The sequence below is a fragment of the Eumetopias jubatus genome, unplaced genomic scaffold (assembly GCF_037043125.1).
Source record: "Eumetopias jubatus isolate StellerSeaLion01/CBP00866 unplaced genomic scaffold, mEumJub1_p1.0 scaffold_3, whole genome shotgun sequence".
Classification (NCBI taxonomy): domain Eukaryota; kingdom Metazoa; phylum Chordata; class Mammalia; order Carnivora; family Otariidae; genus Eumetopias; species Eumetopias jubatus.
Genome location: NW_028274809.1, coordinates 83,054,821 through 83,126,909, shown reverse-complemented (window position 1 = coordinate 83,126,909; position 72,089 = coordinate 83,054,821). Strand labels below are relative to the sequence as shown.

Sequence of the window (72,089 nt, the reverse complement as noted above, 5' to 3'; positions counted from 1 at the left end):
ACTTTCACATGGATTTCCACATTTAAACCTAATTACAAGTTGTGAAGTAGATTTTATTACTCTTTTCATTTCACAAAGGTAGAAATTGAGGGGTTTTAATGCATGAGTACAGAGCCTATGTGATTGGCAAAGAATTTACAACTTAGACAATGCAATGATGTAGGCAAACAGGAACTCAAATATACTTCTACTGAGTATAAATGCACAGCTAATATAGAGAACTATTTAGTAATATTCAGGAAAGTTGAAGATGTACCTACTTTATTATGTGACAGGTTCACTACTATTGATACATTCAGAGAAACTCTCTGACATCTACCTGTGTATGGGATTGTCTACTGCTGTAGTCACAGTAAAACAGAAATAACTTCAAATCTCAAACAAGGTACATACATAAGTTATGCACACATACAGAATAATATAGGTACTTTTATGACACCTTATTTAGAGTATGACACTTGCAAAACTTTAACATATATTACTTGTTCCTAACTATATATGTAGTAAAATATTAAAATATTGAATATGGGATGATGTTTACCTCTGAGAGGAGAGGAGGCAGAGTGACTACTTGAGATATATAAATGGATTTCAACTATTAATAGAGGTGAGTGGTCGGTACTCATGTTCTGTTAAGTCAGTTTATATTCTCTTCTCTAATTTTAATACAAACAAAAGATAGAGAAGTAGTACAAAGTGCCAAAGTACAACATGTATATATAATATATATATTATATGCGTGTATATATAATATACATATATATACATATACATACATAATATACATATATATACACGTATATAATATATATATTATATATACACATATATAATATATATATACACACACACATATATAATATATATAATGAGATACCATTAAAAAAATACAATGACACAGACACAAATTGGGGATATCTGAACACCAGTGTATTATACCAGTATCAAATTCTTGATTGCAATATGTTGTTATGATTTTGTAAGAAGTTAACATTAAGGGAAACTGAATAAAATGTATTCAGGATCTTGCTGTGTAATTTCTTAAAAATGCATGTGAATTTACAATTTTATCAATAATTTCAATTAAAAAATAAAAATAGTAAAAACAAATTTAAAATTGTGATGTTCCCACAAATATACCCAAGATATCATTACCTTTTATTATACATTCAAAGAATGCATAAATACATTCATAGGGATCAAGATTTGCAACAACTGTCATCCACAAAATGTTGTTTTTGCTTTTCATGTTAATGTTTTCTAATATTAAGCACCACTTTTGTTCCATGGAGATAGTATGTGTGTGAGGCTTGTCTACAGAAAACAAAATGGGAAAATGCATAGGAAAGTCACCAAAAAAAAAAAAAAAAAATTATCTGCCTTCTGAGATCTTCAGAGGTAAACTTGACCCTAATTTAATTCATTAAACAAAAAGAACATACACTAGCCCTCAATCTGTATATGTGAATAAACAAAACATCGTTGTCGATATTAATAAACTTTATACTGAGTCTGCACCCAACGATTTAAATACAAAAGTTGATAGCCAAACAGAATATTTCAAACCTGGTCATATGCCAACTCATAATAATCTTTGGAGCCTGTGAAAAATGCAGAATCTCAGTCAAGACTCAAAATTTCTGAATTGGAATCTCTCAGGATGGGGCTGAGTAATCCCCATTTATATAAAATTTCTATGTAGTGTTGCTATACAACAGAAACTTCAGAACCACTTAATGTGAACATTTGAATTATCTCTGTTGGCTATGACAATTTACAAAATTAATTCAACTATAGTGAGCACTTCATATATATTTCACACTTTAAAATTGAAAAATCCATTCCCCTTATAGGGTGCCTGTGTGGCTCAGTCGTTAAGCGTCTGCCTTCAGCTCAGGTCATGGTCCCAGGGTCCTGGGATCGAGTCCCGCATCAGGCTCCCTGCTCAGCAGGAAGCCTGCTTCTCCCTCTCCCACTCCCCCTGCTTGTGTTTCCTCTCTCGCTGTGTGTGTGTCTCTCTCTCTCTCTGTCAAATAAATAAAAATCTTTAAAAAAAAAAGAAAAATCCATTCCCCTTTAATCCGATAGGTTATTTTGTGTCTAACTGGATACAGATGAAGACCTATGTGTGGCCATGGAAGACCATTAAAGCTACTATGATGTTTAGCCCCTAGGCGAACTTAAGAAAAATTCAAGGGACAACAGGATTTGAAAAAATCAAAAAACAATAAAAGTTCATTGATCGCTTTTCATCTTTATGAAAAAAACACACACACAGAAACAAAAACTTTTGTTTCATTTGTATTAGTACAAAATATTATGCATGTAAAAAAATCATTATGTATGAGATACATCATCTTGTTCCTAGTAATGTCTGGTTCATGATCAAGTTCAATATATATATAACTAAATAAATGAGATCTCTGAAGCATAATATGCTAGGTAGACAGAGCTTAAAAGATATTTTCTAAAGTACCTTTGAACCAAGGCCTTGGAATAATTAGGTTTTCCTACTGGCAATCACACTAATAATCTGAGGGAGATGTCTAATTTCAGTGTCTTTTCACATCCCCAAACTATTTTGAGATCACCTGATTTTAACCCGTATCCAGAGCTGTCTTGCTGGGCTAATGGAGAGTCATGTGGTACACATCAGGGGGTAGTTAAATACGGTTGCTCCTGCTGCTTCTCTCATTGCCCAATTTCCTGACTGACTCTTCGAAGTTATAGCTCATGGAATCCTGGAACTGGGCACACCAGGGCACTTGATCAGACAAACACGATTTCCCGGACCCAGAAGTCACATCGCAGCTCTAGCTCAAACCAAAGACCTGCCAAACTCCTGGGATGAGTTAGCCTAGAGGATTTTAAATAGCTTCAGGAAATGCAAAACTTCCTGTCGATTTGAATAGTTCCTGTCACTTTTTAGAACACCTGGCACTCAAATATTTAAATGACAATTCCAGTTTTAATTTGAAGGAACCTAACAATAAGTTCTTTCTACTCCCATAGTACTTTAAGTCTGACTTTTCTTTAATTTTCTAAAAATGCAGATTTGGGAAATGAAATTAGCAATGCAAGGTGAACCTAGTGTGAATTTTACTGAAGATTATGCAAATGCAGGAAATTATAATTCTATCAGGATGTCATTACGTGTCTACTTAGACACACATTTTCTGCTATGTTTAAGTTAAACAAAACACTAAATGACTATGTAGTATGACATCTCATTAATATGTTTCCATTCACATCTGTGCCTTTAGTATAAAAAACAACTGCTTCAGTGATAAGAGATTAGGTCCTTTAATTAGAAACAAATGACAAATCACTGTTAACCCCATGTGATGCTTTCTAAAACTTCCATCAAATATTCCTCTTAAAACATTATTAAACACAAGTTCCCCAGATCTACTTCCTAGAAAGTGCCATTTAACAAAACCCAGGCAGGATGTTAATACTGGGGCCGAATTACAGGTTGCCAAAGCATTTCCTGTGAGGGGATTGACAGGGGATCATTTTGTTATGGGGCCACCTCCAGTGTGTTGTGACAACCACTCATTACACCTCTGAGCACAGCACTCAGCTGTAGGTTCTACAAGATGCAAATAGCTCCAAATGGGTTCAATTTAGACCGAGTGGATAATGTATCATTCACTTCTCTAAGGTAGAAGCTTTTAATTTTCCAAGAACAAGGAAGAGAAGAACATTGCAGTTTCTGGAAATAAAGATTTAGTTAACCAACTACTCCTGAGAAATGGAGTCACAATAGCAATATCTGTTACATTATAAATAAAAACACTTCACCTGCCTTGTTTCCCCCTGGCCCAAACCAAAACACCAAGTGGTCAAGTGAGCATCACCTCTCAATAAATATAATTATCCACTTACGAGCTCAATGTCAAAAACTAGTAACCTCTAAGTGATGGTAGGTTTTTCTCTTACAAAAGGAACTGCTTACAAAGCTACTATAGTTAATTATTATAATACTCAAAAAGTGTTTAAAACACATTTTGATATAGAAAAAAATCATGGAAAGCTTTTCACAGTTGGACTTTAATATTTTAGTGTGCTAGCTTTTATACCCCTCTGTGCTTTTGCTCCCACTGTTCTATTACTGACTTCAGTAAGTGTTGCTAACAACGGAATGCAGCAAGTCCCTACTACCAGCTATTTAGAAGAGAGGTATGCTAATATGGATTGGAAAAAGTCAATAAGCCCATTTAAGAGTCCTGTGTTTAACAAAGCCACAGGAGAAGCCAGGGAGCTACAAAACAGGACTGCGTGAAAAGATGGCTGTTTTCTGCTATGAGTACATTAGTGAGCAGAACGCTCTCTGCTCTAAATTGTCAGCATCACTCTAGCCGTGATTACTAAAATCTGGATGTTAACGTCCTTTGTTTTGAGCACTCTACAAAGAATTTAATTAAAGAAAATTTGTTATTCTTTATTCCTAAAATTAAGCTTTAAAGATTATTTTCCAGTAAAGACAGTTTGTGTGTATACTATATATATTTCTATTGTAAATATACTTAAATATACTTACATTCATAGAGAGAGGAGAGAATAGTTTGACATGTGATCTCAGGAAACACTGGTAGGAGAGAGCAAAACTGGCACAAGGAACAGAAGGCAGTCACTCAAGTATGCATTATGAAGCAAGATGTTTTCTGCTGAGAAACTCTGGGGCTTGGTGAACATGTACCTCGGGCCCATGGGGCAAGGTAGCCTGGCATTGACAGACTTATTTCCATCAGTCATAGGCTGGCTGCTCTTCCTAGAGTAGAATAATTCTCCAGCAATTAGATAGTTAAGTTAAAAAAAAAAAAATCAAAAGAGAGGGACTGTTGGATTTATACCACTATCCCTCGCTTCTTTAGAACTCTCTTAGTCTACTTGGGCTGCTGTAACAAAATACTATAGATGGGGTGGCTTCCAAACAACAGATACTCCTTTCTCACAGTTCTGAAGGCTGTCAAATCCAGGATCAAGGTGCCAGCAGATTCAACGTCTATAAACTCGTCTCCTGGTTTATAGACAGTCGTCTTCTTGCTGTGACCACACACAAAGGAAGGGGCAAAGGCGCTCTCTGCAGCGTTTTATAAAGGTACTAGTCTCCTTCATGGGGGCTCCACCCTCGTGATTTAATCATCTCTCAAGGGTCCAATTTCCTAATTCCATCACACTGGGGGTTAGGATTTCGATATAAAAGTGTTAAGGCATCACAAACATTTAGTCTACAGCAGTAATGGAATGCATAATTTTTATTTAGTCATGGAGCTTTCTGGACAAATATATTCCCCAGTCACTTCTGACCATGTTTTATCTAACGAGATGTCATTGTCAAAAACTGACCTCCATGCTTCAGAGCCAAAATATAACATGAAGACAGAGTTTGGGATAAAGAGGAACAATGGCTTTATTGCTTTGTAGGGCAAAGGCGGCTACAGGAGGCTGCGGCCTTCAAAAAACTGCAAGCTTGCCTGAGGGGCTTGGGGTTTTACAGGGAAATACAGGATCTAGCTGTTTTTGATAAGAATTATGTACTTGTTGCCAGTCTCCTTTGTCAAATCTTTAGGGTGCTACAGGATTCCTGAAACAAAAGGCTGAGAAGGGAGGAGGGGAGATTTGCAGAAGAGAGGATAAAGGTTATATTAAAATTGAGCTTCCATGCATTAGTGCAGCCATTTCTGATTTTTGTTCAACTTTATGCTTTTAAGTGGTTTCATAATCAGAAGTGTTTGTGCAACTTCTGAGCACTGGTCTTAAAGGGAAGAATTTCTCTTTCTTCGATTTGGCTTCCTTTGTACTAGCTGGAATGGGGACCTAAAGGTTGGAGCTCTAGCAGTCATCTTGGACCATGAGGATAAAATTTTCTGATAAGAAGAACTACATTCCAGAAAATTTATCTCTATACTTCCTTCAAATGTGAAAGAAATACACTTATATCAGAGTATTTTCTTTAAGCTTTATAGATTCCTTTTTTTCTAAGTTTAATATACAAGAGAAAAACCCAGGAGTAATCAAAATACTTGAGAAGGGAAATGTGACCTGCCAGGTTTTAACAGTTCTATAAAACTGTTAATTAAGAGAGTTCAATATTAATACAGGTTTAAAAAATTGAACAAACTTGTTAATACATAAACTCATACAATATATATGCATTTGTATGTGTGTGTGTATATATATACACAGACACATATGTACATATGTGTGTACATATGTACACACATAATGTAATAAGGCTGCAATTGCAGATCACTGGTAGAAATAATGCAAAATGGAAAAATACAAATAAACCCCTACCTCTAAAAATCTACTCTAGTTGAATCAAAAACTGACATGTAGAAGGATGATTTTATTTTATATATATATTCATTTTATATATCTATTATATGTTATTAATATATATTTATATTAATAAAATATATTTTAAAATATATCTTTGTATATAATAATATTTATAAATATATGTATACGCAATATATTATAATATATTATTGTTAGCATATTTTTATTATTTATTATGTATTTATAATTTATTATGTATTATAGATTTTATTATAAATATAAAATATATATGTGTACTAATGACCTTGAGCTAATTTCTAAACAAGATACAAAACCCAATAATTATAGATAAGCATTTCTATTTATCAAAATTTACATAAATAGATATTTTTTAAATAAGCAGATATTTGCCATACCAAACAATAAAGATTAGTACCCAGGTCACTCTTCTATATTAATAAAAAATAATTCCACCCATTAGGAAAATTGGTAAAAATATAAAAAAGACATTTCATGGAAAAGGAAAAAGTAATCAATAAATATATGGAAAGGTGCTTAATGTCATTAATCAAAGATATGCAAATTAAAACTACAATAACAAACCCCATTATCAAAAGTTTAAAAGTTGGACCAATCAAACAAGTGGAAGTGTAAATTGAAACTACCATTTTGGAAAACAATGTGCAATACCTAGTAAAGTGGAAGAATGATATTCTTGGTTCTTTTTAATTTATTGCTACATATGTATCATAAAGAAATTCTTGCTCAGTGTACTAGAAGATATGTTTAAGAATGTTCATAGCAGGGGCGCTTGGGTGGCTCAGTCGTTAAGTGTCTGCCTGCGGCTCAGGTCATGATCTCAGGGTCCTGGGATCCAGCCCTGCATCGGGCTCCCTGCTAGGCAGGAAGCCTGCTTCTCCCTCTCCCACTCCCCCTGCTTGTGCTCTCTCTTTCACTGTCTCTCTCTCTCTCTCTCTCTGTCAAATAAATAAATACGATCTTTTAAAAAAGGCTGTTCATAGTGGTATTTTTAAATAACAAGGAAGAGGAGATCATCAACAGGATAATAGATAACTATTGATGCAGTCATACCATAAAATATTATAGAGAAACAGATAAACTATAGTCACATACAGCAACATATATCTTTAAATATAATACTGGGCAAGAAGAAATAGCAAAAGAATACATATAGTATGATTCTATTTATTTAATGTTCAAAAAAAGACAAAAAAAAACCACAACAACCCAGATTTCCACTTCTGCCCATAAATTATTAACTGTAATCATTCCATCATAAAAACTAAAAACAGTATAAAATATATGGAACTCTTTCTACAGATATTTGACAAGAGGCTGCAAAGAACTATGATTCCTTAGGAAAAGGCAACAAACCAGGTGAACCATACAAATATCCCAGGTTCCTAACAAGATTCAGCTTTCAGACCATATTACAGAAAGAGAAAACCAAACAGAACCTGGTAGTCTCAACTGAGGTGAAGAAACAGATCTAGGTTTCAGAGAGGCTGAGAAGAAAAAGTTACAGAGAAAAATACTGAAAATAATGAAACTAAAGAGCAGGAGAGCTCCTGAAATGTTCAGAAGAACCTCGTTGAGTGTCTTTGGCTCTTAACTAGTCTTGACATGTGTGGTATAAAACCCCACAAAACTAAGACAGACCTAGTGATTCTTGGCACCAAAGAAAGGCTAGGAACACTTCTATCACTAGACAGAATGGTGAAACCTCATCAAAATATTAAACATTGGCTAGAACCCTTAGAAGCATTTTCCACTAACAGTTAAATTAGCTCCAGAATAAATGCTGCACTATCCTTTCCCTAGTAAAGCTTAAAAAAGAAGCCTCAAAAGGATCACACTGATCCATTAATAAGTTAACTGCATGCAAGAACAAAACTTAACACTTTTTAAAGGACTATTACAAACTTCAGCATTCAACAATATAATTTTTGAATGCCTGGCATCTAAAAAAATATTACTAGGCATATGAAGAAGCAGGGGAAAAAAAAAACAGTTAATAAAAAAAGACCCAGAAATTAGAGAGAGGATAGAAAAAGGAGACAAGAATCTTAACCACTACCATAAAGGTTATAAGAAGATGTAAAGGACAATATGGATATAAAGAGGAAAGAGAATAAAGATACAAAACACTCAACTAAAGATGAAAATAAATATATTAAATAGAAAACCCACTGGATGGGATTAACAGAAGTTTAGATGCTGCAGAAGGAAAGAGTAATCTGAATTTGACATAATCATAGAAATTATTCAAAATGAAACAGAGGAAGACAAACACTGGCAAAACAATAAATGAGGCATTAGAGATCTGTAAGGGCTGTGCTGGTTTTCTGTTGCTGCAATACAAATTATCACAAATGTAGTGGCTTAAACAACATGAATTCATTATCTTAAAATTCTATGGATTAGAAGTAAAACACTGGTTTCACTGGGCTACAATTAAGATGTAGGTGGGGCTACATTCCTCTAAAGGCTTCAGAGTAGAATCTCTTTCCTTGTCTTTTCTATTTTCTAGAAGTCACCCACATTCCTTGGCTTGTGGCCTCTTTCTTCTATTTTTAAGCTATCAACAGTGGGTTGAGCACTCATGTCATATCTTCCTGACCCTCTTTAATGGTCACATCTTTTTCTTTGACCACAGCCAAGAAAGGTTCTCTGTTCTTAAGGATCGGTGTGAAATCTGGCCCACTCAGGTAATACAGGACAATCTTTCCATCTTGATGTCCTGAACACAATCATATCTGCAGTCCCTTTTACCATGTAAGGTAACATATTCAAAGGTTCCAAAGATAAGGATGAGATAATGGCAGGGCAACATTATTCTGAGAACCACAGGATCCAAAAAGAAGTAACTTAATACATGTATAACTGGGGTTCCAGGAGGACAGATGGAAGATAAAGGATATTTGAAGAAATAATCATCATAATTTTTTGAAATTTGAGGAAAACCAGAAATCTGTGTATCCAAAAATCTCATTAAAATTCAGGTAGAATAAATAAAAAGAAAACCATCTAAAGACATATCAAAAATCAAATTCCTATGTACAGTGACAAAGAGAAAATCTTAAAAACATCCAGAGAAAAAAGAAACATTGTATACACATGACAAAGATAAAAAATAACAGCAAACTTTTTTCCTGAAACTGCCTGGCTAAATGTAATGGAGTAACATATTTAAATACTGTGGAATGAACAATTGTCAAACTAGAATTCTATACTTAACAAACTATCAAAAATGAAGACAAAATGATTTCTTTTTCAGAAAATAAAAGCTGAGAGAATTCATGACCAGCTTATTGAACTATAAGAAATGTTTAAAGGGAATCCTTCCAGCAAAAGGAAAATGATACCAGATGGAAATGTGAATCTACGTAAGAACTAAGAGGACCACACGTGGCAAATAAATGGTAACACATGCAAAACACTTTCTTTCATTTTAACCACTGTGAAAGATAATTAACTAAATTAAAAAAATAAAAGCAATGTATTTTAAGTTTTATAACATCTATAGGTAAATACGTTATATGACAAAAACACAAAGGAGAGGAGAAATAAAAGGGAGGTACACTGTTGAAAGTTCTTACACTCTTTGTGAAGTGGTATGATAGTTTAAAAGAAAAAATTGAGAATTGCTCTTGTCAAATTTAGGGTACCACTGAAACCAAACAGGGAGGCATAGACAATAATCCAATAGTGGAGATAATATGTAATCATAAAACACTCAAATAATCCAAAAGAAGGAAAAGTAAGAAAGAGTATAGCATATAAATAGAAAACAAATAACAAAATGGTAGATTTAAATATTACCATATCAGCAAATGCATTAAATGAAAATTATTTAAATATTTCAAATAATGGACAGAAATTTTCAGATTAAATAAAAAAAGAGACTAAGCTATATAGCTATATACAATATTTATGCAAAATATATGCAAAGATGAACTTAATACTAACATTTGTTAAAAATAACAGGTTGGAAGAAACATACTGCATAACTACTAGTCAAAAGAAAGCTGAAAAGTCTATCATAATATTAGAAAAGTAAGTTTCAAGAAAAAATATTAATAATAGTAAAGAACTTGTCATAATGAAAAAGGGATCAATTCATAAAAAAGACATAACAGTGCTACTTGTGTATGCACTTCAATATCAGTCAAAAAAACGTGAATAAAAACTGATAAAACACAAGAACTATAACTGACAATTATAGTTTGAAATTTCAGCACTCTTTTCCCAGGAAGTGGTAGGACATGCAGTCAAAAACCAAGTAATAATAGAGAAACTCTGTACAATGCATCAATTTGACATCATTGACATTTTTAGAACACTAAACCCACAGCAGCAGAATATACATCATTAACAAGTAAACATGGAATATTGAGAAAGATAAACCATATTCTGGGACATAAAGCAAGGCATATAATGTATGCTCCCTGACCACACTGAGTACAAAAAGAAAAAGAGAAAGAGAAAAAGAAGAAAAAGAAAAAGGAAGGGAAGGGAAGGAAAGGAAACTTTTAAAATCAATTTTTTTAAAGATTTTATTTATTTATTTGTCAGAGAGAGAGCACAAGCAGGGGGAGCAGCAGCCTCCCTGCCAAGCCAGGAGCCTGATGCGGGACTCGATCCCAGGACCCCCGGGGTTCATGACCCAAGCTGAAGGCAGATGCTTAACTGACTGAGCCACCCAGGCATCCCTAAAATCAATTTCAAAAAGATGTCATGACAATCCACAAATATATGGCAATTGTATAATGTACTTCTAAACAAACCAAGTGTCAAATAAGGAAGTTAAATATTTTAAATTAAAATAAAAACATAATATATCAAAATGAGCAGATTGAAATAAACAATTAGTTTGCTCGGGCTGCCTTAAGTACCACAGACTAAGTGGCTTCAAGTATTTTCGCACAGTTTTAGAGGCTAGAAGCCTGAGATCAAGGTGCTGACAGAGTTAGTTTTCTTTCAAGGCCTCTCTCTTTGGTTTGTGGATTGTGGGAAACAGAACACCACAATGACCACTGGTGCATGTTCGCTCAGACTCCGAGATCTCTGAGAAAACTCGAGATTGCAGGGTTAAAAATAACCCGAAAGGATCAGAGTTGAAATGCCCTTGGAACGTGTGTGGTCAGTTCTAAAGTACGCAGCAGATGTTTTGTAGATAGGAAGCCAGCTCTAAACAGCACACTGGGCACTCCCGTCTCTGTTCCCTTGTCCTGTAAATTCTGTCTTAAAGATTCCTACGTGCTTGACTAATCCTGTATACAGGGAGGAATGTGCCTTACTACGCCCCTGCTATAAATCATTATAGATCTATATCGCTGTAGAAGGTATATAAGAGTATGGAAAATAAACCTCGGCACCTCGGGCTGTCAGCTCAGGGTCCCCTGTGCCTCGCTCTACTGTCGTCTCTTTTTCTCAGTTCCTTCGCCACCCCAGGTCCCCAACTCTCAGAGGTCGACAGTGGATGGCCATCTTCATGTTCATGTGGACTTCCCTCTGTGCATGTCTACCACTCGGACACCAATTAACAGTATATGATTTTTTTCCCCTACCACCAAGCAGTTCTTAGAGACCAACTAACTTATCCTACAATTCAACAAAATTCTGACACTACCTAGAGATAGTGTCAGATCACACAGGGTAAGTGCTCAATCCTAGAAGACTGCCCCCTCCCTTCCTCCCTCTCTTCAGAAACCAATTGCAAGTCCAGGCTGTCACATGTGCTTCTGGACAGACTGCCTATAGACTGGAAGTTTCAGTGACCCCCCCCCTTAGGTTTCATTAATCTGCTAGATCAGCTCACATTACTCAGAGAAACATTTTACTAACTAGATTACCAGTTTATTATAAAAGGATACAACTCAGGAACAGCCAGATATAAGAGATATGTAGGGAATGTATGAGGAAGGAATGAGGAGCTTCCCATACTCTCTCTGGATGTGCTACTCTCCCCAAATTTCCACATGTTCACAAACTCAAAAGCTCTCCAAACCCTGATTTTGGGGGTTTTATAGAAGTTTCATTACATAGATATGATTGATTAATCATTGGCCATTGGTGATTGAACTCAATCTCTAGCCTCTCTCCCCTCTTTGGATGTCAGGAAGGTGAGACTTGAAGTTCCAACCCTTTCATGCCAGTGGTTGGCACCCCTACTAACCAGCCCCAATCCTTGGGTTTTTTCCAAAAATCACCTCACAAAGTAATCTTTTATCACTCTCATCACAGGAAATTTTAAGAATTTTAGGAGCTCTGTGCCAGGAACAGGAATGAAGACCAAATATATATTCTTATTATAAATCACAATATCACAATGTCTGTGTTCTAATTTCCTCTTCTTATTAGGGCATATTTTATTGGATTTGGGTCTACCCATATGATTTCATTTTATGTTAATAACCACTTTAAAGGCCCCATCTCCAAATACAGTCACATTCTAAAGTACTGGGGTTCAGAATTTCACCATATGAATTGTGCAGGGATGGTAGCGGGGACATATTAAACCCTTAACATAATGCTTACATTAAAAAAGGAGAACTTCTAAAAGCAACAATCTGAGCTTCCATTTTAAGAAATTAGGAAAGAAAGAGCATATTAAAAATAAAGTAAGCAGGTTGCCTTTTAGTCTTGTTGTTTGTTTCTTTTGCTGTGCAGAAGCATTTTATCTTGAAGTCCCAATAGTTCATTTTTGCTTTTGTTTCTCTTGCCTGCAGAGACTTATCTAGTAAGAAGTTGCTATGGCCAATGTCAAAGAGGTTGTTGCCTATGTTCTCCTCTAGGATTTTGATCATTTCCTAAAAGGCAACCTTTGGAATGGCAGAAGATATTTGCAATGACATATCTGATAAAGGATTAGTATCTAAGTAATTTGAATAGCTGTATAGACAGATCAATTGACAGATATTTTATTGAAGTACAGCTGACATACAATATTATGTTAGTTTCAGGTGTGCAACAGAGTAATTTGACATTTATATACATTACAAAACAACCACCATGTTATCATCTGTCACCATACAGTTATTACAATATTATTGACGATATTTCCCAAGTTGTACTTTACATGTCCATGACTATTTTATAACTAGAAAATTATACTTTTTTTTTTAAGATTTTATTTATTTGAGAGAGAGAATGAGAGAGAGCACGAGAGGGAAGAGGGTCAGAGGGAGAAGCAGACACCCTGCTGAGCAGGGAGCCTGATGTGGGACTTGATCCAGGGACTCCAGGATCATGACCTGAATCGAAGGCAGTCGCTTAACCAACTGAGCCACCCAGGCGCCCTAGAAATTTATACTTCTTAATCTCCTTTAACTATTGCACATATCCACTTACTCCCCAGATCCCCTCTGACAACCACCAGCTTGATATCTGTATTTATGAAACTGTTTCTGTTTTGTTTTGTTTTTTAAATTCCATATATAAGCAAAATCATATGGTATTTGTCTTTTTCAGTCTGATTATTTCACTTAGCATAAAATACTCTATGCCCATCCATATTGTGGCAAATGGCAAGATTTTACCCTTTTTAATGCTGAGTAATATTCCCTTGTATATATATATATATTTTACAGATTTTATTTATTTCAGAGAGAGATAGCACAAAAGAGAGAGACAGCACGAGCAGGGGGGAGGGACAGAGGGAGAGGGAGAAGCAGACTCCCCAGTGAGTAGGGAGCCCAGTGCAGGACTCAATCCCCGGACCCTGAGATCATGACCTGAGCCAAAGACAGACTCTTAACTGACTGAGCCACCCAGGCGCCCCTCCCTTGTATATTTATACACCACATCTTCTTTATGCATTCATCTACTGATGGACATCTAGGTTGCTTCCATATCTTGACTATTACAAATAATGCAATGAACATAGAGGTGCATGGATCTTGTTAACTTAATGTTTTCATATTCTTCAGATGAATACCCAGAGGTGGATTTGCTAGATCATGTAGTATTTCTATTTTTAATTTTTTGAGGAACTTCCATACTGTTTTCCATAGTGGCTGCACCAATTTACATTCCTACCAACAGTGCACAAGGGTTCCCTTTTCTCCACAACCTTGTCGATATTTGTTATTTCTTGTCTTTTTGAGAATAGCCATTCTGAGTGGTGTGAGATGATACCTCATTGAGGTTTTGATTGGCATTTCCCTGATGATTAGTGATGCTGAACATCTTTTCATTTGTCTGCTGTCCATCCGTATGTCTTCCTTAGAAAAATATCTATTCAGATCCCCTACCCACTTTTTAATTCACTCCCTCCCCTCCCTTCTCTTCCTTTCAATATTGAGTTGTAGGAGTTCTTTATATATTCTGGATATATCATATGCAAATATGTTCTGCCATTCAGTAGGTGGCCTTTTCATTTTGTTAATGGTTTCCTTCTCTGTGCAAAAGATTTTCAGTTTGCTATAGTGGCAATTGTTTATTTTTGCTTTTGTTGCTTTTGCGTGAGAAAGACATATCCCTGTCTAAGACTGATAGTCAAAAGTTCACTGCCTATGATTTCTTCTAGGAGTTTTATGATTTCAAGTCTCACATTCAAGTCTATGATCCATTTTGAGTCTATTTTTGTATATGGTATGAGAACATGGTCCAATTTCATTCTTTTGCATATAGCTACTTTTCCAACACCATTTATCAGAGAAACTTTTTCCCATTGTATAGTCTTGCCATCTTTGTCAGAGATTAATTGAATACATAAGCATGGTTTATTTCTAGGTTCTCTATTCTGTTCCATTGATCTACATGTCTGTTTTTTGGTTTTTTGTTTGTCTGTTTTTTGCCAGTACCATACTGTTTTGATTACTACAGTTTTGTAGTATATCTTGAAATCTGGGAGATTTGTTCTTCTTTCTCAAGACTGCTTTGGCTTTTTGGGGTCTTCTGTGTTTCCACACAAATTTTAGGATTCCTTATTTTGAGAAAAATGTTATTGGTATTTTGATAGGAGTTGCACTGAATCTGTAGATTGCTTTGTGTAGTATGGATATTTTAATAATATTAATTCTTCCAATCCACGAGCATGGTCTATTTTTCCATTTGTGTCATCTTCAATTTCTTTCATCAATGTCTTAAAGTTTTTAGAGTTCAGGTCTTTTACCTCTTTGGTTAAATTTATTCTTTGGTATTTTATTCTTTCTGATGTTATTGTAAATGGAACTGATTTTTTTTTAATATCTCTTTCTGATAGTTCATTATTAGTATATAGAAACCTAAATAATTTCTGTATATTAATCTTTTTTATCCTTCAACTTTAGCCGATCTATTTATTAATTATTTTCATGGAGTCTTCAAGGTTTTTTATATGTATTATCATGTCTTCTGCAAATAGTGACAGTTTTACTCCTTCCTTACAAATTTGTATGCTTTTTTTGTTTTGTTTTTTCTTGTTTGACTGCTGTGGTAAGGACTTCCAGTACTATGTTTAATAAAAGTGGTGAGAGTAGACATCCTTGTCTTGCTCCTGATCTCATAAGAAAAGCTTTCAGCTTTTCACCATTGAAAATATGATGTCAGCTGAGGGTTTGTCATATATGTCCTTCATCATGTTGAGGTACATTCCCTCTATACCCACTTTGTTGAGAGTTTTTGTCATAAATGGACGTTAAATTTTGTCACATTTTTTTTATCTCTTGAGTTGATCATCTGATTTTTTCCTTCACTTTGTTAATGTGGTATGTCACATTGATTCATTTGCAGATATTGAACCATTCTTGCATCCCTAGAATAAATCTCACTTGATTGTGGTATATGATCCTTTAATATATCATTGAATTCATTTGGCTAATATTTTATTCAGGATTTTTGCATCTATGTTCATCAGGGATACTGGGCTCTAATATTTTTTTTGTGTCTGTAGTGTTTGCATCTAGTTTTGATATCAAGAAAATCTGGCCCTGTAGAATAAATTTGGAAACATTCTTTCCTCTTCTATTATTTGGAATACCTGAGAAGGATAAGTATTAACTTTTCTTTAAACATTTGGTAGGGTTTGTCTATGAAGCCATCTGTTCCTAGACTTGTTTTGGGAATTCAACATCACAAATCATTATGGAAATGTGTATCTAAACCACAGTGATATCACTTCACACTGCATAGAATGACTTTTATTAGGAGAAGTAGGAAATAAGTTTGGGTAGGATGTGGGGAAATTGGAAGTGGAAGTGTAAAATACTATAGCCACTGTGAATAACAAAAAGGGGATCTCTTTAAAAATTTAAACATAAAATTACCATATGGTCCAGTAATTCAATTTCTGGATACCTAGCCAAGATAATTTAAAGCAAGGACTCAAACAAATATTTGTACACCCATGTTAACAGCAGCATATTCCCAATAGCCAAAGGGTAGAAATAACCCAAAAGTTCACTGATGGATGAATGGATAAGAAAATGTGGTATAGATATTAATGGAATATTAGTCTTAAAAAAGTGTGTTGCAACATGGATTAACCTTGAAGACATCATTCTATGTGAAATCAGTCAGACATAAAAGTATAAATATTGCATGGTTTCATTTAAATGAGGTATGTAGAATATTTAAGTTAACAGAAACAGAAAGTAGAGTGGTCATTGCCAGAGTCTGGGGGAAGAAAGAATGGAGAGCTATTGTTAAATGATCATAGAATTTCAGTTTGGGAAAATGAAAGAGTTCCAGAGATGGATGGTAGGGATGATTGTACAACAATGTGAATATACTTAATATCACTGAATGTAGACATAAAGTGGAAATTTTATGATTTTATATATTACTACCATAAAAATAATCAATCCAAAGATTCAACCTATAGATTCAATCATATCCATACAGGATATTTTTGGTAGAAATTTAAAAACTTATTCTAAAATTAACATGAAAATGCAAAGGATCTAGAATACTCAAACAAAGAAGAATAAATTTGGATTATTTCATTTATAAAATTACTATAAAGCTATAATAATCAAGTTAAGGTGGTATAGTATAAAGATAAACATATAAGTCATTGAAACAGAAGACAGAATCTGGATATTTCTGAAAAAGGAGCCAAGGAATTCAATGGAAAAAATGACAGTAAATTCAAAGAATTTGAATTTATGGAAATCAAAAGTGCTTAAAAGAACTAGATATCTATATGGACAAAGGAAATAAACCTTGACCTTTACCTTGAACCACATAAAAGAATTACTTCAAATGAATCATGGATCTAAACATAAACACTAAACCTATATAACTTCTGGAAGAAAACAGAAGAATAAATGTGACCTCAGAGAAAGCAAATATTTCCAAGATAAGATAAAAAAAAAATTAACCACAGAGGAAAAAAAGCCAATAGGACTTTCTCAAAAGTAAAATAAACTTCTGCTATTTTAAAGATATTATTGAGAATATGAGAAGGCAAGGAAAAGACTGGGGGAAAATAATTGCATTGCACATAATTGATAAAATACTTTTATCCAGACTATATTAAAGAAAAACTCCTAAAACTCAGTAATAAAAAGACAAACAACATGGCTAAAATAAAATGCACAAAAGATTTGACTTCATAAAGTAAATATATAAATTATACAAAAATATCATAAAATATGCTAAATGTCATTAGAACTAGTTGATAAAATGAAATTAAAATCTCAGTTAGATATCACTACAAACCCAACAGAATGGTTAAAATAAAAAAGACTACTAAGAAAATGCTAACTGCTGCCAAGAATTTAGAGTAACTGAAACACTTATACATTGTTGACAGAAGGCAAAATGGTACAGACACTTTGGAAAACAATTCTTTGTTTTGTATTTTTTTAAGTTAATCTTGTATTTGCCATGCTACTCAGCAAAACCCCTCCTAGGTATTTACCCAAGAGGAATAAAAACATATGTTCATACAACAAATAGTGTGAAAATATTCATAGCATCTTTATTCATAATAGCTAAGCTGAAATAATCAAAGTGTCTATCAACTAACGAATGGAAAAATGAATAGTATATCCATACAGTGGAAAAATACTAAACACTTTAAAAAATGAACTACTGATAAACACAATATGAATGAATCTCAGAAGTGTTACATTAAGCAAAAGAGGCCAGACACGGAAGGCCATAACCTGAATTAGTCCATGCATATGATATTCTAGATATGGCAAAACTAGAATGACAGAAATTTAATCAAAGGTTGCCAGAGTCCATGTGGGAGCAGAAGATTATTGACAGAGAGGCTCAAGAAAATTTTTCATGGTGAAAGATAAATTCTACATCCTGACCTAGTATAATATATTGAATATACCAATCAAAACTCAGCAAAGTATAAACTTAAATTGGGCAATATGCCTTGATAAAGCTGATTGAAAATAAGCATGTTGTTTTTAATACATATAAATGTGGCAAAATTAAAAAAGAATGCAGGTATTAATTAACACAGATGCAGAGTAGCAGTAAGTGGGACTGAGGAAGGGCTGCAGAAAGTCTTGGTAATTTCTTATTTATTTAATCTGGGTACCGAGCACATAGAAACTCATTTATTTTTTATTTATTCATTTGTATGTTTATGATTAATTATGCCACAGGATCATGCTATATACTTTCTTTTGTAAATATGGTATACTTAACAGTAAAAAATAAAAAACAGAAAACTAAAATAAAAAAAGATTAAATAACTGTCTATGAATGTATCATACAACCATATAGCATTATTTAAAGAAACAAAAATTTTCAATAAGAGAGTAGTACCTCCAAAAGGTGTTTTAGTGGAAAACATGGTATGGCAAATGTAGTACTACTCTTAGAAGCTCGATTCTAGTAAGATTTTCTTAAATTCCGCTAAGAGTATGAAAGAAGGAAGAGAAAGCACAAATCTTACAAAAGGTTCTGTTTAAAAAAAGGGGAAGTAAAGTATCAAAGAAAAATATTACCTGCCCAATGTTTTTGTTTATTCAGAAAAACATAGGTCTATAATAGCAAAGTACCATCAACTTATAATTCAATCTGATTGTGTAAGTCTATATGTGTTTTAGAAAGATTCAGGTTACTGTAATTCTGAACTTTCTAAAATTAGTTTACAATTGCCTGGCATTAGAGTTTTCTTCCATCCCACCCCATAATAGGATGTATAGATAAATGGAATAAAGACATGATTAATGATATGTATATCTCTAAATCTCATGGTTATTTATTCAATGTTTCTCAATACCCTTTATTTATATCATTAATGACTACTATTAAAGATATCCAGATATAAAGATCTCCAAATCTTTGTATCCACATTATAGTTGATCTTACTAACACAAAAAGACAAAAACAAAAAACAAAAAACAAAACAATTTAGTCATATCAAATAGACCCAAAATGGCAAAGAATTTTTGCAAATCTATTTAGAATGACTGCCTCAAGTTCTGTTTTGAGACTGACTCTAGTTCAAGTCTAAGCTTAGGAACAAAAATCTCTTATTAATAGGTTAGGAATGCCCTTGATGGAATAAGAGAAAGAGACTGTATTTGCAAGGCAATGTCATCTTTAATGTAGGTAGTTATATTACTGAAGTCAACCAGTTTAAAAATAATCATTTAAAAAACCTTCCCTAGGGCGCCTGGGTGGCTCAGTCAGTTAAGCGTCTGCCTTTGGCTCAGGTCATGATCCTGGAGTCCCAGGACTGAGTTCCAGGATCAAGTTCCGCAGTGGGTTCCCTGCTCAGTGGGGAGTCTGCTTCTCCCTCAGCTTCTACTCCCTGCAACTCAGGCTCTCTCTCTCTCTCTCAAAAATAAGAAAACTGTTTAAAATTAAATAAATAAATAAATAAATAAATAATAAAACAAACCTTCCCTAGACATCCCCTACTTGTGTAGAAATTTATACAATTGATTCTTACCTAGTAGTGTGATGGAAAATTTGATTTCTTTTTTTCTTTCCTTTTTTCTCTTTTCCTTTCTTTTCTTTCCCTTTCCCTTTTCCTTCCTTCCTTCCTTTTTTGTCCATTCTTCTTCCCTTCCTTCCTTCCTTTCCCTTCATTCCTTCCTTTCTTTCTCCCTCCCTCCTTCCCTGCGGGCCTCCTTTGTAACCAGATATTGGCTAGTTGATATGAAGCTTACGGTGGATATGGTAAGACAATAAACAGCTTAACAAGCAAGTGCAATAAAAAAGCAATCACAATGGTGGTGAGTATGTGAGGAAAAAATTTCAGGGGCAGGAATGTAAAACAATGTGGTAGAGCCCTCTGGATAGGACTTCAGTGTGAGAAGCAGCCAGATGAAGTATTGCAAGACAGAACAGTCCCTATGAAGGTCCCCTGAAAGGAAGAAATTTGAAGATCAGCAGTGTAAAGGAGGACAGTATAATAAAGAGATTTGTCCAAATTTCAGATCTTCTACTAAAGTTTTGTGATCTTGGCTGGAATGTTGAATTTCTTATAAATCTCAATTTTATCACATCACACATTGAGAACAAGGTACTAGGTAATCTCAAAGATTCTTTGAGATTAAAAAAAAATAAAATGTCTTCTATGCTATAAAATAGTCCATCATCTTTAACCTGGTAAATTTATCTGGTAAAAATATGGCCATAGCAGCTGTGATCAGAAGGATTCAGTAAAATTATGGGAATTTGGTGCAGACTTTTTTTTTTTTTTTAGATTTAACTGAAAGGAGCTCTGTGTACTTTAAAGAAAATCAGAGTATGTGGAAAGTAAATATAGCAGAATATAAAAGTCAAGCTTCAGAATCCCGTTCAAGTGATCTGCTACTGTTTACCAGTCAAACAAATGGGTATATGCAAATGTATATTTTTTCTTAGAATATCATTTTGTAACTTATTTTTTCATTATGATTTACAGAGATTGAAATCTCCACTGGAGTTCAGGATAGAAGGGGTGGGTCATTAGGTTTCTGCCTCAAGGAAATAGGTCTCAGCATGCCACCAGTAGAGCTCAAATAGTGATAATAAGGTCATCAATTATCCTGGCCTGGATATAGTTTGAAACCCTGGGAGGTGAAACTTACACCCAGAAAAAGATAAATTGCCTTTCTATAGGATTAAGCAACATCATCATGGAAGACAGGTGGCTTGACTGTCTGTCCAATATGGTCTAAGAAAATGTCTCAGAAGAAATAAGTAATGAAAACCAACACCTCATCCTCTGAAAAATAGGATTGATTAAATGACCTTATCTAGCACTTATTTCTTGAACACCCAAACATGATTTATTCATGTTGAAATGTATTTTTAATTGCTTATTTAGGCTGCATTTATTGATACATAAACAGGTATAATCTTCATGATAAAAGCACATACAAGCACAATTTAAGGCAAAACAAATAGATCAATAAGCAAAATAACTTTCAGAGATACAAATAATGAAAAATTAAACTCATTAAAACAATGAACTCAAACACCATCTTCAAGAGCCACTATCTTAAAACATAACCCCTTAGAGACAGACCAGTTTAAATAAATGAGCTGTACATTCTGCCCTCAAACTCTTCCAGGGCAGAATGGGCAGAATATTCTATAAGGGTCTTGGCAGGGAGGCCAGTTCTCTGGGGATGCGCTCTGGCCAGTGGGATCTGTCCTCAACTAATTAGTTGAGGGGTAGTGATTTCCCAAGGGTGTCATTGTTTCTACACATAAACTCTCAATACTTAGCATCATGACACTTACATTTACTTGACTATTTGCACATGTGAATGATTTACTTATCCTATGTGTCAGTGCACTCTATCCTTAGAGGAATGTTTGGCTTTAATTCTGTCTCATATAGCTAACTTCAAAGGACTGACACTTGCTGGCAAACACACAGAAGTATAATGAAGTCTGCTGGCACGGGCCTGTGATAGCAGAAAGTGAAATTTTCAGGAATTTTGTAAGCCAATTGTTAAACATGACCATCATTAACTGAATTATATAAACATTCAATTAAATAAATTATATTAACAACAAAGTTAATAATTATTCACAACTCATCGATTTCTAATTATTTTACTACGTTTCACTACTATTTGTCTTGAGATTATTTCCATCTATTTTATCTATATGTTGGAAATACGTATAATGATGGGCTACTGTGCATCTCCCACCGGCTCTGTGTTCAGTGATTTACCTTAATAGCTTGAAATTGACCCAAGTGTGTACATTCACATGACAAATATCAGCTAACATTTTAAAACAGAGCCCCTCCACCCCTTCCCTTTCCCCTTTTCACACTGCTAGTTGTTAAAGATTAAAAAGCTTGCCATGGCAAACCTGCTCTGCACAATAATTTACCTAGAGACAGAATATCAAAAGATCCTAAATGTTACCTTTGATAATAATACCAACACTAACATAAGGTCACCTAAGCCCTGTATCAAGCAGACATGGATGAAGGGTTGAAGAGTAGAGAGATCTAGCATGTACAGAGAGCTTGCTATATGAAAACTGCTACACTTATATCATGTCCATTGAGCTTCAGAGCAATCAGAAGAAGCATATTCCCATTCTGCAAATGCGTAGATTGAAGTTTATAAAGGCTTATAATATCCTGAAGGTCATCCAGCTAAGAAGTGGCAGAACCTGATTCTTCAACTAGGGCAGAGTTGGTGAGCAAGAACTTCTTTCCACACGCCATACAGAAGATCAGGGTACTTTGCTCTAAACAAAGTCACAAACCTAGGAAACCAGGAACCTCAAATCCTCATTCTATCTCAGAGAATTTGAACATGCATGTATAGGTACATCAGAAAAATCATGACTGGGCAAGCATCATGCAGCTTGCATGAACAGATTAAGTAATGAACAAATACTAAAAGCTCTCGAAGAATGTAGAAGATAAAACAAATGCTAAAGAATTCACCTTCAAACATATTCTATGAGCGAGAGAATGAAATGACAGCAAAAAAAGGTACAGAACTATTCTCATGCCAAAGGGTTTGATGAAAACTTTGCATTCATTTGCAATTTTTCATTTTCCTCCTACAGTTACATTATACCTGCTATAAACAAAAGAAGATTGTTCATATTGAAATAATGCTGAAAATACCATTCCCCAGGGAGTTGGTATTAATGCCTATCCTTTACTCTTTACAGAATAAGTATGTAGCAAGCATTCATGCTAAATGCCAATGTACTTGGAAAATGACATGTTGATTATCATGTTTGGATATTATTCATTTTATTTATCTTTGAAAATACAAACAAGCAGGCCTATTCTATAAATATTATCTCCATTGGAAATCTACTGCTAATAAAAAATCTACATCTTTTTGGCTACCAAATCCCTGAAATTCATTGTAAACATACAGTACTCATTATAATAACATTTTTTTCAGTACACACAAAAGACTATTGGGAAGAAGGGAGAGGTGGTGGATAGGGTAAACCAGTGGAAAGATGCAATTAGAGCTATGTGGGCTTGGCAAAGTCCCACTGAACAGCAAGCTGGGATTTTTTTTTTTTTTCTAAACCACTCCAGGAGCCTTGGGGGGAGTCTCATGTTTGTTAACAATGCTTAATTTCAATAAGTATTTTCTCCAATAGGAGAGAAATAAAGATATAAAAAGAATTACCAAACTAAAACCAACATGCAAGTACACACACAGGCACGCTCACATGTACTCTGGATGGGAAATACACTCAGTGGGAAATATTTGGCCTTGCAGGAGGTAATATTAACTTGACTGTGTATGTACCACTATGCTAGGTGCAAATTAAGAAATCATCAAAAATAGTAACCTGCAAAAATGTACACTGGGTTCAAACGTTGGAAGCATTTAATTGGTATTTTCATATAATGTTGTTCCAGCTATGATTCTGGTTCAAGGAAAGAGGTTGTCATAATTGGCTGTATGATGGCTTGAGCACACTCATGGGGGCTCACTAAATTGGATTCTGAAGAAGACACATAGCCAAAATGAACCAGAGAGGTCAAATTTTGTCATTAGGAAGGCACTATCATCTCCATCATTATTGCCATCATTACCACCATCATCGTCAACAACAAAAGCACCATCATTATCATCACTAGCAATTACTGAAGGATACTAATTCAGACAGAAATGTTGTGGTGTGACGATGTGCCTGAATTTTATTTTTTATGATTTTAAACTTATTAGAGTATGCTACTATAGCTCAATGCAAACCTACTTGAGTATTTCCCCTAGATTCCCCTGAGAAGTGCCCAGGATTCCTTTGGAGCTTTTGTTCAGATGGATGGTAGGTCTGCCCCTTTTTCACTTTTGTTCTGAACCTAATTTGAGTCACTTAAAGTACGAGGTAATCACTCTGCTGTCGACATCAGCAGATAAGAAAGAATCGAGAGTAGGAATTCTAGTAATAAGATAATAGAAAGGTATTTTTAGGCTTTTTTTGATCATATTATGAGACATAATAGGTATGGTAATGAAAATGATATATATACTTTAAAGCTTTAATGAAGTTATTACATTTTTATGAGTTACGATAATGATTTATTAGTCATAAGAAACACAGACTAACAAAATCAGTTTAAATAATTAAGCATAGAGGAGGAGTAATATGGTGGAGGGGTAGGAGACCTAAATTTCCTCTGGTCCCAGGAATTCAGCTAGATAGTTATCAAAACATTCTGAACACCTAAACTCAACAGGAGATCGAAGAAAAGAATAGCAGCAATTCTATGAACAGAAAAGCGACCACTTTCTGGAAGGTAGGACTCAACAGAGAAGTAAAGCTGAGGTGATATTTGGGAAGATAAACCACGGGGGGAGGGAGCCTCTGTCAGCTGGCTACACAAAATCAGAACTTCTAGAAGTCTGCTCCGCTGAGGGATGTGGCTCTAGTGGCTAAGCGGGGGGTGGAACCTTCACTGGGACAGTGTGGTCTCAGGTCCCTTGGGGTCACAGAAAGACCAGGGGTGCCTGAGTGCGGCAGAGCTCCCAGGTATCAGAGTGGGGAAGCCAGCTACAAAGATGGAGCTGAGGAGTGGGCTCTCAGCTCGGGGTTGCCATAAACTGTGATCCGTGGCATAGTCGGGCCAATGTTCTTCCAGGAGGGACCCAACAAGCAGCAGATCCGGGGAGACTCCCCTTCTGCCCCTGGGAGGAGCGACATGGGAGCATGCTGCAAGGAATGTGCTGGGCTTGGAAATGCCAAACGGGGTTGTGTGCCAGAGACAGAAATCCTCGGTCACAGGCCAGGTGAGCATGGACTGCCGCTGGAGACCGTGGAGATAGGAGTGATTGACTGCTTTTCTCTGAGGGCTCACTGAGGAGTGGGGCCCCAAGTTCTCAGCTCCTCCTGGGCCAGAGACTGGGAAGCTGCCATTTTCATTCTTGTTCTCCAAAGCTGTACAGAAAGCTTTCAGGGAACAAAAAATTCCGAGAACAAACTCCAGCAGATTACTTAGCCTGGTCCCTGGCAAGGGCAGTGCAATTCTGCCTTGGGCAAAGACATTTGAGAATCACTGCAACAGGCCCCTCCCCCAGAAGATCAGCAAGAACATCAGCCAAGACCAAGTTTCGCGATCAATGAGAACAGCAAAACTCCAGCACTAGGGGAATACAGCACATAGAATTCATGGCTTTTTCCCATGAATCTTTAGTCTTTCAAAGTTAATTTTTTTTAATTTTCTTTCTTTTTTTTCTATTTTTTTTTAATTTTTCTTCATTCCCCTTTTAACCAACATCTTATCAATCCCTTTTTAAAGTCTTTTTTAATTTTTATTTTTACAGTACTATTCCATCCCTTCATTGTATTTACCCTTATTTTGTGTGTGTGTATATATGTGTGTATATATATATATATATATATATATATATATATATATATATATCTACATATAATCTTTCTTTAAAAGTTTGGGAGGCAATTTTTTCTGACAGACAAAACATACCCAAAATCTAGTGTGTGGCTCTGTTCTATTCACCCGCCTGATAATATTATTTTTCCCCCTTTTTCCCCCTTTCCCCCCCCTGGTGTTGGGTCTCCTCTGATTTGTTTAGTGTATATTTTTCTGGGATAATTGTTACCCTTTTAGCATTTTGTTCTTTCATTCATCTATTCTTACCTGGACAAAATGACAAAATGGAAAAACTCACCTCAAACAAAAGAACAAGAGGCAGTACTGACTGCCAGGAACCTAATCTATACGCACATTAGTAAGATGTAGAAATAGAGTTCAGAATAACAATTATAAAGATACTAGCTGGGCTTGAAAAAAGCATAGGAGATACTAGAGAATCCCTTTCTAAAGAAATAAAATCTAACCAAGTCGAAATAAAAAAGGCTATTAATGAGAAGCAATAAAAAAAAAAATGGAGGCTCTAACTGCTAAGATAAATGAGGCAGAAGAGAAAATTAGTGATATAGAAGACCAAATGATGGAGAATAAAGAAGTTGAGAAAAAGAGAGATAAACAACTACTGGATCACAAGGAGAGAATTTGAGAGATAAGTGATACCATAAAATGAAACAATATGAAAATAATTGGGATCCCAGAAGAAGGAGAAGAAAGGAAGAGAGGGGCAGGAAGTATACTGGAGCAAATTATAGAGGAGAACTTCCCTAATTTGGGGAAGGAAACAGGCATCAAAATCCAGGAGGCACAGAGAACCCCCCCTCAAAATCAATAAAAACAGGTCAACACCCCAACATCTAATAGTAAAACTTATAAGTCTCAGACACAAAACGAAAATCCTGAAAGCAGCTCGGGACAAGAGGTCTATAACCTACAATGGTAGAAATATTAGATTGGCAAAAGACCTATCCACAGAGACCTGGCAGGCCAGAAAGGACTGGCAGGATATCTTCAGAGCACTAAATGAGAAAAATATGCAGCCAAGAATATTATATCCAGCTAGGCTGTCATTGAAAACGGAAGGAGAGATAAAAAGCTTCCAGGACAAACAAAAGCTAAAGGAATTTGCAAACACGAAACCAGCCCTACAAGAAATATTGAAAGGGGTCCTCTAAGCAAAGAGACAGCCTAAAAGTAACATAGACCAGAAAGGAACAGAGACAATATACAGTAACAGTCACCTTACAGGCAATACAATGGCACTAAATTCATATCTTTCAATAGTCCCCTTGAATGTAAATGGGCTAAATGCCCAATCAAAAGACATAGGGATTCAGACTGTATCAAAAACAAGACCCATCAATATGCTGTCTGCAAGAGACTCATTTTAGATGCAAAGACACCTCCAGATTGAAAGTGAGGGGGTGGGAAACAATTTACTGTGCTAATGGACATCAAAAGAAAGTTGGGGTGGCAATCTGTATATAAGACAAATTACATTTTAAACCAAAGACTATAATAAGAGATAAGGACACTACATCATACTTAAAGGGTCTATCCAATAAGAAGATCTAACAATTGTAAATATCTATGCCCCTGACATGGGAGCAGCCAATTATATAAGCCAATTAATAATACAATCAAAGAAACAAATCAACAATAATACAATAATAATAGGGGACTTTAACACCCCCCTCACCGAAATGGACAGATCATCTAAGCAAAAGATTAACAAAGAAATAAAGGCCTTAAATGACACACTGGACCAGGTGGACTTCACAGATATATTCAGAACGTTCCATCCCAAAGCAACAGAATACACATTCTTCTCTAGTGAACATGGAACATTCTCCGGAATAGATCACATCCTGCATCACAAGACAGGTCTCAACCGGTAACAAAAGATTGGGAATATTCCCCGAATATTATCAGACTACAATGCTTTGAAACTAGAACTCAATCAGAAGAAGAAAGTTGGAAAGAACTCAAATACATGGAAGCTAAAGAGCACCTTAGTAAAGAATGAATGGGTCAACCAGGAAATCAAAGAAGAATTGAAAAAATTCATGGAAACCAATGAAAATGAAAACACAACTGTTCAAAATCTTTGGGATACAGCAAAGGCAGTCCTAAGAGGAAATATATAGCAATACAAGCTTTCTCAAGAAACAAGAAGGGTTTCAAATACACAACCCAGCCCTACACCTAAAGGAGCTGTAGAAAGAACAGCCAATAAAGCCTAAACACAGCAGGAGAAGAGAAATAATAAAGATCAGAGCAGAAATCAATGACATAGAAACCAAAAGAACAGTAAACAAATCAACAAAAGTAGGAGCTGGTTCTTTGAAAGATTTAATAAGATTGATAAACCCCTGGCCAGACTTATCAAAAAGAAAAGAGAAAGGACCCAAATAAATAAAATCTTGAACGAAAGAAGAGAGATCACAAGCAACACCAAAGAAATACAAACAATTATAAGAATATATTATGAGCACTATATGCCAACAAATTAGGCAATCTGGAAGAAATGGATGCATTCCTAGAGACGTATAAACTACCAAAACTGAAACAGGAAGAAACAGAAAACCTGAACAGATCCATAACCATTAAGGAAATTGAAGCATTAATCAAAAATCTCTCGACAAACAACAGAGCCCAGGGCCAGATGGGTTCCCAGAGAAGTTCTACCAAACATTTAAAGAATTAATACCTATTTTTCTGAAACTGTTCCAAAAAATAGAAATGGAAGGAAAACTTCCAAACTCATTTTATGAGGCCAGCATTACCTTGATCCCAAAACAAAGACCCCATCAAAAAGAGAATTACAAATGAATATCCCTGATGAATATTGATGCCAAAATTCTCACCAAGATACTAGCCAATAGGATCCAACAGTACATTAAAGGTATTATTCACTACAACCAAGTGGGATTTATTCCTGTGCTGCACATTCGGTTCATCATCCACAAATCAATCAACGTGATACAATACATTAATAAAAAAAAAAAAGAACAAGAACCATATGATACTCTCAATAGATGCAGAAAAAGCATTTAACAAAATACAGCATTCTTTCTTGGTTAAAACTCTTCACAGTGTAGAGATAATGGGAATATACCTCAATATCATAAAAGCCTTCTATAAAAAAAAAAAACATTGAGAATGGGGAAAAACTGAGAGTTTTTCCCCTAAGGTCAAGGCAGGGATGTCCACTGTCACCACAGCTATTCAACATAGTACTAGAAGTCCTAGCCTCAGCAATCAGACAACAGAAAGAAATAAAAGGCATCCAAATCAGCAAAGAAGTCAAACTCTCACTCTTTGCAGATGATATGATACTTTATGTGGAAAACCCAAAAGACTCCACCCCAAAACTGCTAGAACTCATACAGTAATTCAGCAAATTGGCAGGATATAAAATCAATGCACAGATATCAATTGTATTTCTATTCACCAACAACAAGAAGGAAGAAAGAGAAATTAAGAAATCGATCATTTACAATTTACAATTGCATTTACAATTGCACCCAAAACCATAAGATACTTAGAACTAAATCTAACCAAAGAGGCAAAGAATCTGTACTCAGAAAACTATAAAATACTCATGAAAGAAATTGAGGAAGACACAAAGAAATGGAAAATCGTTCCATGCTCATGGATTAGAAGAACAAATATTGTGAAAATGTTTATGTTACCTAGAGCAATCTACACATTTAATGCATTCCCTATCAAAATACCATCAACTTTTTTCACAAAAATTGAACAAATAATCCTAAAATTTGTATGGAACCAGAAAAGACCCCGAATAGCCAGAGGAATGTTGAGAAAGAAAAGTAAAGCTGGTGGCATCACAATTCTGGACGTCAAGCTCTATTACAAAGCTGTCATCATCAAGACAGTATGGTACTGGCACAAAAACAGACACATAGATCAATGGAACAGAACAGAGAGCCCAGAAATGGACCCACAACTCTATGGTCAACTAATCTTCGACAAAACAGGAAAGAATGTCCAATGGAAAAAGACAGTCTCTTCAACAAATGGTGTTGGGAAAATTGGACAGCCACATGCAGAAGAATGAAACTGAACCATTTCTTTACACCACACACAAAAATAGACTCAAAATGGATGAAAGACCTAAATGTGAGACAGGAATCCACAACATCCTTGAGGAGAACACAGGCAGCAAGCTCTTCGACCTCAGCCGCAGCAACTTCTTCCTAGAAACATTGCTGAAGGCAAGGGAAGCAAGGGCAAAAATGAACTATTGGGACTTCATCAAGATAAAAAGCTTCTGCACAGTGAAGGAAACAATCAACACAACTAAAAGGCAGCCTATGCAATGGGAGAAGATATTTGCAAATGACATATCAGATAAAGGGCTACTATCCAAAATCTATAAAGAACTTATCAAACTCAACACCCAAAGAACAAATAATCCAATCAAGAAATGGGCAGACGACATGAACAGACATTTTTCCAAAGAAGATATCCAAATGGCCAACAGACACACGAAAAAGTGCTCAACATTGCTCATCATCAGGGAAATCCAAATCAAAACCTCAATGAGATACCACCTCACACCAGTCAGAATGGCTAAAATTAACAAAACAGGAAACAACAGATGTTGGCAAGGATGCAGAGAAAGGGGAACCCTCCTACACTGTTGGTGGGAATGCAAGCTGGTGCAGCCCCTCTGAAAAACAGTATGGAGGTTCCTCAAAAAGTTGAAAATAGGGCTACCTTACGACCCAGCAATTGCACTACTGGGTATTTACTACAAAGATACAAATGTAGTGAATCGAACGGGTACATGCACCCCAGTGTTTATAGCAGCAATGTCCACAATAGCCAAACTATGGAGAGAGCCTGGATGTCCATCAACAGAGGAATGGATAAAGAAGATGTGGCATACACACACACACACACACACACACACACACACGCACGCACAATGGAATATTATGCAGCCATCAAAAAATGAAATCTTGCCATTTTTAATGATGTGGATGGAACTAGAGGGTATTATGCTAAGTGAAATAAGTCAGTCAGAGAAAGACAATAATCATAAGATCTCACTGATATAAGGAATTTGAGAAACAAGGCAGAGGATCATAGGTGAAGGGAGGGGAAAAATGAAACAAGATGAAACCACAGAAGGAGACGAACCATAAGAGACTCTTAATCACAGGAAACAAAGTGAGGGTTGCTGGAATAGAGTGGAATGGGAGGGATGGGGTGGCTGGGTGATGGACAGTGGGGAGGGTATGTGCTGTAGTGAGTACTGTGAATTGTGTAAGACTGATGAATCACAGACCTGTACCCCTGAAACAAATACATTATATGTTAATAAAAATAAAAAGTTAAAAAAAAAAAAAAAACACCCAGGTTTCCCTGGTGGTTTTTGCACAGGGCTTTGCCAAAGTTAATGAATAAGCCTTGTAAAATGCAGTAAGTTGTGTTGAGGGTGCAAAATGAACAAGAACAGTTAGAAAAAAGTAATTACAGTTGACCCTTGAACAGCACAGGTTTGAAATGCACCGGTCCACTTATATGTGAATTTTTTTTTCAATAAATACAGTACAGTACTATAAATGTAAAAGAAAATAAAAAAAAATTAAAAATTAATAAATAATTAAGTATAAACTATGAATGTACAGGGCATGTGGCAGGATAATGATAGGCTTGTTCAGAACTTTTTTAAAAAAGCACACTCGTTTCAGCTAGCATTTTAGCGAATAACACTTGGGTTTGTTAATGTCCTTAACTGGTCTGTGAATGTTCCAAATGGATATTCTTGACACCTGACCAAAGTGATATTTTTTGAAATTCAAATATGAAGAAGCTAACCCAATGATTAGCATCTCCTTTCTGCAAGTTCATCGTAAACCCTCTGCTTACTCCTCTCTTGTCAGTGGGTGGTTCCTCTCTTCCTCCAACCCTGCCGTGCATACATGTAAATCCATGCACTGAAATGCTGAGCACTGAACCTGCTCACTGTCACCACCTCCAAAGAGCCCTCCTCTCAGCCTAAGATTAGCCAGCCCTTGTTTCCTTCACCTATATTGTTAACTCTAAGAAAGCATCATCTCCTCCATTTGGTGTATGGCCAATTTTAATTATCCATGCCCTCTTCAATGTTCCCAGAAATTTGTTTATGTACATCTAGTGTTAACATTTGTTTACAATTCAAACCTACCTACCAGAATACAAATCCTCTAAAGGCAAGCATTTTGTATTATTCATGCAGTTCTCCCTGATGCTTAGTACTTAAAGACAGGCTTTAATAAATATTCAGTGGAAGACTGAATAAAAGAATGTAAAGATATACACAAATAATCTATTTGACAATTATTAAGGATCCAGGAATAGAGAGAGCCTAGAGTTATGATTACTTCATAAAATATTATTTCATAACTAAATTATAAACTTTTGATTGATATCTTCTGTGAATGACACACTTGAGGGAGATGTTCTGAATTAAAGTCACAAAAAGTCTAAAACATTAGAGTCCAGCTGGATAAACAAATATTCATTGATATTTATACTCAGAAGCCATGTTGGATAAGATTACTTTAAAAAATTTAAGAATGGGGGCACCTGGGTGGCTCGGTTGTTAAATGTCTACCTTCAGCTCAGGTCATGATCCCAGGATCCTGGGATCGAGCCCCACATCAGGGTCCCTGCTAGGCGGGAAGCCTGCTTCTCCCTCTCCCACTCCCCCTGCTTGTGTTCCCTCCCTCACTGTCTCTCTGTCAAATAAATAAATAAAACCTTAAAAAAAATTAAGAATGTATGTCTCTCCTTTTTCAATGCTTATTTCCTCTTCCATTTTACTCTACATGCATTTGTTCAGTTAATTGTGCTCCATGCCAACTGCAATGAAGTCAACTACCTATTAGGACACCGTAGTAAGGTTACCACCAATCAAATTAGCATTTGACCAGTTCTCCAAATGGCACCATTGCTCTACTTTATTTTATCATTTAACAAAATGATGATGATGGATGACAACTTTCATTTTGGAAATAGATATCTAACAAGTTAGAGGTCAAAAAACAAATTATTTGGTTCATTTCTTTTGCTCATAAAATTGCCTGAACTAATTAGTTTCTTCTTTTGTAGGAATGATACAAATCATAGAATCATATGTAGAATGATAAGATCATCTAGTCTAACATTCACATTTTACATTTGAAAAAAATCAAGAGCCAACAAAGGGACAGGATTTGTACAAGGTCGCACAATGTGGTGAAACAAAGCTTAGAAACTAGAGTTCTCAATTTCTAATTGATTGTTTTTTTTAAGATGTTTAGGACATTTTTAGAAATGAATCCAATACGCTTTTTCTGCCCGTGGATGCAGCAGAGTAAGCATCATTAAAGTCTCCCCTCCCACCGCCGTCATGTCTAAGTCAGTCTCCCAAAGAGCCTGAACAGCTGCGGAAGCTCTTCATCGGAGGTTTGAGCTTTGAAACAACTGACGAGAGTCTGAGGAGCCATTTTGAGCAATGGGACCACTTACGGACTGTGTGGTAATGAGAGATCCAAACACCAAGCGCTCCAGAGGCTTTGGGTTTGTCACATATGCCACTGTGGAGGAGGTGGATGCAGCCATGAATGCAAGGCCACAGAAGGTGGATGGAAGACTTGTGGAACCAAAGAGGGCTGTCTCAAGAGAAGACTCTCAAAGACCTGGTGCCCACTTAACTGTGAAAAAGATTTTTGTTGGTGGCATTAAAGAAGACACTGAAGAACATCATCTAAGAGATTATTTTGAACAGTATGGGAAAAGTGAAGTGATCGAGATCATGACTGATCAAGGCAAGGGCAAAAAGAGAGCTTTTGCTTTTGTAACATTTGATGACCATGACTCTGTAGACAAGATGGTCATTCAAAAATACCGTACTGTGAATGGCCACAATTGTGAAGTAAGGAAAGGCCCAACTAACCAGGAGATGGCTAGTGCTTCATCCAGCCAAAGAGGTCGAAGTGGTTCTGGAAACTTTGGTGGTGGTCGTGGAGGTGGTTTTGGTGGGAATAACTTTGGTCGTGGAGGGAACTTCAGTGGTCGAGGTGGCTTTGGCGGCAGTCGAGGCGGTGGTGGACATGGTGGCCGTGGGGATGGCTATGACGGACTTGGTCATGATGGAAGCAGCTTTGGAGGTGGCGGAAGCTATAATGATTTTGGCAATTACAACAATCAGTCCTCAAATTTTGGACCCATGAGAGGAGGAGATTTTGGAGGCAAAAGCTCTGGCCCCTCTGGTGGTGGAGGCCAATACGTTGCCAAACCATGAAACCAAGGTGGCTGTGGTGGTTCCAGCAGCAGCAGTAGCTACGGCAGTGGCAGAAGGTTTTAATTACTGCCAGGAAACCAAGCTTAGCAGGAGCGGAGAGCCAGAGAAGTGACGGGGAAGCTACAGGTTACAAGAGATTTGTGAACTCAGCCAAGCACAGTGGTGGCAGGGCCTCGCTGCTACAAAGAAGACATGTTTTAGACAATACTCATGTGTATGGGCAAAAAACTCGAGGACTGTATTTGTGACTAATTGTATAACAGGTTATTTTAGTTTCTGTTCTGTGGAAAGTGTAAAGCATTCCAACAAAGGGTTTTAATGTAGTTTTTTTTTTTTTTTGCACCCATGCTGTTGATTGCTAAATGTAATAGTCTGATCATGATGCTGAATAAACATGTCTTTAAAAAAAAAAAGAAATGAATCCAATACAATATACATATTACTGCACCTGAATAATCTCAGCTTTTTTAATAGGCTATTTTGCTTCTGTCATTAAAATAAAACACTAGGGACACCTGGGTGGCTCAGTCGGTTAAGTGTCTGCCTTTGGCTCAGGTCGTAATCCCAGGGTCCTGGGATGGAGTCCCGTGTCAGGCTCCCTGCTCAGTGGGGAGCTGCTTCTCCCTCTGCCTGTGCTCTCTCTCTGACAAATAAATAAATAAAATCTTAAAATAATAAAATAAAATAATAAAATAAAATAAAATAAAATAAAATAAAACAAAACACTAATTTGAGGAATCCTCATCCCAAATTTTAATATCTTAAATCAAATATAATCTCTTTATGTGTGTGCAGAAATAAACTAGTACAGCAGAGATTTGACAGAAAAGGAACTGGGGGGGGGTTGGTTTCTCTTCCTTACAACCTACTTCTCAAAAAAATATGTGCTTGTTTGCCCACAAAATCTTCTGCATGGGACCTGGGCCAGGGAATGCAGTTATATTGGCCTCAATAGATTGGACCACAGTGGACACTTCAAGGGAAAAAAAATGCTACTGTCTAGGCAAAGTATTTTTTTTGAGTTGATAATTTAAACTGAGATGACAGTGTTAGTCTAAGTTTCTCTGGAGTTAAATAAAGAGATAGCATCATTTATTCATTAATTCAGCAAACATTTATTGAGAGAGCTAGGCACTCTCTTCTAACCAATTGGGAAACATCAGTATCTCTGGGGGCTTATGATCTTGTTACAGAGACAGATGATAAACCATAAACTTAATAAATAAGACATAATATACTATATATAATAAAGTGATAAATCTTATGAAGTAAAGAAAATACAAACTGGCAAAGGGGGATCATGTCTGCTGGGGCAAAGATGAGGCAAGTCACAATTTTAATTTGGAAAGACGACATTTGGACAAAGACTTTGAAGCATATAAGAAAGGTTTATCCAAGAAAATACACAGATGGAAAGAGTTCCAGGCAGAGGGAACTCCCAACAATGTCAGCCTGGCATGTTTCAGGAATATCAGTGAGGAGGCCAAGTAACAGGAGTAGAGGAGGCAAGCCGGAAAATTACAATGATGAGACAGGGAGAAAATGAAGAACTGGAGCACATAAGGTGTTGTGTGCAAAATCCTGAAAAACACTCCTCAAGTAAGTTGTGATTACGGGACTATAAAGAAAAATACAGGAGAAAGGGGACAATGAAAATGATATGCAGAGAGAATTTGAGATCTTGTAACCTCAAAAGGGGAAGTTGCTGGTCTTGGTGACATTTTCTTTCTTTTTTTTTTTCTTAAGTTTTATTTATTTTTTTGAGAGAGAGAGACACAGCGAGAGAGGGAACACAAGCAGGGGGAGTGGGAGAGGGAGAAGCAGGCTTCCCACTGAGCAGGGTGCCCGATGCAGGGCTCGATCCCAGGACCCTGGGATCATGACCTGAGCCGAAGGCAGATGCTTAACAACTAAGCCACCCAGGTGTTCCCTCGGTGACATTTTCTACATCTTATATCTTTCAGGTTATCCACTATTCTTCTAGTAAACCCCTTATTTCACCAGAGTTAGCTAGAGGTTTGCAACAAAAGACCTTCAATTAGAAGACTTGCGTTTTAAAGAAGTATGATAGAAATAACTACTATAGAGTGAGTTGTTCACATTCTGTAAGCATATACCAAAGCAGCATTTTACATCAGGGCAAAACTCTAGAATGACATTAATGTGAATATCCTTGAATGTTCAAAATAAAGATGTCTAATATTTTAAACACATTTTTAAAAAATAAAATATAAAAAGTGCTTTTCAGGGGTGCCTGGGTGCCTCAGTAGGTTAAGTGTCTGACTTGATTTTGGCTCAGGGTCCTGGGGTGGAGCCCCTGGTTTGGCTCTGCCCTCAGCAGGGAGTTGGCTTGGAATTCTCTCTCTCCTTCTGCCCCTTCCCCTGCTCACACACTCTCTCTCTTTCTCTGAGATAAGTAAAATCCTTTTTTATTTTTATTTTTTTTAAAGATATTATTTATTTATTTGACAGAGAGATAGAGAGAAAGCACAAGTAGGCAGAGCAGCAGGCAGAGGGAGAGGGAGAAGCAGGCTTCCCACTGAGCAGGGAGCCTGACATGGGGCTCAATCCCAAGACCCTGGGATCATGACCTGAGCTGAAGGCAGATGATTAACCAACTGAGCCAACCAGGCGCTCCAAATAAAATATTTTTTTTAAAAAAAAGTACTTTTTCCAAAGTTAAGTTCAAGGGGCTCCTAGGTGGCTCAGTTGTTAAGCGTCATGATCCTAGGGTCCTGGGATTGAGCCCCATATCGGGCTCCCTGTTCCCAGGAAGCCTGCTTCTCCCTCTCCCACTCCCCCTGCTTGTGTTCGCTCTCTCACTGTGTCTCTCTCTGTCAAATAAATAAATACAATCTTTAAAAAAAAAGTTAAATTCAAATGGACTGTTAGGAGAGATTTGAGTCTTTAATGCAATGAAAATGTATGTAGATTAAAATAACACAGTTTCTGCATTAATATTACAAATATATTTATGATATAGGCTGTGATCTTGGCAAAGGGAGCATATTTAGGCAGCTCTGATTTAGGATAGAATAATTTTCTAGAATAACTTTTTGAAGCTAGTGATTATGAAGGAGGCACAATAAGACAAAATAGCTTAAAATCTGTATTTGGGCTGAAACAATAAACACAAATACAGGGAACAACTTGTAACTCCCCAAAAGAAATATGAGTTTTAGGAATAGTTGCCTTCTAAGATAAGAAAAGTAAATTTAAAAAGAGAGAGAGAAATAACTAGTTAACTGAGCCCTTGATATCTTTCTGCAAAATAATGAATTGGGATCAAATGATTCTTTTTTTTTTTTAAAGATGTATTTATTTATTTATTTATTTGAGAGAGAGAAAGAGGGAGAGAGAGAGAGAAAGAGAGAGAGTGCACACACAGGAGAGCACACACAGGGAGAGGGAGAAGCAGACTCCCTGCTGAGCAGGGAGCTGTATGTGGGGCTAGATCCCAGGACCCTGAGATCATGACCTGAGCCGAAAGCAGACACTTAATTGATAATCCACCCAGGCACCTATGGATCAAATGATTCTTAAGGCCCTGTCTGGTCAGGTATCTATGTGACATCTAAGCAGTTACCAACTGGCTCACCAAAACCTTACATGAAGGTTCTTGTCTAGGAAAACTAAGAACTAAACCAGTAAAACCCCATAGAACAGCAAAATGGATAGAATCTGTGGATTAGGAGGTGATGCTGTAATGCAAGAGTTTTGAAATGCTTTAAAAGCCTAAGTACCACAGCCACTTACAGGATATCTCACTGTGTTGCGAAGGAATCTCAGCTCCCTGTGTTTAAAGAAAAATGACCGGAAAAACATGACCTTTCTTTTTACCGTTCATAGAATTTTTTAAGTGGTAAGGGAACTGAAAGGTAATGTAAAACAAAAAAAAGACAACCACAGAACTCCCCCCACCACAACAAAACTGTAACTCAGATTAGGGACTCTTGTTCAAGGTCACAGAATTAGTCGTGGAGCTAGGATTTAACTCTGGTCTCTTGATACTCACTGCAGAGTTACTTTCCTTTAAACTCACATAGCAGTCCCTTGGAGAGCTTAAAAAAATGCACCTGCTACAAATCCTGATTACCAATGTTCGAACTTCATATGGTTTATATAGGAGGGTTCTCAATGTAGAGGATAGAGAAAAGTACACATCTTAAAATTAGGGAAAAAAAAGATTAAAATTCTGAAATATAAAAATGTGGGCTAAAGTCACAGAGGTAGCTGAAGATAAACATTAACTGGGACCCCATCCTGAGTCTTGGCTTCAGATGAAGGGAGCTTCCAGAAAGATGTTGAGAGACCACTCTGGGACTGAGTTTTGAAAACTCCCATTCTTTTTGGGCTGGGAAATTTGCATGTGCAATTACTATATTTGCATGCCTAATTACCCCACAGGAAGACACATATGCCAATTGGCATTTGAAAATGTGTTAACTGAACACACAGACGGGTGGCCCTTTAAAATGTTGGCCCTAGGAATCTAATCATTAAGAATGGGTCATATGAGTCAGAGTGGAAAGAGAAAGATGGTCCATTTTGAAGCGATCGGGCATATCTAGTTTGGATGCACAAAGAGAAATGACTGATGCACAAGTACATGAAATACTGGATTTTGAGAAAGTGCTTTGGGAACCAGCAGAATCCGCAGGGAAAGCATTTCAAGCATTAGCTAATTGGATTAGCTGTGGTGTTTTCTGTGGATCCTAAGGCATTCACAAGCTATAGATTAAAATCATCAAACAACTCTGGTCACGGAGGTGAGGAGGCTCTTTTCTTGTGCTAGTAAACATTTAGTCTTGTGGACTAGAGTATATTCAGACCTGTTCTTCCTCTAAAGCAGATGGAATATATTTCATGGAGTTTGGAGTGTATTTTTTTCCTGCATTTTGTAAACAAAAATCTTGGGATTAAAAAATCATAAAATCATAACTAAATCCTTCATTGTGCTAGAACAAAGATTGCCTATTCTCCCAGAATTGTGTAATTTCTTCTCGACAGGAAACAATGGGGTGTAATTGGTTTCCTTGCTCTCAAGCCATTTCCTCAGTTTGGGATAAGCCTATTTAGCAGTCTTTCTTTCTGCCATGCAAAAATAAGGATTTGAAGATTCTCGCAGAGCCAGATGCAACCCTTGGAAGCATTCCAGTGATTGCCAATCACTATATCCCTTAGAATATAGTAATAAAACAGGTTGGGGGCATGAACTCCAAAAATGATGTAGGCTGGTATACAAAAATACCTGATTCTAAACATTTTCAAGAGTTTATTTTGGACTCCAGATATCACTCCAAAGCCTATCTAGGTGGTTTCTGGATTTTCCTAAGCAATCCACGAACACATGATATCAATTGAATCTTTGAAAATACAAAGAAATTAGGCAGTGTTTGAATACTCCTTGCACTTGAAATACTCCATGTATTATGCAAATGGATTTTTTTTTTGTAGTGACTTTATTTAAATGTCTTTTGTAATCTATCCTCCCACAGGCCAATGTACGTCTTTTCAGGTGAGGACTCAGAAGTCCTTACTGCCCATGTCATCAAATCTTATTCATCTAATTATAGTAATTAAATATAGTGAATTTACAGATCATGAAAATGTTATTTTTCCTAATTTCAAGTACTGCCGGATTTATCTCAAAAATATTCAAAATAAGTATTGAATGCATAAATACTCATAAACATTCCTTTAGTACTCCTTGATAAGGGCACACTGGAATGATGGACAACATTGTCCTGGGAATTTATAGATCTAAAGTCTATGAAAATACAAATGATTACCATGGCTCCTTCTTCCAAATCATGCTTAACTCAAATTCAATTAATACTTTCTACCATTCTCATCTCACATATGACTCACCATCTGAGAGCCATCTTCCTGACCACCACCTGGAAGATAGCCTCCCTTTCCTTATACTCTTGCTGACTATCACTACATTTAGTTCCATGGTCTTACTAGTACTTTTCTGACTCTAAAACTATCTTTCTATTTTTATTATTTTGTCTAAGCTCACCCAAACCACAAGAAGATAAATTCCACAAGAGTAGAAAAAAAGTTGATTTTTTTTCTCTGCAATAGCCTCATCAGCTAGAAAAGACTGATACCATTTTTTACTCCATGAATATTTGTTCAATGACTCCACTGAGCATCTATTATATGCCAGATATTTTTTTAAAAGATTTGTTTATTTATTTGAGAAAGAGAGCCTGTCTGAGGGGAGTGGATATAGCAGCCTCCCCGCTGAGTTGAGGGCTGGATCTCACAACCCGTGAGATCCTGACCTGTGCCAAAACCAAGTGTAGGACACTTAACCAACTGAGCTACTCAGGCACCACGATGCCATGTAATTTTTAAAACATTATCTCATTGAATCCTCAACAAAACCTTATGGGAAAATACTGTAAAAGAAGGTTAAAATTCTGAGGAGATGATTATGTCCAAAATGGCACAGTTAATAAATAAGGGAGTTTAGTTCCCAGACCTGTCCTATAACAAAGACTGTTTCTTTCCACTACATGTTGTTGATTTTATTCTGAACTGTGTCATAATGGTAAAGGTGACCCTCAATAAATAATTTAATATGGCCAAATATTAGTTATTTAGCTAAAAAAGGAGGGAAAGCTTTGGACTAGATATTCTTTTAAGTTCTCAATTAACTGTAGAAGTAATGACTGTATTACTCCTATTTTCTCCAAAATAACTATAATAAATACTTAACTTTTCTAAGGGACAAACAAACCTATTAAAAGTGCAAACATACACTTTGGCTTTTTTTTTTTTCAAAATGAAATAAATGTTTCAATATAAAATGTGTCTTACTGTATTAAATTTCATCAATGCAGAGCTACACTTCTGAACATGACTAAAATAAAAATATATTTCCTCAGAACAAGCAGACCAAGAAGAGGGGTGGTGATTTTGAGAAGCTGCCATCAAACTTTTAAGATAAACGCTACTGAAATTACATGAATGTCAGAGCCTCTTTTTTTACTTAACTCTGAGATGAACTTTAGTTAAAATCAAATGTGATCTTATAAGGTCTATACCATTTTCTTCATTTTTCAAGTATGTTTTTGCCAATGTTCTTTGATCATTAAATGACTCTAGTTTTTAAAAAAATAATTAGACTTAAGACATCAAAATCTTGGTTCTTTCAAGAATTTTATTTGCTAAGAAGAACTACCAAAATGCAAATCAATTGCCCCTTTGGCTTTAGCTAAACTCTTGTATAAAGAAATATACAAATTTCAGTGTAATTTATGATACTCTATGAAGTCTGGAACAAAGTTTTTTAAAAGTAAATTAGAAGCAATTACTGATTTTTTAAATGCTCACTTTATCCAACAGTTTTCTCCCTCTTGCTCATTTCCTTATGTAAAAGAATTTAACGAAAGTAAGCCAGCATTCTAATTCAATTTCTCCTCCAAAGTATATAATTTTATTTCATCATAATGGCTCCTTTTATTTCCAGGGTCAGATTTTATTTAAATTTGAGTCCATTAGGAACAAAAACTTGCCATTTTCTGATAAACAAAATCAGCAGGGGAGCCTCTTCAAACGAGAAATGTATTTCCATCGACCTTTGTTTTATTTGATCTAAATGACAGGTATACACCACTTTTCCTGTGTTTACTTTTAAAGATTCTGAAAAAACGGGGGTGACATTTTTAACAACAAAACTAGCAATCACCCTAGTAGTCCTGTGACAGGCAGATGGAAGAAATGATAAAAAGATGTGATCCATTGCTTTAGACCACCAAAGAGGCTTAATATGAGTCATTAGCAGAAAACCGTTAATTTTCTTTTTTCCCTATTCTGACTGTTGTTTGTAGAAGTGCTCAACCTCTTAGGAATTGGAACATTTAACTGTTTCTTGCTATTTTGCAAGAGGGAGGCCAAAGCATTAACAGAAGGAAATTAAGGAATATGTCATTATATAGTTTAAGAAATCTGAGTGATATAGGTAACATTTTAGAGGCTCTTAGGTTGAGTTTGATAATAGCTAGTAAGAAGAATTAACACTGGTAAAGCACTTTAAGGATTATAAAAGGCTTTCATAAATAGTATCTGATTTCCTGGACATCCTCACAAAAAATGTGTCTCAAAAAGCCAATCATGTTGGAAATAAGAGAACTAAAGCCCACGTCTTTTGATTCCAAAATACAAGACCATCTTAATCCATACAGACTAACAGAAAATATGGTGATATTCCAATCAAATAAGGATGGAAATAATCACTTCCCCCAAGTTTGTTCTGCAAAACACCAGTTTTCTAGGAAGCCAAAAGTTGTCAATTAGGGGAAGAAAAGGATTCGTGAATATACATGGATAAATATCATGCAGCACTTCTTTAAGTTACAATGATCAAGGAAAGTTTTACTCCGAGGATTTCTAAGGACTAAAGTTAAAGAAAATTCTTGGTGAATGAATTCTGTACCAGAACCTACTCTTTTAAACCAGTTTGTCTCTCCCTTCTCCCCCCTCCTATCTCTCATTTGGTATAGATGATAAATAAATACAGATATAGAATAGATGCAGAACAATAGATAGACACATTAGATGTATCTGTATTTCTATGTTTGTACATATGTGTATACATGTATATGTGTGTACTTTTTTGTCACTGAGAAAATGCACAGATTCATTATGGATTGGCTTTTTTTCAACCAATCTTGGATATGTTAATGTTTCCAAGTCACTCTGATTTGACAGATGATTAGCAATACACTTCATAGCACTGTAAATCATAATTTTTCAGTTAATAACCAATTATTTTTTATAATTATGTGAACCTGACTTAAAAACATGGTTTTATTTTTTATTTTATTATTACCATTTTTTTATTTGAGTATATTTGACACATGATGTTACATTACTTTCAGGTGTACAACAGAGTGATTCTACATCTCTGTGTTACACTATGCTCACCACAAGTATAGCTACCGTAGTCACCATATAACACTAATAAAATATCATTGACTACATTCCCTGTGCTCTAATTTTTATTCCCCTGCCTTATTTATTCCATAACTGGAAGCCTGGATCTCTCTCTTTCCTTCACCCATTTTGCCCATCCTCTCACCCCCGCCTCTCTGCCAACCATCAGTTTGCTCTCTGTATTTATAGGTCTGATCTGTTTTTTTTGTGTATTTCTTTATTAATTTCTTTTGGTTTTTGGATTCTACATATGAGTGAAATCACATAGTATTCGTCTTTCTCGGTCTAACTTATTTCACTTAGTATAATACCCTCTAAGTCCAAAATTAGCCATAAGAAAATTGTGAATAAAAAGATGTAAAATATAATAGCATATACATGAAACATGGAAGAAGGAGGTTTTAAAAAGTTGTTTTTTTAAGAATGTGTTTGAACTTAAATGGCCATCAACAGAGGGCTATACACTTAAGATGTTATATAAGAATCTCATAGTAACCACAAACCCAAAACCTAGAATTGATCCACCAAAAAACAATAAAAGAGAGAGAGACAGACAGAAGAAAAGCCAACATAACACTATAGAAATTCATTAATCACAAAGAAAGAGAGCAAGAAGAGAAAGAAACAGAGAAGAACTACAAAAACAATCAGAAAAAAACAAAATGGCAATGAAAACATGGTTTTAAATATGAAGACATGAAGGTGACTTTAGTTAGATAACAAATTATTAGTTTAATTGAGTCAAAATACTGAGCATAATGGAAATTATAAAAACCTCATCCTATATGCTGTACTATTAGAGTTCTCAAAAGACCAGATCCAGCCTCATTAATATCTTTTAAAAAAGATCAAATAAGTTATTCTCATACCTAAAATTACTTCTTATATATAGACATTTTTCTTGTTTTCTTTATACTCATATAATGCAGAAATTGTAAGTACCTTGTTTCTTGAAAACAGGAACAAAACTAACCTTGGAAAGGGTTATAAATGACTTGCCCAATTTCCAACCTCTCCTTTTCAGAGCTAGCTATCTTCTCATCCAAGAGATTATGAAGATATTACACTAAGCCACTAATACTTGATTTCTATTACCTTTCCATCATACATAAAGGTAGCACTTTAAATATAAAGAAATGTAACATTAAATGTTTAAAGGAAGGTCTTGATGAAACTATGATTTTTTAGTTCCATAATGCTCATATTATTTTTAAAATCAGTTCAATATTTCACAATAAGTCAGGCCATTACAACTTTTGAGCAAGAAAATGATAAAATTCATGGTTTTAAAACAGATTGTGAAAAGCAACTGACTGAAGAAAATAAACTTTCTCTCGAAAGTTTATAGTATGTTGCAAACAGGAAAAAGTAGAATACTTAAGATATAAGCCAAAAGAAGTTTAGAGTATATCATTTAGTATTGAGACAAATTCATAGATGGCTACTCCACAATAGAATTTGAAGGACTCTGTGGATCTGTGGGGACTCTGCACAGTTTTATTTTTAAGGGTGTTAGATAAATTCTTGCTAGAAAGAGAGTCCTACTTAGGGCAAACAATAAATAACTACTCTCCTGCATTCCATCCCAACTGAAGAGCTTATTTTACCTGATGGGCCATAAAAGTTAGATACTGTATCAATAATCAAAATTGTATGAAGATGATTTCTAATATTTCTAAATGATTAGAAAAGATGATGTGGCTGTATTTTGGTCTAAGCTTCCCACAGATAATGCTGTTACAATTTTTAAATACAGAGAAAACTAAATCAAACTGATTCTAGCATATTATTTCCCATAATTTAACATTGCAACTGATCTAACCCAGTGGTGCTGAACCACATATGACTTTGTCCTCTCCCCTCCACCCAAGGACACATGGCAATTTCTAGAGATGTTTTGTGGAGTGCTACCAAGATTTAGCAGGTAGAGACCAAAGATGCTGCTAAACATCCTATAGTGCATTGGACAACCCTCCACAAAAAAGAACTATCAGACACAAAATGTCAATAGTCACCAAGACTGAGAAACCCTGCCCTAAACAAAACCTTTTGGTGATGTAAATATTTACTTTTACACAACTTTTTCCACAGAAAAATTAAGGAGTCTTGGGAAAGGTGTATCAATTGAACAGAACACTATGTACACACATCACCACTGAAACAAAATATCACTGAGAACTGCCTATTGAAACTAGGGAGAAAGTGAGAATGAAGTTAGATGGAGTATGGTCTAAGATTGGGAAAAAACAGTGACCTCTCCCTTACCCCATGCAACTCACAAAGTGCCTTATTCTGTAAGCCAGAGTTTAGGCTCAAATTTTAACCAACAACAAAATCTTCCCTTCCCAGTCTTAGGGATTCTACAAGTTTCACACTTATTTTTTTCCCTCTCTAAAATAGGAAATGTCTTCCGTTCTTCCTGTACTCAGTTTCCTGCCATCCACACTTTAGGGTTTTTAATGCAATATGACAGATTTATTTTCAAATGCTTGGGTTTGTATTTCAATTTAATGATTTGTTACCTTTTTTACAGGCTAATTCAGTGAATCTACATAAGATTAATTGCATGGTCTTTTAGGACGCGTGACAAATCCTTAAAAAGTGATAAAACCTTGCAACTGAAAAACAAATGGCTTGTGATATATGAGTGGAATCCCTGGTACAGTTTATTAATGCATGTTTTGTTGAGGATTGTTGCAAGATCTGAAACAATATTAGCTCAAACTTGAACATAGAATTGTACAATCTGGACAATTCAATAGACCAGAACAGTGTAATGAGTTTGTTTTTCTAAGGAGAAGAAAACTCTGGCATAGAAATTAAAAAAAAAAAAAAGTCTTTAATGTTATATTTCTTAGAAATAATTGACAAAACTATCTTAAGGAGCTTATTTATTTTTAATTTGAAAATAACAAAATTCTAACAAGTACAGTTTTTATCCAGCTTGTGTTTCAGCATCTGGATAAGATCCATGTTAATAAAAAGGAAGAGTGTTTGCAACAATGTTAGATTTTACCAGAAATGCTTTTGGAGGAAAGAGAAATATTTGTTGTGTATGGTTAAATCATCTTGTCTTCTATTGATATATAGGGAATTTTCTGTAGGTAGCCTTCCAGCATGTTTTGGGTCATTATTGGCATTACTATACTGGGGAAGGAACAACAACAAAAAAAATGTGTATTTAAAAAAGGCTGCCACATTGCCAGTTTTATGTTCAAACATGTTTGAAGCAATATATTTAACTCACATTCCCTAAACCTTTTCTAAGCACCTAATGAGTGTGGAGTAAGAGGAACAACCACTTACCAGAGTTCCAGAAGTTCAGTACTACAACCAGGATATTACTGGGCAGCAGGAATGGTTAGTCACCTTAGTTTGAGGTTTCTTAGTACTAAGTATTATGCAAGATTCCTGCTGTCTTGGTAAATGAAACTCATACTGGGATAAGACATGAAGCCAACTAGATATAACAACTCTAGAATGGAATTGGATAAGTGTTCTAGGGAAGTGTATTAGGGTTCTTGTGAGAAATCAGAAACAACAGAAGGTAGGTAGAGATGTAGATACAGGTAAGAGGAGATCTATCATAGGGTTGGTTCATGTGATTATGCCATCTGCAAGTTGGAGACCTAGGAAAATTGGTGGTGTAATTCAGACTGAGCCCTAAGGGTTGAGATGAAGGACACAGATGGTGTAAGTCCCAGTCTGAGTCCAAAGATCCAAGAACCAAAGCGCCAATACCTGTTGTCTGAGAGCCAGAGAAGATAAATGTCTCAGCTCAAGTAGAAAAAGAAATCACACTTCTCCACCTTTTTGTTCTTTTCAGGCGCCTAGTGGATTGGAGGATGCCCACTCCCATAATCTTCTTTACTCAGTCTACCAATTCAAATGCTAATCTCTTCCAGAAACACCCTTATAGATACACCTAGCAATAATGTTTTACAGGCTCTCTGGGCATCCCTGAGCCCAGGAATGTTGACATAAAATTAACCATTGTAAACCTACTTGGCACTCATACACATCTCCTTAAACCATACTTAATCTCCAAATAAGGACAAATCAAGATCATAATTCTACCTAATATGATACAATTATCCTGCATACAACCAAAAATGCACTAATCTCTTCCTCAGGAGAGGAGGTAAAATCTTTGTTTGATGTTTATTCTTCTGATTTCCTATAACCTAGACTATGATACAAAATTAACAACACTTAAATACTAATATAAAGCCAACATACCTTATGTTACATGATAAGAAAATTAAGAGGAAAGAAAACAAAAAGAGTTGCTAAACACACACACACACACACACACACACACACACACACACACACACACACAAATATATTCATGACAAAATAAGAAAGAAGTCCTTAGGACAATTACAGTCCTTGTTTCCATAACTAATCACATGGTTGTATCTAGTATTTATAATTATCTTCTACTACCCATTCTGTATTCCCCTTGCCTTGAGCAATACCTTAGGTAGTTGTGATTCTTTACTCAGTGTGGTGAATCAAACCTTCCTTCTGAAGGGTGTGAACCATTATTATTCCTGCCTGGACTTGGTTGTTGTAGCTTTTCATTGACCTTAAACACAGGGCATGATACTATTCGGATGCCTTAAGGGATCTCTTGTGTTCTAGAATAGTCTTCCTTACCTTCACTGAGGAGTAGTAGTTCAATTCCCCCCTGGTAATCCAAATTAATCACCCCAGCGAACACTGTAACTTCCTTCTTTGCCTGCTGATTCAGAGCCAATCTTAACTTCAAGTTCAAGTTCAACGGAATCATTATTGTGTATCCCATTTAATTTTTTTTGTTTTTTTTAAATAAAAACTTATACCATTAAAGTATGATTTATTTATTATAAGACAAAAAGCTTCCCAGGTGATTCTGATGGGCAGTGAGTGTTTAGAACAATGAGATGCTGAAAGGAAAAGCCAAGGTTAATTCTAGAAACGCAGTACAGATGGTAGAAGGTTTTAACTATCACGTCAGATTTTTTTCTCCTTTCAAGAAGTAATGGAGAAAGATCAGAAACTTTTGAGAAGGAAGAAATCACTTCAATAATTTATTTGAGTTCCGGTTCAAAAGTAATTTTCTCGTCTTCTATGACCAATCAATTATTTTACCTTATTTTAATTTTTGGATATCCCTTATCATTGTCTAAAATTATCTTTACATATAGTAATTTATAGGTTTAATGTGTCTCTCTACACTCCCAGTTATAATTTGCAGGCTAAAAGTGGGAACATTTTCCTTCTATAGTGAGAAACTGTATCTTCATTCTTAACAATGAGAACAGATCTTGGGAATAGAAGTCTTTCAATTAATATGTGTTGAATGAGTAAATGAATAATAAATAAGCAAATAAATATAGATGATAAAGAGAGAGATGCTATAGACAGAGAAGCAGTTTCTTTCATCCACTTATTCATCAAATATTTATTGAGTACTTACTACTACCTGGCATAGTAAGAGGTGCAGCAGTCCACTTGGGAAATAGAGACCAGCAATGCTGTATCTGTTTAAAAATAATTTTTGTCTTATGAATCTATATAATAAATATTGCATGCCTGCTATGTGTCAGCACTACTCTAGAGTCTGAAGAAACAGCTGTGAAGAGAAACAAATCCTCTTCCTTCGTAGGTTTTACATTTCATTGAGTCTAATATGAGAGCTATGGCGTAAAGTGGACCTAAAAAGACTCAGTAAGAGATTGGATACTGACACGGAGAGAAAGTAAAGAACTGAAGATCAGTGCAAAAGGAGAGGATTATGGGACCAGAGCCTTTGTTGTGTCGAGGAGAACCAATGATTTAGGGATGTTTTCCTCCTCAGATTGTTGAAACAAATAGATAGTTGATAATGTTCGTCTAACTCTATTAGAATCTATACTAGTAAGGTCTGGTCCAATGAGAGTTTAGCAATGAATTTTAGTAGCTTAATTTTATTTCTGACTCTGTTACATATACAACATACATCAGCTCATCATTTTTACTCAAGAGTGCAGACAGAAGAAGGGCGTATCTCACTCTGTACATTCTTACATACTTCTCACTATGAAGAAAAAGGAACTTGATAAATCACACAAGTTAGGTATAAAACTTCCTAGTAATGACACATATCACTTTTACCAAAGCAAGTTGTATAGCTTCATATAAATTCAGAGGAAATCAGGGAAGAACAATTCCCTGGTGTGCCCAGAAAGAGGGTATTCAGAGTAAATAACTTTGATTAGTCTCAATTACCTCAGAAGGATGGGAGCCTGTCTCCTAGTGCTATCCTTCTATCCTTCATGTATATAAACATTTTTCTTTATATATAGTGTATGATATGTACACACTAAACCTGAGAGGGACACTAGAGACCATCCAATTCGATACTCTCAACCTATTAACTTCAAAATGGAAAATTATGTGGCTTGTTCAGATCAGTATAAATTATATTTAATTTCTTTTTTTGTAAACAGCTTTATTGAGGTGTAATTGATATACAAAACACTACACATTTAAAGTATGTAATTTGAACATATGCAGAGACCCATGAAACTATCATCACAATTAAGACAATAAACATAGCAAGAATGGTTTAAATTGTGGGAAAAGGACCTTTGCTGAAATTGACACCATCCCTCAACAGATGCCATTTATGTTTATGCATCCCTCCATTCATTTGAGCATGTAAACACAGTCGGATCACTAGCCTTGGTCCAGGCACTATGCTAGACACCAAGTGGGGCACAGGGATAAATTGGACCCGTGCCTCATTCTCACAGAGCTGAGAGGTTAGCAGAGAAGTAAGCTGTATGCTCACATAGCTCTCAGGTAAAGTCAGAGATGCTAAGTGGGGAGGCAATGGGCATAGTTTCTCAGCATTGCCAAGGGAGGAGAGTCATCATGACCTGTGAGAATTGTGGACTGAAAGGACAATGTAGGCTTGAGAAATATCAAACTTTTCAACTGTGCTGGGGCATAAGGTGCTTTGATAATATTGCTAACTACCAATTATTGAACAGTAATTTGATTTCTGAAAGAATTAGAGAAATTTTATTTTAAAGAAGTTCATTTTATTCCCTATTTTTAAAAAAGTGGCACACTACTTCCTATCGTATTTTTCATAAAACCAGTTTGATTTTGTTTTTAGATATTTAGATATAATATTTTACCTATATTCCAAAAGTTGTCTTTCATAACAGCTTACGGAGATTGTCTCAAACACTGGGTCAACCATTTACGAAAAGTTAAGAAAGTCACCTAATAGATAATATCCCGGTTTGTGGACACAGATCCAGAGATATACAGCATCATGAAAGGGACATTCATAGCTCACACGCAGTGTTTGTGTGTGTGTGTGTGTGTGTGTGTGTGTGTGTGAGAGAGAGAGAGAGAGAGAGCGTGCATTAGCATGCAAGCATGAGAGGGTACAAGAGAGATTTCTTATGAAATCTTCTGCCTTCAAAATTTTTTATACTGTATTTTAAGTAATTTCAAAGCTCATTCTATTCATTCTATCACCCTTGTTTTCTGTACTTTATATTTTTCAGGACACTGAAGAGCTTATTTAAAATCACCTGCTACTTTCAGTTCTTTATCTTGCCTAAAAGCTTTCCTTAATCATAATTCAACTCACTTTAGAAATGTGTTCATTTAAGTTTTTTTCCCCAGTCTAATCTCAAATATTTCATTATGAAAAATGAGAAAGAACACTAATACTTGGAAAATAAGTGTAAGACAGAAAAGATAATTTATAACTCAAGTTTTAATGGGACTTATGGAAGGATACATGGTTGGTGGTGTCAATCAAAGTAAATATCAAGGTAGATAAAACCTTGGAAACTACACTGACTATACTTTCCAGAAGGAATAAAATGGCAAATATGACATTAAAGCAATCAGGAGTTTAACAAAGATCTCTTTTCATTCATTACAGGTAAGACAGCATCTTATTTAGACTTTAAAAAGAACCCCTTGAATTCTTAAAAATTCTCAAGTTAGCTTTTATTTCCTTTCCTTTATTTTTTGAAATTAAATAATTGTTATACAGCCAAATATTTTTATATATTTTATTGCTTTATTTCACCAACGATCAAAGATTGAATGTTTCTGGACTGCGTGTATGTGTGTGTGTGGAAAGTGAACACAGTGTGTTTTGAATATTCCTTAAAACGTAGACTTTAAGGAAAAACTTTATCCCACCCGCCCTTTCTCTCCTTCTTCCTTCACTCCTCCTTCCACCTTCCTCCTTCTCTCTCAATTCTTAAGCAGAGAAAGAAGAAATAATTGAAACTACAAATTCACTTGTAACACCATGCTGCCTTTTCCAAAAATAAAACAGCAAATATATTTACTCTAAATGAATATTCTGTACTACTTTCTTAATCTCAGATCAGTTATTTGAGACTCGATTATTCATTTATGTGACAACTATATCCATAGGGGAAATATGGCTCAAACAGTCTTCTAATTTAAATATTAGTAATAAAATTAAATTAAATTTTATGTGATTATTAGATACAAATACTAACAATATCAGCATAGCCTTGGGGATTCCTGGACTCAAGACCAAAGAAAATTATATGGCAGAAAACTAATTAAAAAATATACATTTGAATGTATTAGTTATACACTTGTATATTTTTAACATCAGAGTAATAGATAAACCTTTTATCAAGAATAGGTCAGTAACAGTGATAAAAGGAGATGAAAGTAAATGGAAGTTATTGCAGAGAAATTCCTAATCTGAGTTGTAAAGAGATTATTGCAAAGTCATAAAAATTTTCCCTTTTCATATTTCTAAGAGATCTAAAACATATGTACAAGAAAAAGAGGTGAGAAGAAAGGTAACCTTTAAAGGATGCTTCAGTCTGAAAAAAAAAAAAGTCTCTACATCTTTGAGCAAATTGTAAATGCCACTGAAAACTGCTGATTTATTGCCATGAGAAAGGAAAAGGGAATTTGGGGGGTAATATAACTCTTGTGTCTTATTTCATTTTAAAGCATACATAAAACTGAAAGTTCTATGTGTAAGCTGAGAGTTTGTTTAACCTACCTAACCTTACACCTGATAATGTTCAACTGACCGACAGATTCATCTTCTGAGCTTTAGCCTGAAGAGAGGCAAGAAATATTTAAGTGGTTTTCTTTAAATTTGCTATTGAAATATGTTATTTTCACATCCTAATCTCCTCTCTTCGTTTGCCGGCCATGCCCAAGCTTGGTTGACTATGTCCTGCTTTTGTGAATATGCATGTTTCCCTCTCAGTGGCCAATTCCCTAGTACTTCTTTTCTTTTTATAATTTTTTATTGTTATGTTAATCACCATACATGACATCATTAGTTTTTGATGTAGTGTTCCACGATTCATTGTTTGTGCATAACACCCAGTGCTCCATGCAGTACGTGCCCTCTTTAATACCCATCACCAGGCTAAACCTTCCCCCCACCCCCCTCCCCTCCCTAGTACTTCTGAAGCTAGCTTTTTGTCTTTCTTTTTACATGGCTAATTAGGGTACCAGCAGGAGGAACGACACTCAAATTGGATCATTTGAAGAGTGTTTAATAAATAGTCTATTGACCAATGTATGGTCAGAGTGTAGAGGAACTTCAAGGAATGATGGTAGGGACAGACTCCCACCCTTAGCCCAGAAAGGGCAAGGACAGGGAATTTTTACTAGAAAACTGAACAAAGGAGGGACTTTCCACAGAAGGATACAGCTGACCAATGACAAGCCTGCAGGAAGGAACTAGAAAATATCCTTGACCTACTCTTTTCCTTCTGATTTCTCCTTGTGCTCCCCGTTGGCCAAACAGAATCCAAAAGCACAGAGCAAGGGGTCCAATGGTATAGTCTAAAAGGAGCAGCCTCCAGTGACGATGAAGTGGTAGAAGCAGGAATGGCTCTAAGCATTATTAAACCTAACTGTTCTTGGCTTTCCAAAGCCACACCACTAAGCTCTGTTGGTTTAGATATTAGTAAGTAAGAGAAAAATGTTTTAGTTAATCTGAAATGTTACAATCATCTACTTCTTCCATATGCCAATACAATGTTCAGAACTATCATAAAATGGTCTCAATTTTTCTCTTTCTCAATTAACTGGTCTTACAAACCCAGGGATAGAGATTGAGGAAGGGTAAGCAGTAGAATAAGAGTAGATATACTAGAGGGCAACCCTCTCCGGTGCCCTCCCTCCTCGGGAGCTTTGTACTATCACTTTGCTATTGCTCAATAAAACTTGCTTTGCTAAAAAAAAAAAAAAAAAAGAGTAGATATACTAGGAAATGATCCACTTACTCATGTAACTTACTTGTAGCTTTAGTTAACTATATAATATGTCAGTCAAACAATTCTGAATGCTAAAATGGTAAACTAGATGAAATGCTTGGACATGGGTAGACATGCCTTAACTTTATGGATTAATGAAACATAACATCCATTCATGATAGATGCTTACAACATGGCTATTTAGTGTCTTATAGCACTACCAGTTAAACCCCTACCAGAACTGAGTATCAAGCAGGAACTGTCTCTGAAAATAAGAACAGTATTTTACAAAGAAGACGTGGTTTACTATAAATTTTGGGGATTTGAAACTGTGTTCTCTTACCTAGATTTTCTACAGGTTCAGAATAGCATTCCAATATGTTATAAACACTCATGTAACACTGGTTCTGATAAATCTTAAGGACTAAATGACAGAGCTACTTGAACTACCGCCTAAGTCAGCTAGATGACCTTCCTTAGTCAGTGCTCTACTCAGAGACGGCAGCTTTAAAGCTGACAAAATGTCTTTGCAAAATCTAGCATGCACTATGCTACTTTCTTAGACGTAAGGTGTATTAAATTCAGCAACTTATTTTCTTTTTATAGTAGGTATTCCAATATGACCTAGCCCATTAGATGCTAGAAATATCACAAAAGTGGCATACCCCTTAATTTTCATAGCATCTATTTCCCACCCTATAGCAAAAAATGTCTCACTAAAGCATCAAAGACATTTGCGACTTACTGCTCACCAGGTCCTATCAATATGATATCATACAGTGAATTTACAGGATGCCCTTGATGGTAAGATGGTCAAGGTCTCTCAGAATTAAATCATTGTCCTGACAGAGAGTAAGAAAGATAATGAAGGTGTACTGCTCTCTCTACCAGGAGAAAGCAAACACTTTCTGTTATTCTATGCCTACTGGATTAGAAAGAAAATCAATAGCTACATACTTAGTGCCAGGAGCTGTGCTCCTTTGCTCTAACAGTGAAATTATACCTGAAACAATTGGTTTATTTGTGGTTACACCTTATTAAAGGTATGATAATCTACTTTTCTAGGATCCATTTGTCTCCTGTGTGAGATAGCAGTCCAATTAAAAGGAAATATGAAAGAGATTGCACCACTGTGTCTTTCAAGGATCATTGGTGGCACTGACTCTGGAGTTCCCCAGGAATGTGATACTTTGATAAGGAAGCTTAACTCCAGGACTTCAAGTTCACAATTCCTATCATAACAGTACTTACTTCATGGATGAAAACCAATGTAGGGATTCTGATAGTTGGTGAGGATATTTTCATCATATAAGAACTAGAGTAAAAACCATGGATGGGTTTGGGGACTCAGTGAACTCACTATGGGACAAACCTTGGCCCGGCATCCATTTATTATGCTTATTTTTTCCTACAGATCCCCATTCTACTGCTGGACTATAGCAATGTTATGGATCCCCAAGACTTAGCATCATTTTAGAGACAGTGCCCAATAATCATTAGTGTTGCTTTACTGTCCTTAGTGCATAATCATACTGGTAAAATGGCTCCAAACTTATCATTTTGGGATCCTTTCTCATAGGAAATTGATTTCTCCTTTATATAAAGAGTTCTGTCTTTATAATATAACTTAAATCTGAAAATTGGAACTTGGGTGTTGTTTCCTATTGTGATTTAAGTCAAGTGTCTGGTTACCAGATTTAGAGTTCTTTTGTTATACTACCCAAATTGTACCTTAGGTGGCTGCCTCTTTTTCTTCAATATGGGCTTCATAATCACTTAGCCATTACTAAATCACATTTGAGTCAAGCAATTCTGTTACCACTTTGCCCCTGCTATTTGTTGGGCAATGCTGGCCACCTGGCTTCTGATACTTAAGTAATTTTTTAGCTTCTGTCACCCTCAGATCCCAACATTTTTACTGAAATCAGGGTCTTCTATTAATATCCAAATTTCCTACTTTCATCTTCAGCCTAAAAAGATCGAGCACTTTTCAAGAATGTTGGTGCTCTACTCACTCAATGCTTTGGTTAAGGGAATGTCCTCTAGGTCCTCTCAGGGCACAAGGTAAGGAGGCAGGGAGATAAACACACATGAATAAATCTGCTCAAAGTCATTGTCATAATTCTGTCTACGTTACATTATGGAATTTCAGGCATGTCAACTTCATTCATCACAGGCTACCTTCAAGAATCAGTTTTCATATGAGCTAGCACACATAATCATATGAGCTAGCACACTTAATCCATAGCAGTAAATTCAGCCCAATCCAAAAGTACATTCTTCCCTCTTTGGCAATTTCCTTCTACACATATTCACTTGTTCTGTTCTGATATAAATGAGCATAGTCTGCAATTCTTTGGTGAATAAGCCTTCTCTTCCAACTTCTTAGTTAGTAAATTTGACCCTATGGCACACAGACTACTGACTATAGTTATCTATCCCGAGGCAAATGGGGTAGTAGGGGTGTGACATGTGGAGAACTGGTATCTTGTCATAAAATATTGCACAAGCACAATCAGAATCAGACAGTCATGTAAGGTGTGGCCAGCTTCATTAGACAGAGGAGGATTTGGTAGATTTGCTGATACAGAAACCTCAGGCAAGTTTTGGATTCAGTATACATTTTGGTATATGGATTCTTTCAGTTGTTACTCTAATTCTTGGGGTGCCTCACTTTCTAAGCACTGTGCTTACTTTTCCCATATGAAACTTGATGAATGAATTCAGTCTACATTTTTTTTTTCAGTAACCAGTAGAATCAGACTTTATGTTTAATTTTTGAATACACCAATGCTGGGAATGCAAAATACAAGAATTTATTTTAGAGAAACCTTAGAAAGTCTGGGTTTCTAATATTCTCTGAAACCAATTTAAAGATCTAAATATGTCACTTTTTTTCTTTGTGTTTGGCAGTGCAGTTAGAAGTAGGCTACCTATCACACTATCCATATAAACCTTTTGCCCATCATATTGTTATTGCCTCTGGCACTTGGTCCTCCAAAGGCATAATTTTAATAGGTGACCACACACACTAATTTAACTATCTTTTGTCTCTGGGCATTGTAAACTGTTAGTATCCCATCCTCTAATGCCTTCAAACCCAACTAGACCAGGTAAGTAATTCCAAATCCCCATCCTTGAGCTTTTATCTGCAACCATTTCTGTATCAAATACTACAACAACCAAAGTTCAGTGTCAGAGTCCATAGATACTGTAGCTATTATTTTATTCAGAAAAGAGTAAGATCCAGGCAATTAGGTATTAACAAAATCGCCAGAAGAACTAGAAGAGCAAACTATAACCTGAGCCTATGGAAATGACTCCCACAGTATCATGGCTGAACTAGTCACCAAGGAGAACAGATATTTCTGCCACAGTGAGGGACCTTGAGAATCAAAGGCTTCAGCTTTAATTCTTGGCTCTAGGAACACACTACCTAAGCTGTGACCTGGGGATCACAAAGTTGCTAATGACACTGCTGGCTCCAGAATTACATTGTATGAGCTGAACAAATGGGATATCCCCACTTTATTCAGTTACAAAAGAGTATCTCATGGGAGTGCATTGATTGGAAGGACCTAATGATATTAAGACCTTACCCAAAAGAGGGGCTAGAAGATGTAGATATTATTCTTCAAAAATCTGTAGTAAACAAGGCAAATCAGAAAAAAAATAGGAAAGTTCTAAAGCCAATCTCTTGTACCTAACAGAATAAAAATTGATCATGCATTTGGGGTTCTAGCAATAAACACCCTAAATTCCTATATTATAATTATATGTGTATATTTCCAGGTGATCCTAAAAAAAACACCCAGTTAGCTAATCATCCTTTAAATTGTAGGTTCTATGTTAAAATTATTCTTATTCACATCCACAGATTCGATGTATTCCCCCAGTTTTTTCAAAGAGTATAAAATTATCATTGACCTAGAAAAATTATCAAAAATATGAAAAAGGAAAATATCAGAGATCAGAGTACACTTAGATAGTGAAGTAATTAAATAGCATAATCATGAAAAGTCAAAAGCCAAAATTTTGTTAAACAGCAATAAGAATATTATGTGACTCCCAGAAATATAAGATACAAATCCTACTCATAGGGCTATCTTATTGGAAAATATTATTATGACTAGTAAAGAACAATAACACTTTCCTGATTATTTTAAATAGTACAAATTGGTAAAGGGGGGGGCAATGAACTGTGTAATGGCAAATGGGTACATGATCTAATCAGGCTTTAACCACAGGTAATCTTGCTTCCAACCCTATTCATATCATAACTACTGCATCTACAGGACTATTATGTTAGACATGTACCAGGTTCATAGGAAGTTCGTGAGCATTTACAATAAGACGGTGATTTTCTAAAAGTTTTTCAAGTGAATTTCCTTGAATCACCTTTCTTCATCACCTAAATTATTACCCTTTATATTTTGCATCTCTGCCTTCTTCTTTTTCATAAAATATCAAAGGTAACCTTAATTCTCTTGTTTAGAACCACTCAGTTATTTCTCTTTGGACTCAAAATCTGAACATCTTACTTTACAAGCCCCTACATCAGAAATCATCAAACTACAGTCCTTGGGACGAATCCAGCCCACTGGCTCATTTTATAAATAAAGTCATAATGAAACACAGCTGTGCTCATTTATTTATGTATCATCTAGTATATTTTCACACTATATAGGCGGAGCTGAGTAGTTGCAACAGATACCCGATGTCTTCATCAAGCCTAAAATGTTCATTATTTGGCCTTTACAAAAAACATTTGCTGATGCTTACCCTATATTATTAGGCATCTACCTTCCCATTCTCTCCCTCATTCACTAAGTTCTAATGTTAGTATCTGTATTACGGTTGGAAACCACTAGTTCTTCCTCCCTTGAACATGCTTATCCTAAGATCTAGAAAGAACTGGACTCTTGCATGAATAACTCCATCTCTACCCTGGAGTCACTTCTTCAAAGGAGTCTTCATCAAATATCCTACCTTAATTAGGATCCTTCTGTTATTCTCTTAGTCTTTGTTTCCTTCATTGCATCTATTATAATTATGGTCAACTTACAATTGTTAAAATTTGATACATTCTCTTAATCAAGTATCTATCCACCCATCCATCCTCAAACCACCTATTTTTTAACTTTTTATTTTATTTTATTTTTAAGATTTTATTTATTTATTTGATAGAGAGAGACACAGCGAGAGAGGGAACACTAGCAGAAGTGGGAGAGGGAGAAGCAGGCTTCCCGCGGAGCAGGGAGCCCAATGTGGGACTTGATCCCAGGACCCTGGGATCATGACCTGAGCCGAAGGCAGACGCTTAACGACTGAGCCACCCAGCCGCCCTTAACTTTTTATTTTAAAATAATTATAGATTCACAAGAAGTTATAAAAACAGTGCAGAGATGTCCCATGTTTCTCTACCCACTTTCTCTCAGTGGGCACATCTTATACAATTATAGTATAATATCAAAACCATGACATTGGTACAATGTTTGTATAGTTCTAGGCCATTTTATTACATATGTAGATAGATGCATGTAACCACCACTGCTATCAAGATACAGAACTATTCCATCACCATAAAGATCTCCTTCAGGATACCTCTTTTTAGTCATACTTACCCCCTCACAACTCCACACACTATCCTTAAGTCTTAGCAATCAGCAGTCTTTTCTCCATCTCTATAATTTTTAATCTTCCTCATTTTTGATGCATGCTCTGCATCAAATTTTGGTCTGTCCCCTCTCCTAGAAATGTAGCTCCAAGAAGACAGGGACATACCTGTCTTATTTCCTGTTTTACTCTAACTTCTGTATTCTATAGAATCCAAAATTGGTCTCTTTTGAAGTTATCTGGTAGTTTTCCCTAATCCAATTTCAATGCTCTATTTAAAAGCAGTCCCTCCAGCTTCCTTTCTTTAAAGACGAACTCAATCAATTCAGTGTCCTGCCAAAACTGTAATAACAGTTCTTTTTTTTATTAATAAACACTCTATTATTCACTAGCAATAGGCAGTGAACATTATGTGATAATGTCGATCAATGTACTGAAAAAAAATACACCATAAATGAAACATAAAAGTTAAGGGGACAACTCTTTCAATATGCAAAGAAGCATAATGCTTTATAAGAAACCTATCATGTTACAGTGTTTTGGAAGTATTATTTGTTGTAATAGTTGCACACTTTGTGAATAGCTATGTAAAATTAACAGCTGGATGGAGTTTCAGAATCGTTTACCAACCAGTCGTATCTTATGAACAATTGCCTCAAATGCATTGACTTGATTTTTAAAAGAGCTGCTGACAACTTTGTGAAGACCTTGAAAAGCATTTTATTCAAAAACAATTCTCCTAGGACTGCATGTGATTTCTGTGTTTATTTTATCTGCCTTTTATTGACAGTGTATTTTCGTTTCAGTTGTTAACTTCATTTTTCCCTTGGAAAAATGATTTGCATCACAGCAGCCTCCTTAGCTGTTAAGACTTCATCTGCCCTGCTACTTACTACTTGTCTCATGACATCATCTTCTGTGTCTCAAATCAGGTCCCTTTGAAATTGCAGTGATTATAACATCATACACAGTGAAGATTTGGAGCAAGATGTCAATTGTGTTTCACCAGCCATTAATTCTATTCCTATTCTACATTTTTAAAGAATCAGCTGCTTTATCCCAAGGATCATTTACAAATTGTATAAGCATCTTTATTTTCCTCAATAATCCTTGTGAAGATGCAAAAATTGAAGTCCTAACAAGCACCTGGCTTATGAGCAATTCCTCTTCTTTTTTTTTTTGCACAAAATGATACAAAAGTCCCAAAACAACTCTCTATCCTTGACAAAAATAATAATTTCCCCTTATTTAAATAATAAAATAATCAAACTGCAAAAATACTTTGCATATAAATATGTATTTTTTTAAGAAAAAATTGACATTTTTCTTTGCACATAGTTTCATTTAGGGAATTTGAATGACTATTGACATGTAAATGAAAATTCTGACTTAAGCAAGAACTGTGATAAGAGTGTCAGCAAGTCAGAGTCATCATAACTATGAAAAGAGCTAAGGTATAAAGTAGGACTGTGTGTAAGCCATACCTGAAGGAGACATTATAAGGCAGATTTCATTGTCACCTATTAATCATTTATAATAAAAGCAAAAGCATTATAAAATATGTATTAAACACCATTAGGTAATGTTGCTATTACCATTTCTTTTGAATATACAATTAAGTCTCGGGAAGATTTACAAGCCCTATTACGTTTTTCCCCCAACAGGTTTCTAATAAAATCTCTTATTTGTCCTGATGATGTATCTGGAGAAATGTCTGGAAGTTTCCAGAGCTAAAGAGAAATGAGAGAGAAAAATTATCAACTGAAAAATGAAGAATATATCAAAAAATATTTGTGAACTGACACCTGACCCGAATATTTTGGTCAAGGTTTGTTTTAGTATTAAGAGACATCTTTTGTCCAAAACGTTTTTCAGTATTGTTTTTGTTTTATTTAATGATATACAGATAAAATAGTTTCCAGCAGCAGAAATGAATAATATAAAACTCTTAAACTTGACAAATTTTAGCTTATTGAGGATTAAACTAACTTTTAATTTGGAAGCCCACAATTGTGGGTTTGGGGGTCATCAAGATACAAGTTCTAATATCAGTTTTAACACTTCCTGGTTAAATGATATTGTCCTAAATTACTGATCTACTTTGAGCCATCGGTTTTTTTTTTTTAAGATTTTATTTATCCATTTGAGAGAGAAAGAGAGTGAGCATGGGGGGGGGTGCGCAGAGGGAAAAGCAGACTCCCCAGTGAGCAGGGAGCCCAGTGCAGGGCTCATCCTAGGACCCTGAGATCATGACCTGAGCCAAAGGCAGACGCTTAACCATCTGAGCCACCCTGGAGCCCCAAGACATCATTTTCTTGTGAGTAAAGTAAGAAGATTAAAGATGTGCCCTGGAAGAATGATTGATGTTTAGATTAAATGAGAATATGCTTATTCACATGTACTAGATGTTCAATAAAATTCCCTTTATTCTTCACATACCTCTTATCATTTTTTTAAATTTTATTTTATTATGTTATGTTAATCACCATATATTACATCATTAGTTTTTGATGTAGTGTTCCATGATTCATTGCATATAACACCCAGTGCTCCATTCAATATGCGCCCTCTTTAATACCTGTCACCAGGCTAACCCATCCCCCAAACCCTCTCTCCTCTAGAACCCTCAGTTAGTTTCTCAGAAATATTCTTCTCTGGATGCTTTTCCATGTCCACTTCTTTAATGAAAGTACTCCTTAGAATTTATATCTACACCTGCCTTTTACTCATTCTCCATTTTTTTCCAGAAAATCTCGTTTATTTCCATGATCGTCATTCATGTGTCCTCCAAACACACACATCTCATCTCTCCCAAGGTCTTCCCTTCTAATCTCTTCTGATCGTTAGTTTTTCATTCCCAGCTACCATCCCTGAATCTCAGAAGACACCTCAAAATCATCATTATCATCAAGAACAATAATGATCAAATTATCATTCCCCAAAATTCCTCTCTCTCTAATCTGTATCTCAATTGTTGGTAGCACCATTTTCTCAGCAGAACATTTCAGAAACACTTTCCTCCACTTCCTCTCTTTACTTTGCTCTCTTTACTTCTCAAACTTATCTCTGATTTATTTATTCCAGTTCCTCATCCACATCATAATTTCAGTCACCACAGTTTAGGGCCTCTGTGCACCCATTACATACTCCCTCTGAATGACTTGGCACAAATATGCTCCCCAGACTTTCATTCTTTTAAAAATGTCACTCTATAAGTTGCAGGATGCAACTGGAATATAGAAGACCTCAATGGAGCTATCTCACATTTTTGCTTGAGATTGAATACCCTACATACTGATGCCACCATTTGCTCCCCCATTTTACATAACTATTGTTCCCTATCCCTATTTAGGTGATAAGCCCTACTCATCCTTCTAAGATTAACTAAAGTATGAAAGATTTTCTACTTTCAAAGCCTTCATGATGTCTGACAAGCAAATTATTTTTATCTCCCTTTGCTCTCTAATAGCAATTGTAGCAAATTTAGATTATCACCCTTTTCTCATCATACTTTACCCATTTGTTTATAGGTTTATATAAATAATAATAAATGCTATATTTTCTCACTACATGGGCAGCTCCTCACTGATAGAGCCTTGTTTTTTTGTGTGTGGTTTTGTTTGTTTGTTTCACTTCTGGGTTACCTTGGTAAACTCTGGAAAGAGTATCATATTGATTTATTAAGTGAATGAATGAATTATTAGGTATTCTCTTGGCCTGACACATAAAAATATAAAATAAAGGTTTGTTGATTTTAATTAAAACGAGATAGTGGGGACAGAGCTAATAGCGTCTTATTGTGTATAGAATTTTGTGTCCCGGATCCCGGTTACTACTTATTTTTCGATGTGTATTTTAAAACGAGTAGTAAGTTATAAATTTGTATTTTGTAATAAATACTTTATTATACCTAGGAAATCTGACCTATTTCTCAGAATTACATTTTACAAAGTATTTATAAAATAATCAATATATGTTAAGCACTTATTGATCTGAAGACATCTCCTCAATCTTGGCAGGAATATTTACTTTGTGCATTTTTACACACCACCGTTTTTCAACCCAAAAACTGTACTCAAGCAAAGCCTAACTTTAAAATCCCATAGTATTAGGTAAAAGAAACAAATTCCAAGCAGGTACAGAGCTCTAATACTTAAGTGTCCTTCCCACAGCCCATATTCCTCCCCTGTTCACTGGCTTCCCCAAAGGATCTTCAAAAAAGACCACTCTCCAAACAGGATGAATCAGTTAGCAACTCTCTGTTCTGAGGTACCATCTTCTATAACAGATGCTCAATGATTTCAAGAACAAGGAGTTGGGAGGAGAGCAGTGGGCATTTTAAGTGGATTAGCTGATTTGGTCATCAGTTAAGTGTGCACCCCTACTGGTTTTTTTTATGCGAAATCTTTCTCTGTGCTGTTATATCTTCAACTTCTATTCCCTCTTGTGCCAGGCAGCTGTCTAAAGCCTTCAATTAGGATCCATATTAATCTAGTTTGTTTATGAGAAGATAAGTGGTCTGCCGACGTCCATAAATGCATTTGAACATGTCCTGGAAAATTTTATTTTCATTATTTCAAAAATGTTGCCACTTGTTTTTATTTGTGACCTTGATTTTATATCAGATGTGGGCAGATTCTATGAGAATGTGACAAACAGGTGGGATAACTTGTGCATTATCAAATAGGATATAGGAATATTAAAAATTTAAGGAAAAAATAAAAAGTAAAGTAATCTATTACATTTCCCTACAGCTCTGGGAAAGAGAGAATATTCAAAAAGTCTTTTAAGATAGAGATTTTTATTTTATGGGTTAATCTTGCTATGCTTCATGATGTTTCTTCCTTTTTTTTTTCTTTATATAGATTTCAGGATTCTCCTCTTTCATTTTTTTGAACACATAGTGTTTACTGGGATCTAGGTACTGTTCTGATTTCTAGAGATATGAAGAGGACAAATAAAAATCTCCAGCTGCATGGAGTTTATATTTAGCAGTGATAACAGATAATAAGATAAATAAGAAAAACATAGTTTTTTGTCAGTAATGCTACTTATAAATTGATATTAATATAGTCATAAAGGTTTCCCTCTATTTTCCATCTTTAATTTAAAACTTTTAATATGCTTTCAGTGAATTTTTCTTAATTTCCCAAACACTGTAGGCTTTCCTGAATGTTCTTTACTTTTAACTGTGATCCTTCAGCCACTGCAGCCACAATCTCTCTCTCTAAATGATTTGTGTTCCACTGGCAGCTCGGTTCCAAAGAAAGTGACATACCCTGATGAAGCCATTAAGCACTGTACTACAGACATTAAGGGGATGATACAGGCATGATTTCAATCATGCAAAAGGAAACTACCCTAGTTGTAAGAAAGAAAAGCACCAAAAGAGCTTAACCCACTCCAGTCTACATTTTCATTTCATTATATTGAAATCTGGGAATGTCAGAACAAATTAACACTTTCTCCACACAAGGCAATCACTGTAAGTATCATCATCAGATGCATGTTGAGCACCCGCAGGGAGAAGGGTTGGGCCTTAGAATATGCAACACACTGAAAAGAACCACAGTACAAATTGAGGAGAAATGAGTTGATAATATGGAAATTTTGTTAAAAGAAAGTTGAACTTTTCACTCTGTGCTGTCATTGAAGATTTTCTTTAAAAATATCTGTTACCTAAAAGTCATATTTTTCCAAGCTCTGTTATAACCCCAAATTATATGTAAGTATCCGTTTAATTATCCCCACACTTAAACCATTCCAATATTCAAGTTTCTTTGAAATATAGTTGTAACTTGCTTTATGAAATAAATCCTTAAATGGAATACATAAACTATGTATTTTTGATAAACTGTTTTACATTAAGAATAGTAAGAGTCAAAGGCCTAAGAGACAATGTGCTTGCCAAATGCAAAATTAGAGTAATTGTGTTTTAATTTGACTTTATTATTGGGATGAATTCAAAACAATAGAATGTTCAAGGCACTTCACATATATTGTCAGCTTTGTTAGAGTTTGAATTCTTTTAATTGAAATACTTCTAGATTATATTGTATGTGGTATATGTACCATTTGGTATATATGATATAAAAGCAATTTCTGTAAAGCATATTATACTTTGGTAATGACTAATAAATCCCATCTAACAAATGAGAGCTATTTGCCCTTAAGGAGGGCCAGTCCAATGTGAAAAAAAAAATACTCAAATTGCTTTAATTCTTTTTGCAAATACTTACTAATATTTTACACTTAAACCTATGCTGTCTTTCAAAATGACAAATTCTGGATAATGGAATGCATAACTATTAAGCATAAAACAAAAATAAGCATTTGAAATTAAAATCATCCCCCAAAATAAAATGGACTTATAATTTTAATAGTAATTTAAGCTAGATGAATATTAAGGCACAGATTTTCACTACAAATCTCCTACCTTCTCTGAAAAATATTGAATATATTTCAACTTTTTATTGGGACCTTAGGTTCCCATTAATACCAATTATTTAACTGAGTATATTAAAATGCAGACCCCAGGGCCTATGGAACTATGAAGAACCATTTGCCTCTACATAAAATCATACCGAATTGTTCAGCTTTAAAGATGTGAGGGCCTGCTTTTCTTATTTTCCGATCTCTTCTTTCCATAATATTGAAAACTTAGTTTTCACTGCCATTTCTGTAGCTAATAAAAGCATCTCCTCTCTTTGCAGTTATTAGTCTAAATTAATGTGATCTTGAACAGCAAAATCGATCTTCGTAGAATTAAGTATAAACTAAGGAATATATAGACCTTGAGTGAGGATCCTATAGTCTTCTCTTTAACATATGTATATAGATAATGAACTTGTTTTGAACCAGTAATTTTGTGTGTGTACATAAGCATGATATAGTACTAATTTGATTTCTCTTAATTAAAAAAAAGAGAGGTCATTGTTTGGAAACATGGGAGTTAGAACACATAAATTATAATTAAAATTCTATCAGAATTTAAAGTGGCACTAAGGTCTGGTAACTGGTTGATCTGTTAAACTTGTTTTCATATTTGCTATTTTGAAATTATTATTTTGGTTTTTGATAGCTTTCTTTTTATACGGATGCAATAATTTTACATGCGCTTAACACACAATTAAGTGATTTTGTTTGAGGTGAGGGGATCAATATAAGGAATGGGCTCTTTCACAAATGAATTTAAAAGCTAATTGGAGAACAGGGAATCACACAAGTAAAAAACTGAATAAAAACACAGAATAACGCCATGAGGATTTGGTGTTTTAAATTTTAAGTGTGGGAATTTTCTATGCAAAATGTAATCTGTGGCCTAGCAGAACCTGTTTCACCTGGCAACTTGCTAGAAATGCACACCTATAGACATGATTCTACATCTATCAGAGTTTGCATTTTTTATAAGGTCCACGTGCACTTTGTATGCACATTAGTGTTTGGGAAATGTTTTCACAATAGATCATTATAGATTTATTATGATTATGAATATTTTCCAAATACATTGAAGATGCCATACTAGCCATAATAGAAATACATGAAAGGGTACTCATCATAAGAGGCTATGGGTCTCAAAATCCAGATGGGGTAACTCGATAACCAGGCAAAGGAAACACACCTAGGGAGACTGTTGGGAGATACAAAAAGGCTGAATGGTTTCTCAAATAATCTCCTAGTGGTAAATTCTCAATACTCTACTGTCTAAACTCTTTTCTTCGAGGATAGAATCCTTATCAAAATTAAATATACTCTACTTAAATCCCACTCCATTGCTTTAAATCCTATGGGTCTTTCAACCCTCCTATTTATGACCTCTCTCCTCTTTGAGATCTTCTTCAGTCTTCTCAGTTGGAAGAGATTCCCACTCCTTTAGAAGCGCTGAAGCAAAATCCTATCTGGACCACTTCTGTGATACTGATTTACTTCACCACTTTGCTAGGTGGGACTGTTTTCATGTGTGTAACTGACTACATATGCTTATATGTATCTAATCTTACAGCATACACCAGACTGTAAGATTCTTCATGGGATAGCCATATCATTCTTTGTAACTCTGGCAGTATATGGCACGGTGTCTACCCCATAAAAGCTTGAATGAAAGCTGACCAGAACATGTAATAAAGGACAGCTTGAGAGATGCATACCTGGAACTGGGAGGCTACAGTGAAGAAGATGGGTTTCAACAGTTCTCTGTTTTGTCCAGGCGTGCTCAAGAGTATTAATAATCTTACTCTTCATAGAGTTCTTTGAGGGGGCCTACAAGAATGCTGTGAAGGGATAGATAGCTGTTGATTTAGTTGGCAAATGTGGAAGCATTGAGGGCTAAGTGTAAATTTTTTTACCCCTGTTATTGATGTTTTCTTCTTATCTATCCCCAACTGAACTCTTACTTGCTGTCCTGAACGATCTGTATGCTTTGGCATCAATCTTTTGCATTCATTATTATTCAGAAAGTAGCAGCCTTTTCAAAATCAAATTGAGAAAAGTCAAGTGGAATCCTGGACAATATGCCTTGAATCCAAGTAAATGTTACGGTTTTCTAAAGGGAGAGTAGTCAGGTAGACTCTGAGTTAGCTAGCCCAGCTTAAGGGATACGTGCAGGTGGGGAGAGAGCAAGAGTAAGGAGCATGAAGTCTATCCTTTCTGGTGGCAAGACCTCATTCAGTTAACCCCTTCCATTAGGTGGGAGTAAGCAAGTGTACTAACGTCATCATCTAGAAATAAAACTTGAGTATGCCTTAAAATTTTACACTAAATCTAGTTGGATTTTCATTATTCACATCTATGTGCACTGCAAAGTAGTAAAATTTTTAACTTGACAAACTATTTGATAAAAGGAGTCAGATTCTGATTTTGGATACATTTTAGGTTGGACAAATCTCTGTCTTCTACTTAAGCCAGCCCTTAAGTATGCATGAGTATCACCTGGGGAGTGTATAGAAATCTAAACTCCTTGGTCCCAAAACTTAGTCATTCTAATTTTTTAAGTCTAAAACAGGGTTTGACTTGAACTTTTAATGGGAACCCCTTGTTATTCTGATGTGAAGAATGACTACCTACTAACCTTAAAAAAGAGCAATGTCAAAACATATGATTTTAGTTGTCAGACGATTTTTTAGAAATCAGATTGGTTGCTTTATAAATACTCCTTTTCCTCCCTACAATGTTCATTTCTCCCTTACTCCTGAAGTAAGCATCAAAGAAGGTAAAATGCTTATGCACATAGTCTGTTGATGCATATTCAGAAACAATCTTTTGGAGAGGGTACCTCTATGTTCCAGTTGGCCAACATAATCCAAGTTTATACCCTTAGTGCCAGCAATGCATTTTTTATCATTCTCAAAGGATCCAAGTTTGAACAATGAGTTACATGATCACCATAATCCTATATTAACAACTAAACTGAGGGATGTGGAGAAATGTATATATATCTAAATAATTCTATTTTCTGCTTTTCAAAGTGTTTCTTAAGTAAAGAGCATAAATGTCATTCAAAAGGTGCTTTTCCAAAATGAAGTGACTACATAACTTTTAAAAGGGTTATGGTCTCCAAAATGTATCCTTAATAACAAATTTTCCACTCTTACTGGGGGGTGGAGGGTGTATTAGGAAAACGAATGTCAACAACTAGGATAAAAATCTAATGTCAATAAAATGTCAAAACATAAATCTAAAAATAATTTAATTTAAAATAAATGAAACCATCATTTATATAATTCCATTAGGTTTTTCTGCCAGATCTTAATTCAAAATGTGTAAATTATTAACCATATTACATTGTATTCAGTTCTTCATTTTTCACTAATAGGTGGCTGCCTAAATTTCTACAGTTGCTATAATTTTTCTTGTGAATTTATAGAATTTTAATATTAGATTACATGAAAAAATACTTACTGGTTATTTTTTTTTAACCTTACAATTTTACTCACCCTGTTTAACCACTAAAACTCAATTTATTAAGGGTGTATAAGCAGCAAGAAGAAGCAGGAATTATGCTGCAGCTGCTATAAATCCAAATTCCTGAAAATTGAAAATCTCTTGCAGGATCTTCAGTTTCCACACCTCAAAATGAACAGGGAAACAGACTTACATGACAAATGTGCACCCGTTCTTCTTGGAAATTCAGGGACTGGACATTATGAAACTGTGGGTGATTCTAATTTTACTTAAGAATTCCTAACAAGCCCTGTTTCTGTCTGTCTGTCTGTCTACCTGCCTGCCTGCATACTTATTTATAATCCACCAACCCAAATTCACTTTCCAAGGGTAAGTGAATATATCGTCCTTCTGTGAAACAAACTCTTCTGCCTTGGTTCCCCCAGGTGAGTTGACTTCACTCCTCCATCCCTTAGCATGATGTCTTAATCAAATGTCGGAATCTGACCACTCCTCCACTTCTGGGAAACAAGACAGAGCACCACATTCACTCAAATGCAACCAGACATGCTAGAAACACTGTTTGCAGAGACCTGATACCTAAATATCATCCTGTGGTGGGAGCTAGCACTCAGAGTCAACTTCCCAAATCTAGTGTGTGTGGCTGTGGTTTCAGAATGAGAGTTGAGTGACACCAACCACAGCAGCTTCAATGGAATGGATATCAAAACAAGGTGAACTCTGCTGAAAAGATGATTTCTCTGGAACAGGAAGTAAGTTTAGAGGATAGAAAGAGCTCATTCGTTCACTCTCCATCTCTAGCACCTCAGTCCCAGTCAGTTCCAACATCAGGGAATCAGAGTTCATCTGAAGCCCATCTTCCATCATCCTACTTTCAAACTCCCCATCCACCTCCTCTTCCTGCATACAGAAATTACAGCCTACCTAGATTCAGTCTCAAATTATACTTAAGGATCTCTGGACTCATCCTACTTAGGGGATGGTGAAACTTACTTGACTTGGATACATCACAAGGGCCACACTTAATTCCATAAGGACCAATGCAGTTACCACCTTCAAGCTTGGATTTTAGCTCAACCCACTGATTGCCTGGATTAAAATGACCAATCCACCTCCTTGCATTGAAGCTTAACTTTGATGCTGAGAGTTCATACCACAAGGATTAAATATACTTGTGTAAAACCCAGATTTTGTAAAAACCTATACAGCCATCTCTGAGGGTCATTTTAAGTATATTGGACTGGACATTCCAGTTTCCACCAAATGTTGTTTCAAAGAACAAAACAGGATTCTGTTCAGATTCATCTGATCAAATCTCCAGGCAAGTATAGAAGGAAAATTAAAGGCTATAAAAGGACTTCTCAAGCAGGCATGAGAAATAGGCAGATTGAGCTATTTAAAATCTCTCTCACAGTTTAAGATCATTAGTTTCCTTGACATGTTAAGTGTCCAATGTAAAGACCCAATGCTCAACCAAATACCACAAGAAACAATCAAAACAAAAATCAAAACTGGGAGGGAAGGGAGAAAAGGTCACAATATTCTTAAGCCAAAGTTTTCTAATATTTTGGCTAAAACTTATTTGAATCTTAAGAATGAAGGATGTTTCAAACTTACAGTTCATGAAAAATTTCTAGTTGGCACTGAAAAGAATTTTCAGGGAAATCTGAATTGTGCAACTGATTGTCCTACACAGGCTATGTTATTTTGATAACGATGTTCATGAGGAACTGTTTAAGAGATAATCTGTGTGCTTATATAAATAGATCTGGGCTAGCATTTAATTTGTGCTAGATCTCAAAACTATGATCTTTTATATCATATACAAACTTGAAATCTACTTCTGTAGGAGTTCTTCTGCAATTTTAAATAGGATATATTCATAAGCAGAATTTAGAGCAAGTGAGTATTCATCTAGAAACCTTACCTTCATAGGAGGTAAGCTGCACTGAAACTTTACAACAAATTGTGGAAGCAGAGTGAGAAAAGAGATGAACAAAAGGGCATTAATGTATGTGTAATATGATTTGCACTTCATAAAGCTAGTAAGAAAAATATCATTGGTCAATTGCTCAGACACTCATGAATTTATAACTGAAGTAATGTTTATACTTGCAGATGTTAAATAGAATATATGTGCATGTATACGTAAAACTTTTCTGTCTATACTTGGCAAATATTCTTAATTACATGAAGGTGGTTGTAGAACCAGAAAGGGCTTATAAGTGAGAACTGAAATCTTAAGGCTGATACCCCAGTTTATTTTTCAAGTTGCATATTCAATTTTATGTTGTTGCACCTCTGAGTCTATACAGTATGAAACATTTTAGTGATAATCTTCCCAGTGAACTATATATTTTAACCTTATATGATATTAAAATATTTGGACATCACTACTGTAAATGATCACTAAAAATCATTCTCTAGTAATAATAACATATGTGCACAGTACTGATTCAGTATTAGAGACATTTACCTTCATTATTTCACTGAATCTTTGTGAATCATCTATCCTTCACAAATGAAGACTAAGCCTTATAGAGATTGTAATTTACTTAAACTATACAGCTGGAATGAGTCAAACTAGGGACTTGCAACTTGGTTTTATACTTAATATCTAGATACCTCATTAATTAAGCATCTTACTGCATGAATTTGCATTATTCTTTATGTGTTTATTTATTTGGGGACCTGTTGATGCTTGGGGATCTAAGTGGAGTAATACTAATAGATATGTGTGCATCACCTAACAGAAACAGCAACACAACATCATCAACAACAACAAAATTATAAAAAGTGGTAATGAAGCAAAACAAAGGAAAAGTACAAGGAAAAGTACACCAGGATAGAAGTATCTGCATTTGCACTATGATATGCACAAATTATATGTAAATATACTAGTGGAATTTAGTGCAACTGTTAGTCACTTTAAAAATATCTATTTTAATTCAGGCAAACCTCAGTGTCCATAGTTATTAAAGAATGTTTTCAATGTAAAACGTTAGACCCCAAAACCGTGACC

At 35.5% G+C, this 72,089-nt stretch overlaps 1 protein-coding gene across 1 annotated transcript; it reads left to right on the top strand.

Annotated features, from left to right (window-relative positions):
* Positions 1–33,537: 33,537 nt before the first annotated feature.
* On the top strand, positions 33,538–34,334 carry LOC148164714 (heterogeneous nuclear ribonucleoprotein A1-like). Its single transcript, XM_088022155.1, has one exon. The coding sequence runs from the start codon at positions 33,546–33,548 to the stop codon at positions 34,332–34,334; it is 789 nt and encodes a 262-aa protein (XP_087878281.1). The 5' UTR covers positions 33,538–33,545.
* Positions 34,335–72,089: the final 37,755 nt, after the last annotated feature.

What these genes read in the sequence shown, in the direction of transcription:
- LOC148164714 (XM_088022155.1), top strand. Translation starts at nt 33,546, where the DNA reads ATGGGACCACTTACGGACTGTGTGGTAATGAGAGATCCAAACACCAAG.